This window comes from Mesoplodon mirus (assembly GCF_964341445.2).
Source record: "Mesoplodon mirus genome assembly, chromosome: 16".
In the NCBI taxonomy this organism is placed as follows: Eukaryota; Metazoa; Chordata; class Mammalia; order Artiodactyla; family Ziphiidae; genus Mesoplodon; species Mesoplodon mirus.
Window position 1 is genome coordinate 6,139,645 of NC_138992.1, and position 72,089 is coordinate 6,211,733.

Consider the following 72,089-nt stretch of genomic DNA (forward strand, 5'->3'; position numbering starts at 1 on the left):
TGTTCTGTAAATAAGTTTATTTGTATCATTTTTTATAGATTCCACATATAAGCAATATCATATGATATTTGTCTTTCTCTGTCTGACTTGCTTCAGTTGGTATGACAATCTCTAGGTCCATTCATGTTGCTACAAATGGCATTATTTCATTCTTTTGTATGGCTGAGTAATATTCCATTGTATATATGTATCTCATCTTCCATTTCTTAAGTCATTAGAAACCAGTGTGAAGGAGGGGTGAGTAGTTGGGATCCTCAAATTCTTCCCATTTATCCTCCTTACTGATACCCAGATATCACTGGGTAGTTAAAATCCTTGAATATGTCCCCAAGGCTTAAACTTGGCATAAAATTAAAACTATTGAGAATAATGATAAAAGATGTTTCTTATATGGCCCTTCTCTACCTATCTACCCATTTCTCTCTCACATCATAGCCCTCCTTTTAGCCTTAATCTCAGCTATACAAAGCCACTGAGAGTTCCCTCTGAAATACTGCAGTTCTGGGCATCTCAGAAATACCCCTCTGGGCTTCACGGGTGGCGCAGTGGTTGAGAGTCCACCTGCCGATGCAGGGGACACGGGTTCGTGCCCCGGTCCGGGAGGATCCCACATGCCATGGAGCGGCTGGACCCGTGAGCGATGGCCACTGAGCCTGCGTGTCCGGAGCCTGTGCTCCGCAACGGGAGAGGCCACAACAGTGAGGGGCCCGCGTACTGCCAAAAAAAAAAAAAAAAAAAAAGAAAGAAAGAAATACCCCTCTGCAAGGATTCTGTACCCATACCTGCCCTCCTCCATCTCCACTTCCACACACACATAATTCACTGCTTGGCAAACTTCTACACTTCCCTCTAGAATATGCTAAAGGTTTACAACTTCAATGAGAAGACCAGATTCCAAATGACATGATTATCAAGGATTTCAGCTAGGTTCAAATAAACAAAGGCCACTTATGAGTGATTTAAAATTCTTCTTTCAGTTTCTCTATTTTTAATTAAAATGCTTTAGTGTTTTTTTTTAATTATGGTAAGAGCACCTCACATAACATTACCCTTTTAACAGATTTTTAAGTGGCAAATAATGCTATGTGCAGTATTATGTATAGGCACACCAGATCTCTAGAGCTTAGCCCTCTTGCATATCTGAAGTTTTATAAATGTTGAATAGCAGCTCCCCATTTCTTTCTCCCTTGGGCCCCTGCCAACCACCATCCTGTTCTTTGCTTCTGTGGATTTGTCTGTTTTAGCTACCTCATATAATCATGCAGTATTTTTTCTTCTGTAACTGGCTTATTTCACATCATACAAGTCCCCTAGGTTCATCCATGTTGTCACAAATGGCAAGATTTTCTTCTTTAATAAGGCTGAATAAAATACTCCATTGTATATATTTATCTCCTTTTCTTTACCCGTTCATTTGTGGACTGGGGTTTGGGTTGTTTCCATAGCTTGGCTATTGTGAATAATGTTACAATGAACATAGGCGTACATATACTTCTTTGAGATCCTGATTTTAATTCTTTCAGATAAATACCCAGAAGTGGGGTTGCTGGATCACATAGTAGTCCTACTTTTTAATATTTTGAGAACCTTTTATAATGCTTTCGATAGCAGCTGCACTATTTTGCATTCCCACCAGTACTGTAAAAGGGCTCCAATTTCTCCACATCCTTGCCAACGCTTGTTGTCTTTTGACTTTTTGATAAAAGCCACTCTCATAGGTGTGAGATGATATCTCATTGTAATTTTTTTTTTTTTTTTTTTGCGGTATGCGGGCCTCTCACTGTTGTGGCCTCCCCCGTTGCGGAGCACAGGCTCCGGACGCACAGGCCCAGCGGCCATGGCTCACGGGCCCAGCCGCTCCGCGGCATATGGGATCCTCCCAGACCGGGGCACGAACCCGTATCCCCTGCATCGGCAGGCGGACTCTCAACCACTGTGCCACCAGGGAGGCCCTCATTGTAATTTTGATTTGTATTTCTCTGGTAATTAGTTATGTTAAGCATCTTCTCATCTGTATATCTTCTTTGGAGAAATGTCTATTCAAGTCTTTAGCCCCTTTTAAATCAAGTCATCAGGTTTTTTTTTGCTATTGAATCATAGGAGTTCCTAATGTTTCTTGGAAATTAACCAGTTATCAGATATATGGTTCACAAATATTTTCTCTCATTCCATAGGTTACCTTTTCACTCTGCTGATTGTTTCCCTTGCTGTGCAGAAGCTTTTTAGTTGTAGTCCCATCTGTCTAATTTTGCTTTTTTTGCCTGTGCTTTTGGTGACATATCAATTAAATACATTTCCAAGGCCAATGTCAGAAAGCTTTTCCCCTGCACTTTTTTTCTAGAAGTTTTACAGTTTCAGGTCTTACATTTAGGTCTTTAATCTGTTTTGAGTTGATTTTTGAGTGTGGTATGAGAATCCAATTTTATAGTTTTGCATGTGGATATCCAGTTTCCCCAACACCATTTGTTAAAGAAACTATCCTTTCCCATTGTGTATTCTTGGAATCCTTGTCAAAGATCAGCTGATCATATATGCATGGGTTTATTTCTGAGCTCTCTCTTCTGTTCCATTGGTCTATATGTCTGTCTTTGTGCCAGTACCATACTGTTTTAATTACTGTAATTTTAGAAACAAACAGCACCGTCTCCTCTCCCCTTCTATTTCCTGGAGTCAAATTACACCCTGGGCCTGAATTGCTTGGCTTATCATTTTAACTTAGTTGGTACTCTATTGAGACTGAGTAGGGATATCCCAGATTATAATAAAATCCTTTCTCATGCCTATTTTTGAACAGTAAAGATAATAGCCTGAATGTCATAAAGATAAACTCATGTAGTAACATCATAAATTCATTCATCGATTTTGTTCAACAAATGTTTAATGCACACCTACTTTATGTCAAGCCTTCTGCTATTCCTTGAGGATTCGAGGATGATTAATACATGTGCCTGTGCCTATGAAGTTCACAAATTAGAGGAGACGGAATTTAGATAAATGTAATAAAATGTAAGGGAGTGATGGATAGGATTCGATAGGGCCAGAGAGAAAAGCGAACTTCAGTCTCCTTAGGGTAGGTGGGAAATTTTCAGAGAGGAACTAACACTCAGTCTGGGCCTTGAAGGATGAGGAACAATTTGCAAAGGGGAGAGGAGAAGATAAAGCAGTCCAGAATATGAACATGAATGAATGCTAGCAGGTAACACAACGGGGGGAATGGCTTCAAAAGAATATTCTACAACCCAGTGTCCAGAAGATTTTGTTAACTGTTCAGAGATCCAGTTCTCTACTAGCTAATATGAAGCCTTAGCAAAGACCTCTATAAAATGGAAAACCTGTCCTTTTCAATAATTATTTTCAGCAATTTCTACAGTGATGGTGCTAGTAACTAATACTGGAAACAGAGTTCTTGTTATGTGTCAAGCACTCAGCTAAGCACTTTCCATGCATTACCTAATTTAACATACAGAACCCATCTGTAGGGGAAATACTATTATTCACATAGTTATTTCTTTTTTTTTCTTTTTTTTTTTTTTTTTGCGGTACGCGGGCCTCTCACTGTTGCGGCCTCTCCCGTTGCAGAGCACAGGCTCCGGACGCACAGGCTCAGTGGCCATGGCTCATGGGCCCAGCCGCTCCGCAGCATGTGGGATCTTCCCGGACCGGGGCACGAACCCATGTCCCCTGCATTGGCAGGCGGACTCTCAACCACTGCGCCACCAGGGAAGCCCCACATAGTTATTTCTTAATTAAAACTCTTGGGTCTTAGTCAACAGCAAATGGGGAATGTCACTGATTGTTGGAAAAATAATAATCATTTGCAGGCTGGGAAGAGAAGCAGAACTGATAAGGCTGGCAGAAGAGGAGTTGCTGTGGACAGCACACCTGCTGTTCAGAAACATGTCAGCAGCTGTGAGAGGCACCTGCCAGAGAGGGCAAGGGGTGAGTATACACTGATTCCTGGGCAGTGGTTAATGACTTAGACAAATAATCAGGAGCTTGGTAGGCATGTGATTAGAAAGTTAGAGAAAAGAAGGACTGGGAAACATACGTGAATGGATCGATAAAATGAGCTACAGATTAGGTGGATCTTTATGTCTGAAATTAACATTCAGAGCTCACCTACCACACAGAAGGCAGTAAACAGTCATGCGCATGGAATATCCTGTCCCCTCCCTTCAGACACCCCAGTACTTGTGCAATGGACCCATGAACATGTTGTCTACGGTGGCACATATGGGGTTTATGCACAAACTTAACGACACACGTCTCCTCTATCTGGGATGACAGCCACTGACAATGTTGGGTGCCCAACATGCCAGCAGAGATCAGCGCAAATCTTCTCTATGGCATCATTCTTCGGGAAGATAGGTGAGCTCCTAAATGGGAGGTTGATTACATTATACGCTTTCTATGCTGAAGGAACACTGATTTGTCCTTACTGGAATTGACACAAACTCCAGATACTAGTTTTCCTTTCCTAACTATCGTGCTTCCTGCAGCACCATTCCCAGGATTTACAAAATGCCTGACCCATGTTATCCCACACAACATTGCCTCAGACCACGGGAGCCATTTAATATACAGAAGCAACAATGGGCCCACAGCCATAACTGTCCCTGGTCTAACAGTGTGTCCCATCACCCAGAAGTCAATTGTCTAAAAGAATCATTGCTTAAAAGCTCAAAGGCATAGCTAAGACACCACCTGGAGACAACACCTTACGGAGTTTGACTACTGACTTCCAGGATTTGATTTACACATTAAATTAGGAGTCGGCAAACCACTGTCTGCATGCCAAATTTGACCCAATGTCTGTTATGTATATCAAGTTTTATTGAAATCACCATTTTATTTGTTTATCTATTGTCTGTGGTTGCTTTCACACTGAAATGGCAGATATAAGTAGCTGATAGAGAGAAGGTAGGGCCCACAGAGTCTAAGCTATTTACTAATATTTACTATCTGGCCCTTTCCAGAACAACTGTGCCTACTCTAAGTCGATGACAACTATATGCTTCTGCATCCTTAACAGCTAGAATAAATGAGTCTAGAAACCACAAGCTGCAGAGTAGCATTGGCCCCTCATGCCATCACTTCCAATGACCCACCTTTCCAGTGACCCACCTGGAAGAATGTATGCTTCCCATCCCTCAATCTTAGGCTCAACCCAGTTTAATGTCCTAGTTCAAAGGGAGAGAATTAGATAGGAAACCATGATGACCACATGTCCTCTCTGGGGTTCCTGTGCCAATAAACCAGCAAAAAAAGAAAGGAGATATTAAATTTCTGAATGTAACTGACCCTGATTTGCAGGGTTGCTACACAATGGGGGAAGGGAAGAGTTTATTTGGATGCCAAGTATTCAGTCCAGTGTCCCTTGATGCTCTTGTGTACCATTAGTAGTCAACTGGAGTAGTCATGACCTCTCAAGGGCTGAGAATGAAAGGTTCAGATCCCTCCAGAATGAAGATCTGGGTCACTAGGCAGGCAACCTAGAATAGCCAAAGTGCTGTCCAAGGGTGAGGAAAATCTCAAATGAGCGACAGGGAGTGAGATGATGAATATCACTTACGTGTCCAGGATCAGCTGCAGCACCAAGGACTGCAGCTGGGTTTGTTAATCCCATCTTCTGAGGAGCCTGCAATTGGCCACCATTTTGAAAAAGTAGATAAATAAGTTCATCTTGTCCTAGTCGCATGGTGTGCGATCCAGGTGTTCTCTGATAGTGAGTTGCTCTGAGTGACACAGGAGGTAGATCTACATAACCCAGTTTATATACTTCATCAGGTTCCCTCGGCCCACCTGCCACCCAGGTTTAGATACTAGCTCCTGCTGTCTCCTCTCCTAACCCTGCTGCATGTCTCATCCTAACCTGGCTGAGGGCTGGGCTTTGATACGTCCTCTCTTGCACCTGCCACAGTCCTTCCGGAAACCAGGTCCAAGCCAGCTGGACCCACAGATGATCTGACTCTTCCCGCCACTTCTGATTTCAGATGAAAGGCTTCCCCATGAGACATGAGTCTGTCTTTCTCTGTGGCTTCCTGGAGAGGTGTAGCCATACCACTCAGAAGTGTAGGTGAGCTAACACTTTGTAGGGCACACATGGACCAGTAAACCAGGAGATGGGAAGAAGCTAGGAGATAAACATTCCTCCGGCCTCCCTTGGACTGACGGCTCTGAGGTGATGTGCTACCATTTAGCTGGTCTAACAGTGTCCCTCGTGCCACTCATGAGCTGTGTGTTTCTGTGACCCTATGACCAGGTTGGTAATGAACCTCCTCTTATGCTTTCCCTCCTTCTGTGTCTCACTTTCTCTCTCTCTTGCTACCCTGATGTTGTACCTCTCAATAAAGCCTTAACATGCAATGCTTATTTCAGCTTTTGTTTTCTAGTGGAATAGAGCTAAAACCATCTGTTTCAACATTAATCTTGAATAAGGCTTACCCAAGGAGAATAATCACAGAGGTTATTCAAAGCTTTTCACCTTGAAGGCATCCAAGATAGTCTTGATTCCCAACTACTGGGATCCTACTAAGCAGAAGTAAATATAGGCTTTGAGATCGGACAGATCTAATTTCAATACGTGGTTCTGCCACCTGCTTAACCTGGACAGATGGCTTATCTCCTCTGAACCTCAGTACCTTTGTCTAGAAGCTGCATACAATCACATCTGTTTAATACGGCCATGTTTAAAAGGCAGCGAGGCAACATACAAAGAACCAGTATGTCACTTAGCACATGACAGGTAGTCAATAAATATTATCTTTCCTAGTTTGCAGTCCTGACTCCTAGGTATTGTAAGAACTGTGGATATCCTAAAACTAGAGCTCTCTAGCTTCTTTTTGTTTAAGTTCCATACAGTGAAGCCATATATCACAAGAGACCAGTGGTGGCTGCCTGGGACAATACATTTTCAGAATGGCATCCACATGGAAAGGGACTGACATTTCTGGCACCCAGGTGGCCCATTTCCTCCCAGATGCCTGTCACATCCTAGAGACCTTATGTCATTCATCAGAACTGTCTTGCCAGGGGACGTCTTCCACGTGTGGCTTCTACCTCTACTCTCCTTTTGGCAGAAGACAAATGAGAAAATATAACTCAGAGCCACTTTCACACGGTACAGAAAAAGCAGCTTGGTATTTAATTTGGCACTCCTGCCCAATGAACTTCTCCTGAATCTTAGGATCAAGTTCTGTGAATAAATTGTCATTTCCAACCTTCTGTGTGGGATATTCTTTCCCATTCAATCCAGGAATATATCTACATAAGTACGAATATTAACATGCAAATGTATGGAAATGAGGCCCAAACGGGGCTAAATATAGGGTTGTAAAAGAAAATTAACTTGTATATGTGAGCATATAAATGTTCTATATGAAAAAGGCATTTAGTTATTGTTCTCTACATTTACGAAATATGTTAGGAGGAAATTGCCTACAACAAGAGAGATCTTAATTAAACACAGGGAAGAACTTGATTTTCTCAGGGCAGGAAGATAAACAGAAATCTAGAATGGGCTGCTGAGGAAAAGTGTGGCATCTGCGCCCAGTCCATTTTAGCCAGAACATAGAAAATGTTTAGAGGTCAATACACATGGAGGCATGAAGAAGAAGAGGATGGTTTTGATTCACAAGATGTCAAGGCAGCGAGAGATGCATCCCAGGCCCTTCACTAACCTATGTCCTATGTAAGGACACTAAGGTCCAGAGAAGTGGGTCTTTACCCCTCAGAACTTCTGCTGTCCCCAGGCTGATGGAATGTTACAAAAAAAGAGACAGAGAAAGACAGATATCATATGATATCACTTAAATGCAGAGTCTAAAAAAATTTATACAAATGAACTTATTTACAAAACAGAAACAGGCTCACAGACTTAGAGAATGAACTTTTACCAGGGTAGGAGAGAAAGATAGACTGGGAGTTTGGGATTGACGTGTGCACACTGCTATATATAAAATAGATAACTAACAAGGATCTACTGTATAGCTCAGGGAACGCTGATCTATATTCTGTAATAAGCTAAATGGGAAAAGAATTAGAAAAAGAATAGATACATGTACATGCATCACTGAATCACTTTGCTGTACACCTGAAACCAACACAACATTGTTAACAACTATGCTCCAATATAAAATAAAAATTTTTAAATAAAATAAAATTTTTAAAAAGAGACTTGGGAAAAAGCAAAGAGAGAGATATGAGTGGGAGCAAAGGGAAGCTAGGGGGAATGAGAACCCTGTGGGGCTGAAAGTTGTTTTGACAATTTCACCCTCATGAGGGGAGTGATCGCCAGCCTTCACTCCAGTCTAGGGCTAATTCTTGCCAATCTGGGTCCCAGAGCTTACCTCACTAGGAGGAAATGTCCTGCTGCATCACACCTAGAGCCGGTACAACACCGTGAGGGGAAGGTCAGAGAGATATTCAGAGTGAACCTGCAAAAACACACATCTGATCTCCCCTCCTAGACGGGAAGTTACTTCTGGAGAGATGGTAAGGAGCTGAGTCTTATTGATCCAAATTGGCCCCTTGGAACACCTAAAGCAGAGCTTACGAAATAGTGGACTCTTCAGCAAACGCCCCACACATCCCATCACTAACTCACTCAGCCTTTACTGGGATTCCTGACATGACTACCAGCCAGGCAGAGCCAGCATCTTTCAGCTGTAAACCACTCAGTATGTCTCACTAGACTTCCAGCCACCAAGGAGCAGGTGTTGTCCAATGCTGCCCCATCCCTGTGGGCGATACCCCATCTCCCCAGGCAGGGTCACTTTGCTTCCAAATTCCCTTCTTTGCCATTTGTCCCTTTGTCTGCCAATCAGCTAAGCATTTCCTATCTTTGTGGTCTTCCCATTTAAGAAGCAAAGCGTGGCTGAACTCATCAGAAGCTCAGATGGAGCCTGCCTTTTCTCTTCCAGAGTAAAAAACCCCACTCACTTAAAGGAGTGAAACAAAGTCTCAAGTAAGAGAGTGAGTGGGGACTGGAGAACACGGCCAAGTGTGCAACACCGAATGTGCTTGAAAACGAGGGCCTGCTCACCCCTTCTGTGTGTCAAAGAGGAAATGCTTCTGCTGATTTCAAGTTTTCTGGATGTGAGGAGAGTTTCTGAAGAGTGAGTAAAGTTTGTTAGGAAGACACTAGGGAGGAGAAGGGAGGCCGAGAGGCAGGGGCCCTGAGGTGTGCAGGAGGGGAAGCTGTTTGGGGAGCTCAGCGTGGCGCCCTGTTAATTCTGCTACATACCCAGATGGGGTCCTTCAGACGACTTCTCAGAACTGTGGTATCTGAGCCCGACAGCCAAAGAGAGATGGCTGGGTAACAGGAGGGTCCCGAATCCTCCCTCTCTCCCTCATTTACAAGGGACCAGGAAGAGAGAGCATCTTTGCCATACCTTGGCCCAGAGAAACAGGCCCTGCCCGGCTCTGCTTACTTTCCACGTGGGCACAAGAAGGAGGAAGAACAAGAAAGAGGAACACATGGGCTCCTGCCCCTGTGGCAAAGGAGACCTGCCCCCTGGCCCAAGGCCGCCCAGTGTTTGTCTTGGGTTCGGGACCAATCCGATTCCTCCTCCTCTTGCCCAGTGTGGTTGCCAAGAAGTGGGTGGGCAGCTAGCAGGAGCAGACGGCTGGGAGGCCACCTCCGCCGCACTTGGCATCCAGAGGCAGGCAACAGTAGATAATTTTGTACATAGAAATCAGAAAACAAAATAATAGAAATAATAGCTAACATTTATCGAAGCAGCCTCGAAAATTATCTAGCATATTTTACCGATTTTGCATCTATTATTTGTTTCAACCTTCACAAAAAGTCCATGAGGTCTGCGTGATTAATATCATCTCTGTTTGACAGATAAGGAAACTGAGACACAGGGAGGCTCTCTAGTCTGTGATTCAGAGACTTACAGAATGTTCTGGAAGCTCATGAGGTGTGTATGTGTGTGTATGCATGTGCAGAGGGTCATGTGACCCGATTTAACGGGGACACAGATATACAAGAGAAATAGTGATCAGGGTGTCGTCCTTGACTGCCCCCTTTCTTTCATTTCCCACATGCTACCCTGAACACATGTCCCTGTTCTGACCACCTCTCAGGACTTTCCCTGCTACTGCTCTGGCCCAAGTCCTCCTCATCAGTCATCTGGCTCAGCAGCAGCCTCCTAACTGGTCTCTCTGCTTCCACTCTTGCCCTCTTCAGCCTACTCTCAACACAGCAGTCAGAGCCAGCCTGTTAGAATGGAAGAAAGTTCAGATCGCTCTTCCGCTGAGAACCATCCGACGACAACCGTCGGACGACAGTGAAGAAGTAGGACCAAAATCCTCAAAACGGTCAAAAGTTCTACAAAACCTGACCTCTAGTTTCCTGTCTGACTGCATCTTCTATTTTGCTGTGCTTTCTTTTGCCACATTCCTGATGTACTGGTCTCCTCCCTACTCCTGGAATAGGCCAGGCACGCCCCCTCCTCAGAGCCTTTGCATGGCCTGCCCCCCTCCCTGGAATGCTCCTCCCACAGATATCCTTAAGTCTCGCTGCCTTCCAGGCTTTTCTCGAAAGCGGTCTATAACTGAGGCTTTTTCTGAACACCCTGCTAAAATTCCCCTGCTAATTTTACCCCTCAGCACCAAGTACTCACACTTACCATGCTTTGGCATTTCTAAGATGACTTTTTTTTTTTTTTTTGGTTTTAACATCTTTGAGATCAGGATGTATTATACAATTGATGGTGAGTCTTGGCTTAGGTTCCCCTAAGGAACAGGACTGGGCTTGAGGCACAAAATGCCCACACCCATACCCCCATGTCATTAACTCCCCCCAATTCAGGGGTATGTCTGTGGTCTCGGCTAAGCAGCGTTTTGTGGCATCCTAAAATCACCATGGTGCTCATAGAAGGCAGGCCTCTGACCAGTACAGGTGTGACCCACCACAGTTCCACAGAAATCAGGTGAGTGTCAACTACAGCTCATCTTAGCTTCTTGGGTATCACTCCTTTCTTAGTGGCCCATAAAATGGCAATGCAAATTAAAATCAGTATTCAATAATGTCTTTGACCTGATGAAAGATGGTAATTTTCTTACTTGTTGTGTATCTCTGCCACTAGAAGCCAGTCTCCATGATAGCACTAATGCTCCAAGATGGGTAAAAGAAGAACAAGCTGGCCCTTTTGGATATGCCTGGCACACAGTCGTATTTAATAAATTATTATTGAATAAACAAAGCAACTGAATAAATAAATTCTATATGCAAATGCAACTAAATGAACTGTCCACAGGGATGCTCTGTTAAAACTCCAACCACAGAAAAATCTAAAATTATTTAGCCGGATTGTCGAAGTTACTCTGTGACCAGAGGTGGTCTCCTTGACATAGTTAGTGACACTGGTCTCCAAGGAAGTTCCAACACCCCTTACCCAACGTCTGCCAGAGAAGGAGTTTGGATATGGATCAAAGTCAAGGATGCTATTTGGCTACCTGGGGAGTGGGCGTGTCTGGCTGGATGTTGAGGGTGGGACCGGAGGAGAGACTTTGGAGTGAGGAACAAAAGTTTGGTGAAGGCTCTTACCTGTGGGTGGTACGGTCTTCCCTGTGGGATGTCTTTTGTTCCTTTAGGATGTATTTTTTCTCTGTTCCTACACTGGGACCTGCTGTAGCATAAGGGGCCAGAAGAAGGACCCTCACTCATTCCCTGAAATGCTTAGCAGGAAGTGGCCCCAGGGGCAGCAAGCAGCCCTCGACAGGTCTCTGTGGCCTAAGGGAGAAATGGTCTCTTTCCTTCATGATCTGGGTTAGACCACATGCAATTCGCAGGTATTCCTTTGGACCCAATCCAACTCTGTGTGCTGAAATTCCCTACAGGAAACAGTCACCAGTGGTGATTTTTTTTCAGAGAGCCACGTCCACCCGTTTCTCATGTGACACTACATCCATTGACCGCTGAGGGGAGAGGCAGGGGTTTGATATTGCTTGAATATATTTTCTCGCATTCCAAGGAAACGATACAAATTCAGAATCCACAAAGGGACAAACCAGGGAAGGTGCCTCTGAAGAACTCTCACCATCTATATTTCTGTTTCTCCAGAATCTATTACAGTGTCCCACACATAATAGCTATTCAATAAAGTTGCAAGAAAGAGAGTCAAGGGAAAGCTTCATAATGACAAATAAATCAGCACTCACTGGTATTTTGCCTTAAATGTTTCTTTCTGTTTTACATGGAAAAATTAATACACAAAACATGGCTCTGTTTAACACTGGACAAGTCACTTCCCCTTCTGGGTTTCCATTTTCCCATCTATAGATATAGGGCAGGATCCACGTTACCCCTAATATCCTCCCCACCTCTATTTGCTAATGGATCTATGTGGTTCAATTTGCCTGATTTCTGACCCCTGGTGGTTCTCTCCAGTAATAAAACTCAACAGGCCTATGTCCCTTTATCTACAACCCACTCAGAAATGTTATATACCCAGTGTGAGGAGAAGAGGTACTCTGGAGAAGGGAAAACTTTCCAAAAGCCCTGTTTTGCCCTGGCTGACTATTTTTATGTCCCCTCCCCCAATTTTTATCTTTTCAAAATACAAATGAAACACTGGAATTTACTTTAGTGTTTGAGCTCTTTGACCTATTCTATAACCGCAAACCACCTTGTGGGATTCGATATACTGACTGATGGTGTCCGTAAAGCAGAGAAGGCAATGGACTGGCTCAGGGCAGCCTCACTCCTGCTTTCCTTCTGCCCAGACTCTGTCTCCCCGCTTCTGCTGCTGGAGTCTCTTCCACAGCCCCCTGTGCCCACAGCATGAAACCACAACTCTGACTTGAATTAAAGGCCCCTTGCCCTCTGGCCTCCACTTGGCCTTGTCAGTCTCACCTCCCATCAGTGCCCTCCACTTACTCAAAGCTCCAGCCAAACTCCCTTTCTGAAAATACACACAAAAAGAAGGCCTTGGGCTTCCCTGGTGGCGCAGTGGTTGAGAGTCCGCCTGCTGATGCAGGGGACATGGGTTCGTGCCCCGGTCCGGGAAGATCCCACGTGCCGTGAGCCATGGCCACTGAGCCCGCGTGTCCGGAGCCTGTGCTCTGCAGCGGGAGAGGCCCACGTACCGGAAAAAAAAAAAAAAAAAAAAAAAGAAGGCCTTGCTCCACAACTGACCGGATGTGAGAGGTTAAGGGGGTCGGAGGATAAAATCAGCTCCTGAAGATGAGGCTGCATGAGCACAGCATCACTACCTTTGCAGCATTCCTCATGGGCAAGAAAGTTAACCTCAGAGGATAACACATTACCCCTGGAAATGTGGTAAACTAAGTAGCCGCTTTATGTGGAACACATTGAAGTAACTATGTTCAGGCCACACAACTGGTTAAGCAGGTCTAACTCCAGTGTGTAACGCCATTGGCCTTGCTCTTTTCCCTGCATGACATGTCGTCCAGAAATACCAATTTCAAGTAGGGTCCACGTGAAACAGACTGAGCAGCGGTTCATCAAAGAACCACCCCAGAGGTTTAAAGTACCGCCCCAGCGTCTGAAAAGTTAACACCATTGTTTGTCCCTCATTGGCATTTCTCAAGATCAATTGTATTTTTCCCATTTAACAGACGAGCAAATCCAGACAAGCCTGGAGTGGTCATTGATTTGTTCCAATCAGCAGATCATTTTTGTTTATTTAAGCATAACATACAGCTGTGACCCAATTGATTCCATATGTATCCATTAGGAATGCTTTTGTCTGCAGGTAACAGGAAACCCAACATAGAATGGCTCTTGGCTCTGAGCAAAGACATTAAATTATCTCATGGAACCAGAAGACCAAAGCTTTTGTTCTGGGACTTAACTGGGTTAGCAAAGACTCAGACTCTTTCTAATCTTCCAGGTCAACTATCCTCAAGGCCTTGACCTTTTCTTTTTCTTTGTTTATTGCCTTAGGGTCTCAAGAAAACTTCCACAACTCCAGATATCACATCCTTTCAATGATATTTCTCTCAGGAAAAAGTAAGGCGATGCTATATGCTTTCTCTCTTAAGGCTCTGTCTTTTTATTTGGAAATTAAGCCCTTAGCAGACTTCCTCATATGTCTCATTGGACAGAATTGGGTTATACAATAGAGCAAACACTAGCAGAGAATATGAGATTTCCACAGCAGCTTTAGATCAATGAAGACTGATTCTCCAGGGACTAGGGTGGGACTTCCTTTCCTAAAAATCACTGCACAAATCCTGCCAGTCAGGCCAAGAGTAGAACTTGGGTCCCCCAAGTCCTCCCAGCAGTGACCACAGCACTGGCTCCAGGAACTTAAGTCTGACCGTAAAACACCACCAGCAAACCAACGGCACAACTTTAATAGCAGTTTTCATTATTCACTAAATTTTTTTTGAGGCCAATGTTTTAGTGTACAAATAGGAATAAAGTGTTCATCCCGGTGTGCTTCCCAAAGCCAAACATAACAACAGGTCCTCACTCCAGATGAAGGGAAAACAATGGTTTGGAACATGGCTCTTGGCCTCAGTACCATTTCATAGGGCTTTGACTCCATCCTGAGATTCTCAGCCCCACTCACCATCCAAACCAGACCAACCGTCCCCAAGTACAAGCTGTCCTTTCTGAATGAATCCAGGCTGAGTATCAACAGAGGGACATCTGAAGAGCCTGCATCTGGAGTCAAGACGGGCTCAATGCCAGGCTGTGCCACTTATAACCTCTGTGAACTGCAGCTGTTTTGCAAAAAGACAGGGAACTCCTTCGGGGCAGGGGCTGTGCCATGGTCACCCCTAGCTTCGGGTCATACCAAATGCCTAGTATACGGTTGGGACTCAATAGATGCACTCGTTCATTTGTCCATTCATTGATTCTTCAGTGTTAGGTCCTATCTAGACAGTGGAGATTAACAATAAATAAAACAGATGTATCCCATGTCCTCAGAGCATACAGTATAGCTAGCAGTGATACAGACAAGGAAATAAACAGTTACAATGGAGGGCTATCGGTATCTCTATGAGAGGAGGGGGTCCTGCAGGAGCACATAGGAGGGACAGTAGTTAAAAGTCCAAGCAATCCTCATTTGTGAGGGGATGTATAATCTGGGGTCCAAGGCATGAGTTGAAGTTAGCTGGGTGAAGAGGACAGGGAAAGAAGGCGCACCCTGAGGGATGGAATGAAGACTTGAGAGCAAAGGAGAACATAAGGCTTTTGAAGAAGTAGAAGTACTTCAAAATGACTAGAATATAAAGTGCACATGCATTTAGGGTTCAGAACACAGTGGGGAGGTGGCAACTGGTGTTAGAAGTGGTGGAGAGCAAGACACGGAACTAGAGAAGCAGACAGAAACCAGATCATAAAGGTCCTTAGAAGCCCTGCAAAGATGTTTGCCCAATATCCCAAAGGCAAGGAAGGGCTTTCAGCAGGGGAATAAAATGATCATGTTTGCATTTTTTAAAATATCCGTTTGGTTGCTGTGTAAAGAATGGATTAGAGGAGGCCAAGACAGGTGCTATGAAGATTAATGAAAAGGCTATTACAGTTGTCCAAGCTAGAAATGCTGGAATAAAATGATAATATGGAAATGATATTAACTGACCCATCTATTTCATGGGTGTGTTTATTCATTCATTCTCATTCATTGCCTCGCTCACTCATTCAACCGTGGTTTACTAAATCCCTCCTCAAATGCACTTTACTCCCTACTACAAGGATGGAGGGGCCCCCGTCCTGCCATCAAGGGTTATCGTCCAGTGGAGGAGAGACCAGTAACCAACCATTGCATTCACGTGATAAGCGTTGACAGTAGGGTGGTAATGTGAATGTTTGGTTTGCTGGTTTGTTTTTGCTCATCTAGGTTGCCTTTCCCCTTTCTCTGGAGAACAGAAGCTTTCTTTCCTGTGGGAAACCCATCCTGTGTGGTCTGGATGAAAATAAGCAAGCAAATCTGTTCCCTGACTGCCAAGGTTACTGAAGTTTGGACGTATAAATCTATCAGGGACAACTGAGTCCCCATGAGATTTAGCGTATATACACTGAAAGAGAGAGGGTGTCTCTTCCTCAGGGTTGTGACTTGTAAAGACAATGAAGACCCAGCGTTGCCAAGGGCCAACTTGCCTCCACCTCAAAGGTCTGGTGAGACTGAAGTTGGGGTAGGCAGAGCTAAAAGGTAGAGAGAGAGGAAGAATATTAACGCCCTAATTGTAACATTTAAACCATAAAATCATCTCCATCATCTCCTTATCCTAGTTACATAAGCCAACATTTTCCTCCTTCTGACTATACAAGTTTGAGTCAGGTTTCTGTCACTTACATCCAGAAGGATCCTAACATAAATAGATTCATGAGAATACAGAGCAAGAGGGTTATACAACTGCCTGTAGAAAACTAAGTTTCCTAGAACTCAATCTTGACCTGGTAAGAGTGATAAGAGTGCATCAACCAGGTGGAAGGAGCAGAAGAAGAAGACCTTGCAGGCACAGAGGAACGGACCGAACCTGAAGGCATGAAAGAACAGGGAATATCCAGGGAACCATGGGTATTTTAATACTGTAGACCACACAAGTGTCTATGGGCAAGTGCATAAGTGTCATGGGTTGGTGGGGAGGGGAGGATGGAGCCTTAGGGAAGGTCCAGAGATGCTTCCTCCTTCTCCTGCATCCACACCTCCCAAAACTCACATATACCCAGACTGGGGAAATGTTTGCCCTAAGCTGTTCTTATTTGAGATGTACTTTAGGATCATCTGGGTGTATTGTCCTCTCATCCTCCTACCCACAATCTGTTTCTACGTCCTGAAGCCTTGCTTATGGCATCCCCTAGATTTTCAACTTTCCTTCCTTTTCCTATTCTCTGAAATCCTTTAGGACTTAACGTTGAGAAGCCCCTCTTGATTTTACCAGGTGGAATTGGTGCCTCTTCCCCTGAGCTCCCACACCCTTGGCGTGTGCCTCTTTTAAGCACTTAGTTCATCCTACATCCTATGGAACTAATTTTTGAACAGCCCCAGTCTGGTGAGCTCTTTGAGAGCAAGGACTTTTACTTATTCATCTTTAAGGAACCTAGCACAGTGCCTGGCCACAAGAGTTGTCAAATACATGTTTTGAAAAATGTTATAAGTGCCAGCAATACAATCTTAATCAGTTAAAAGTGTTTCAGTGTGAGCTCAATAGCAACACCAACGATGAAAATCCAAAGCCGAAGAACATATTTGAATTTTCTAGGTTGGGAAATAGTTACAAATCTTCAACTTCTGAAGCTTTTCATTAAACAAGAGGAAAGAAGTGTGAGACCAGTTCTGTTTACAATATTTTAGCTTGACAGCTTCTGGGCTCAGTTGGACTCCATGAAGGAATTTAAATAATGGGAAAAGCCCACCCACAACGTCTCTCGGAGCAAGAAGAGAAGCGGGGGAGCCTGACCATCTCACTTCTGGGATTTTAGGATGATTTTTAAAGTGCCAAACAGTCAGGTTGAAAGGGAGAAAATCCAGTCATCCTGCTCCAGATCTGCAATAATACCTCTGGGTCCTTGGCATCGTAAAGACCATCATTTGAAAGCTCGGGTAATTTTTCATCTTTCATACAGATGTTATAGTATCAAGCAGACTGAATTTATGGAAGATATTTCTGCCAACATGGCTATTCGCTGACCATTCAGAAGGAAGAAAACATGAACTGGATCCCTTGAGCGTAGAGGAGTTTGAAAATGCACATCTTTAAGTCAAAGCACAAGATCTTATGAACTAGAACTCAGGCTTTACAAATAATGTCCAAAAAACTTTCATACCAATATAGACGATGCTTATATGGCAAATTTAAGTTTAAAATAATGATTCTAGTGCATCTAGCATCGGAGACCAACTACACATGCACACATACTCACACGTGTGCATATGTGTTTATGTACATTTGTTTTGCAGAATAACAATGTATTAAGTCACAGTAAAGATTGCATTTTAGCAAACAGAATCCTTATGTTTCTTACCCAGGACATTCTTGAGATACAGGGCAAACCACTATAATAATGAGAAGACTTATGACACAAGACTCTTTCAGTTGCAAATGGCAGAAATCCTGAGCCAAAATGACTTAAGTGATTGTGTCATGGAACTGACTCTTCCAAAAGATTATTTTCAGGCATAGCGTGATCAGGGACAGGACCGGGTCACCTTCTCTTCACCTCTCAGCCCTGCCACCCTCCATGTTGGTCGGTTCCTTCCTCCGACAAGGGCTCCCCTTTAGACACAGGAAGGCTACGGCAGCTTCAGATCTGGCAAGCTCTCAAATTAAGTCCTGCAGATAAACAGTGATTTCCTTTTCCAGAAATCTATGCAAAATTTTGTTGTCCTGACTGTATCACATGCTCATCCTTGAGTCTGACAAAGTGACCAGGGAAAAGTAATGTCCAGCTGTGCTTGGGCCCCAGAGCTAGGGAGTCAAGCCCCACCCACTCCACTGGAATCAAGGATCCTGGGTGACCAAAGTCAATGGCTGCCAAGGTCACTGTAACAGAGCGTGGAATGAGCATAAGTAGAGGCGGGGGGTCCTTGACACTTGTCTGCAACGCTGACCACCCCTCCTGCTGATAGGCTCCCTCTGTGATTAGATAAATATCATGAATTAGCCATAAACCAATGACTGTTCTGTAAGCATTCAACTCCATGTTGAATGGAGAGAACTAGAGAGATCTTAGGGGATGCTCTACCGACTATGCCCCACCCCCATAATACATAACATTGGCATTAAGCAAGGCAAAAATAAACACTGGGGGAAAAGTAAATCTTTTTTGTATTTCATTAATATTTGTTAAATACATGCCACATTACAGACACTGATAATACAGAAGTGAATAATAAAACTGCTATCATAACGTTGCATATAATTTAGAACAGGCGTAGGCAAGCAACAGTATCATCTGCTGTGGGAGGAGAATGAACAGAGGCAGGGAGGCGTCTGTCTTCTCCTCCCCGCTTGGCCTTACTTCTCCATAACCTGAACTTCTCATTCTTCTCCATAACCTGAACTTCTCATTCCTCCCCAGTTCAAAAGTAGAATATTTACTTACATGAATGGCTATAAATAGATACTAATGGAAAAAGAGAAAGGGACTGTGGAAGAGCCTGGGATGGATGCCTGATCCCAGCCCACCCAGCCAAAAGGCTCTGCTTTGTGTTAATGGAATAGCAGCCACCCTGTACTACCCACCCATTAGTCTAGCTGTGATTATGAAAAGTTTAATTTCTTATCCTTATGAAGCTTTGATTTCAACATGCAAAAAAAAAAAAATTCCTCAAGACGGGGAAGAAAGGCTACCCTAAAGGCAAAAATCACGTTAACTAATTGCCATGTGGTAGAACAATTAAACAAATGCACAGAGATTGAGAGCAAAAAACACACGGACACACACACATGCACACACACATTTATCCACTATGAAAATATATCATTTTGCACATGCTGTGTGCAGGCGCTGGCTGAGGCAACATCGTGTTGACAAGCAGCACACTTGCCAATTAGCACAGCGTAAGTCAGAGCTACTTGTTATCAACGTGGAAAGTACTGAATAGACGTAAGTTTAGGGTACCCAGGAGTTTGGGGGGAAGGCAGCAGCTTCATGGGGAGGGGAGACTGCGAGATTTTCAGGGGAAAAGATGCCTGGGTTGGGTTTTCAAGGATGATCCCAAATCCCACACCGAGAAGTGGGAGGGAGAGCACCGTAGGTATAAGCGTGTGAAACAGAAGAATGCGGCGTCCGTGGCGAGGGACTCCGTGTTGACTGATCACCTCCACTGACAGCATGCAAGTGAAGCGGACAGAGAATTACACATACTGAATGCCTGGGCTCTTATTAAGGGCTGAGCCGGCCAGTCAGTGCCTGGTAACAATCTACAGGGGCAGTGACTATCACTGTTAATACACTGTTTATCAACATGCTGTGGAAAGAGGTATTTTTTCTAATTAATTAATTTATTTATTTTTGGCTGTGTTGGGTTCTCATTTCTGTGCGAGGGCTTTCTCCAGCTGCAGCGAGCAGGGGCCACTCTTCGTCGCGGTGCACGGGCCTCTCACTATCGCGGCCTCTCTCGTTGCGGAGCACAGGCTCCAGACGCGCAGGCTCAGTAGTTGTGGCTCACGGGCCTAGTTGCTCCGCGGCATGTGGGATCCTCCCATACCAGGGCTCAAACCCGTGCCCCCTGCATTGGCAGGCAGATTCTCAACCACTGCGCCACCAGGGAAGCCCTGAAAGAGGTATTTTGATAAGGCATTTAGGGGACCAATGGAGAGTGAACTCTCCCCGGAGATCTTGAAACCCCAGATGGCCACTAAATAGTCTTCCCAGGAGAATAAAATAGGGTCCCTGTAGAGAGTGCAAGTTGGGTTGGGCTGAATTTTCAGTGCCTGAGCCAAACAGTCTGAGTGCAGCACCTGGTAGGCTGGCCTCCTTCTCCACCTTTCCTGGATACAAGACTCAGCCTTTTGCCAAGATTGCTTAAGAAGAAGAAGAATTATTATTATTATTATTAGTAGTAGTAAGCAACTCTATTGCTTAATGATTGTGAAGCATATATTCAATAAATATCAACTTGGAGTGGGCACCAAGTTACAAATCTGCACGTAGGTGGACCTGGTCTTGGTCTAGCCTTTCTGCGTAAGACAAAAGCTCACTGCTTTCACCTCATGGACTGGTCCATCCTCACGAGTCACTGCTAGAAGGTGCGTCAAATAGACTCATTTTTCAAAGTGAGGAAACTGAGGTCCAGAGACAGGAAGTGACTTTCCCATGTTACAAAGCTAAACGCATCAGCTCTAACACTTGGACTCTTCTTTGCCGATCCAATCGAGACACTTTTCGTTCTCTCACCCACAGGCCCTCACCCCATGTCTCATTCTTCCTCCGTCAAAAGGCACAAGTTATCCTGAGCTTTCCTTCCTTGTAGAGCAACTGTGAGCATTCCACGTGGCAGCCCGGTAGACAATCCCTAAGTTCCTGAACTAACAATTAGCCATGAGGCTGCCTGAAAACTGGATTTATTAAAGGACACGGAAACCAGCATCAGCATTTGCGTTACCGGCTGGCTTTCTCCTTGGGGATTGGCAAAGCTGCTGCTGGTTATGGTGATGAATGAGTTAATAATGAAGATGAAGGTTTCTGGGTGCCTGAGCAGAGGGTAGCTGTCCACTAAAATGGATTAGCCTTGTCCGGCGGGTGTGGCCCTGAGGGGAACCCTGCTTTATGTTCCTCTGGGACCTCGTTTAGCACCGACCACCTTGTCATAAGGATCTGTTGTTAAAGGGAAAGCAATTTTGGCTGCCTGCTCGGAAACGCTGACCACTCTGGCTGCCTGGTGATTTCGAGTTTGCAGAGCGGGTCCTGCCCCAGAGGAGGGAGAACATAGGGGAGACAGAAGTCTGGCTTCTCTGCTTCCTCTGGAGCCAATGGGGTGTGTGACCTGGGAGAAATCACCTCCCTCTGAGCCTCAGTTTCCTCACATACGAATCAGAGTATAGGACTAGGTGATCCTTCTAGAAAGACCATCTGTGATCCTATTACTTAAGCCACTATGTAAACCATCAGTAACAACAACTCACCATCACCTCCACGAGTATCTGCTGTTAAAATGGAGCCAAAGCCAATAAAACACAAAAAAAACAAAACAAAACAAAATGCAGGCAAAGCCTTCAGCAAAAGGCTGAGTCTCCCAGTTTGACACAGTGAGAATTACCTGAGTTCAGAATGTTAAAATCTCCAAGTTTCAGGGATTGAAAATTTTTTTTAAGAGACTAAATAGACTTATCCTTTATTCCAACTGACGAGCTTCAGAGAGTGACAATCAGACAAACATTCCACCAGGTATCCAAGGCCCTCCTCGGCTTGGCAGAATCACAGGCTCCACATCACTGTCTGGTTTAGGTTTCTTCCTCTTCTTCTTCCTCTTCCTCCTCTTCCTCCTCCTTGTCATCCTCACCCCAGCTGAAGGTGCCATCAGGCAGGCTATAGACATGGACGACCTGCTTGCTGGGGTCCCTGAGGTTGAGGTACTTGCCCTCCTCCAGCTTCATGCAGGTGTCGATGATGCAGCACAGGTTGCCCCAGGCGTTCTCCACGTTCGGGTTGATTTGACTGGCAAACTCATTGGGCTTGAACTGCTGGGTGCCCAGGATGACGTGGCATGAGGAGCATTTCACGTGGTACCAGGACATGTACTCAAGTTTGAGGTACTCAGATCCAGCCAGCAAAGCACAGCAGGTCCAGCAGGCCAACTTGTAGCTGTTGTTCTTCAGCTCGGTGGCAGTGATGGCCCCTCACTGAGAATCCAGCTTCTGACGCAAGTCAACGCCATTAGAGTGCCTGGAGTCCCACTCGTTGAGGGTCTTGATGTTATTGACACCTCCCCATTGGCGCCGGTCATGATGCCGTTGTGCTCACAGCAGACGATGAGGTCAATGTCATCTCCGAGCTTCCACCTGTGGTAACGGTACGCCACAGAGGTGATCTCATTCTTATCCATGTCGTCCTCCACAAACGGGTTTGGGGTGGGGAAGTTGTATCTTTCCTTCCCCATCCTCAAGCACTGTGGGGAGAAGTGGTGGTTGATGTAGGTTGCTTCCATGGCCAGGTTGCGGGGTGAGTTGAAGGAGTTACCTTCATCTTGAGGGGACTCGTTGGCTGCCTCACTCACCATCAGGAGGTCAAAGTCACAGTTTTGTCCCTCTTGTCAGAGCGGGTGCAGCTTGTCAGTGTGGCCAGAATGGCGTTGGTGGCAAACACGTTCCCCTGAGTCTTTGCCAGCTTCCAGATGATGGTGTTGTCCCTGGTGGCACAGTGGTTAAGAATCCGCCTGCCAATGCAGGGGACATGGGTTCGAGCCCTGGTCTGGGAAGATCCCACACGCTGCAGAGCAGCTAAGCCCGTGTGCCACAACTACTGAGCTTGCACTCTAGAGCCTGTGAGCCACAACTACTGAGCCCACGTGCCACAACTACTGAAGCCCACGTGCCTAGAGCCCGTGCTCCGCAACAAGAGGAGCCACTGCAATGAGAAGCCCGCTCACCTAAACGAAGAGTAGCCCCTGCTTGCTGCAACTAGGGAAAGCCCACATGCAGCAATGAAGACCCAATGCAGCCAAAAATAAATAAATTAATTTAAAAAAATCTCTAAGTTTCAGGGGCCACCCCAGATGGAAAGAACTATAATCTACAGGAAGAGGCCGAGGGGTCCCTTAACAAACAAACACCTTAGGGGATTCTCCTGATCACGCAAGTCGGGAAACAGTGGGATAGAGGAATGTAGCCTTGATGGTGGTGTGTGGAATCTTCAGGTTCCAGACCCACGGTTCTCGAGCTTGGGAGCATGGGAAGCACCAGGAGCTTTACCTTCCCTGCCACTCTGATGCCATTTCCAGAAATTCGGATTAGGTTGGAATGGGATTTTGTTTTGGGGGTGTTGGGGGTTTTAAGGACTCCCCAAGCGACGTTCATATGCAGCCAGAGTCAAGAACCTCCACCTCAAACTCAAACTGGTTGTTAATCCTACGTCCTCAATGTTTCCCCTCCACCACCAAGGGGGTAAGTGGAAATCCAACCAAGTTCTGATGTCCCTGCCAGGGCTCTGCTGAGCCATCTGGCGCCTGGTAGAGACAAGGAAGACCAGAGGACCAAGTTCCACCACACAGCAGCACAGGAGCCAGAGATGGGAGGCTACTTGTGCATAATGGGGGCGTCGACTGCTCCATGTTGCTGGGAGATGGGACTCACATTATGTCTGTTCATGTCATAAGTACTCAGTGGATGCTGGTTGGATTGAAACCTGGGAAGAACCAGGATGGCTTTTAGGAGATCACAGGAATCCTTCAGTCCTAAGATACTTGGCAAATACTGTCAAGAGCATGTTGATCATTTTATCCAATTTTTAAAAGCAGAAATCGTGGTAACTTTAGCTGCTATTTTTTGAGCTCCTACTATGCCTTCTGCACTGGGTTAGACCCAACAATGAGCACCACCAACCCTCATACCGTCCGCAGAAATTAGGAGTCTGACCCCATGCGTCTTAGGCAAGGACACTCAAGGTCAAAGACGTGAAGGCTGCACAGCCAGCACAGAACAGAGGTCCAAATCCACATCTGCTCCCTTCCCCAGGACACGCCAGACCCACAGTTTATTCAGTAGGTTGTCTGAAGCCTCTCCCTCTGCCCGTCACCTAATTCCATGTAATTTCCGTGAGCGCTGTCTCTGTAGGAGAGAGCCCCCTGCTCAGCCATCTGAAATGTCTAGAGCAGGAGCGGGGGCCCGTCTGTAGGAGGTGGTGTGGCAGTTAAGCGGCCAACGTAAGTCTATTACGGGAAGAGCGTCCATTCTGAGGGTGACCTGACATTTTTAAAATGTCTATTTGCCACCAACAATATCCTTTCAAATTTTTCAAAATCCTCTAAACCAACAAAGTCAGCCACAGTGTGAATCAGCCTACCTTCCCTGTCGCTGCCTGAGTAGTGCTATTTCAGCAATGAAAGGAGATGTGTGTTTCTGTGGGTATATGCATGTGTGGGCATGTGTATGTGTGTATGTGTCTCTGTCTCTCTGTGTGTATGCATGTGTGGGCGCATGTGTGTACATGTATTTGAATATATGCATCTGTGTGTATGTGCATGTGTCTATGCATGGGTGGGCACATATGTGAGTGCATATGTGCATGTGTGCATATCTATGTATGTGTGTGAGTTTGTGTGCATGAGGAAACACGTGTGTATGTATGTGTGTGGTATAAATCCTATGGACTTAGAAGCCATAGGGACTACGATGTATAGACAAGACAGAAAAGTCCCCAACAACAAAGTGGACACAGGACAGAAGGACCTGATTCCACTCACTCCTTTCATGACACAGAAGGAGAGAAAAGAGCACAGATCTGAAGACACAATCAGCCCTCGAATCCCAGCTCGCCTCTGGTAATTTATCAAATGGGTTATAGGACTCAGAATCCTCAACTATTATATAGAAGGAGAAAACAGCTGTATATGGAACTGATGCCCACCTTGATCACTTGCAAATCTCAGCAGGTCATTTAACTTCTCTGTGCCTCAGTTTCCCCATAGGATTATGATGATTAAATGAGCTAATAAATGTAAAACAAAATATATGGCATGTAATAAGTGCCACTGTTACTCCTAACTCAAAAATATTATTGCTTTGTTCCACTTCACTATCCTGGGAAAGACATCAAAGACATATTTCCTTTAATATTCAAGTTAGAAAAACTGCCACCCCCATGAATATGAATCAACGGAACATCCAGTCTTTCTCCTGGGGTTGCCCTCTCCCCGAAATTACTGTGGCTCTCCAAACATTGTTTAATGGTTCTACTAAACTGCTCTGGTTGCAGATATTTCTCCTTTCTCCAGCCATTCACGGTCCAAGGTGTCATTGCTCCACAATTTCTTTTACAGAAAGTATCCTGGTTTGTTCTAAGCTTGGGCACAATCTTCTCTGTTCACTTCTCCCCACCCGCTACCCTGCCGCTTTCTAGCATTGCCTGGGGTTTGGCAAACCTTACTCCAAGCTAGAGGAATAGCAAACAATAAAGCAATGAGTGGCGTATGTTTCTCCCGAGGTTGTTCCTGGGTCTCACAACTGTTAACTCAAACTTGGGATTTCATTTCACAGCAGCCTTCCTGGTGGAGGAGGCATCCAACCCTCATTGATGAGACCCCCCTGCCAATCCCTCCTCCAGAGACCAGAGAGCCATTCCTTGGTGCACAGAAAGAAGGTCCCTTCCAGCTCCCTGCCCACATCTGGCTCAGGCTGGCTTCTTTTCTGACCCAGCATGTGAGAAAGCAGGGACACCCATTTCTTCAGGGCATGGCCTGTTCCTCCTTCCACCTACGGGATGGAATCTGATTGCCCAGGACAGACAGGGCAGTCGCTGTTGCTGGCATTTGTTTCTCAACTTAAATAGAGAAGGTTGAGAACACCAAGAGTCCAGCACAAATCCACATTTAGGAGGAGTAATTCTTCAAGGGCTGGGTCAGGAGAACGACACGCTCAACTTACATCAAAAGGCCAAGTGCTCCGTTCAGCAGAACAATACCATAGGTGGTGGGTTTTCCTGATATGAAACCAAAGAGCTTCAGTAGTAATTTCCCGACAGATAATTAATGCTCCCCAACTGCAGGAAGCAAATGTTATCAGTGGCCCCAAAATGTCCACATTCCAATGAAAGAAAAAAAATTAAAGGCCCTCTTCCTTGGGCACCTCATCAACAGAGATGTGGTGAAGACAAAGTGAAATGTGCTTTGTGAATTTTAGAACTTTTAGCAAATTAGGGCACAGGGAGACCTGGAGAGGAAGACACCAATTCTTCAAATCCGGTAGTCAAATACTAGAGCAATGACTCAAAGAACTTAAGAAACATCAATGTGTTTTTGCCCCAAGCTGGTGCCACCAGCCAAACGGGGAGCATGAGGGGAGTTGCCTACCTTGCAAGCTGTTGTGAGGATTAAATGAACAAACAGATGTGAAATCTCAATGTATATGGTTGTTCTACCCCCATCACCTTTCTTATTTCCACAGTGCCCAGAAGTGCACCTTATACACTGCAAAGTCTGAGATGAGTTCTGTACAGTAAGTGATGAATATAAAGCTGGAGTCTGAAGAAGAGGTGAATGGCACCCTGCTACCCCAAGGTCAAAGGAAGTGAGGGCTCACAGGGGCCTCAGAGGTCCTGCCGGCCAGTCCTCCTGCTCTTCAGGAGAGGGACCCTGTCCTGAGCGGCCAAGGAGCCTTCCCGTGGCCACACAACGACCCTCCTCATTCTCAGACGGGAGGTCACGCAGCCTCCTCTGCTGCTCCAGATCTCCCTGTGGGATCAGGCCGAGGCTGGGACTCCTCCTGAAATTTCAGCCTTTCCTCCCTCCTACCCTTCCCTATCTTGCACCCTCCACCCTCCACCAAGTCTTTTACTTGTAGGCTCTCCTTCGAAAATCCCTTGCACCCAGATCCTTGGCTTGAAGTGTGTTTCTTGGAAGAAACTGACCTAAGACAGACCCTATCACTCCAGCACCCCTTCTACTGGATGTATTTTTTTTTAACTGAAAAATATTATTTTATTTTGAATCCCAGTTTTAATCTTTTCATACTTAACTTTGTTTGTTTTAATTAATTTTTATTGGAGTATAGCTGCTTTACAATATTGTGTTAGTTTCTGCTATACAGCAAAGTGAATCAGCTATATATTTACATATATCCCCTCTTTTTTGGATTTCCTTCCCATTTAGGTCACCACAGAGCACTGAGCAGAGTTCCCTGTGCTATACAGTTGATCCTCATTAGTTATCTAATGCTTTTTGTAGGTTCAGGAAGTGTCTGTAGGGTGTCAAAGCTACTCTGGGTATTCTGGACAAAATCGGTAGTTTTCAAACTGTCTTCAGAAGCAGCAACCATTTTTCAGATGAAGCAAAACCTTCCTTGGAGCCACAATGTAGAAAACAGATACGAGTCCCTTGCTCAGTCGACAGATGGTGGGACTTGAAGCCCCTTCTGTCGGTGTTCTCTTTACTCCCGTAATCCCCAAGCCACCTCTTGAAGATGTGAATACTCAGTGAAACCCTACTGGCAAACAAGCAAATTGAGGTGTTTGCTGTGATGCCTCCTGATTTGACTTTGGTGCTCTGGAATGCAGTTCTCAGGTCAATTTCTATTTTTGTAGGAGAAAAGCAAACAGGGGTCCCATCCCTCCTTGTTTCAGCAGGTGACCACTGCTTCCGTTCCTGGCACCATTCCCAGACCCCTGGCTGCTCCTGCCCCACCCCGTTGCCAAGCTCCACTATCAACCACAGGTGACCAGGCGAGCTGCAATCTACTTTCCTTTTATTGCAGTTTGGGGTCTCATGTATCACGCTGCCAGATGTGACTAGAAGCCTTAGCAGTCAAATGCCCGCTGGCATTTACAGTCTGAATTCAGAAGTGGTGAGCACCTCTTTCCCGGGGCAAGCCTGTCTTTCTGCAAGAACTCACCATCCCTCATTTCACTGACCAGCCCTCTCCCAAAAATACATTGAAAGGCTCAAAGAAAAGTAATGTAGCCCAGCAGTGCATTGTAATGGAACAACATTTTCAGGGAAATGTAAATGACCAGACTCGTCCTCGAGAGCAATAGCAACTTGGTACCACCCGCTTCATTTATAAACTAATTTCACACTCATGAAATCATTCCTATTTTCTGGCAGAAATATTTATGCCTGAGGTTCTTTGAAAACCCATATATATACTTCAAAACCCAAATGTGGCACTTGGGATGTGCCAGGGAGAAAGTGACCCAGAATGGCCATCATGGGGAACAGCAGTTGGGTACTGGGACAGTAACGGGTTGCCCTGACTGAGAGAAATTCTCTTACCTCAAAGGCCAGGGATATTGAAAAACTTTTCACACTTCATCAGCTAGGAGGAGGAGGCAGATTGTGGCTTCAACAGAGGCAGGTGCTGAAGGCATCGCGGCAAAAATGAAAAAAATACGACCTCCCCAGCATTTGTGCAGATCTGCAGTGTCACAAACAGGAACAGACCTAGAACCTTTGAAAGGCAGCAAAAAGATGCAGCCACAAAACGTGCAGTTTGAACTTTCTACATCATTCCAAGAAGAAGAATTTTGCATTCTTGGGGCATCAGCCCAGTTAGGAGAAAGCCCACGTTTGATATACACTGACAGAAGCAACATGAGATTCACATCCCAGAAGGGAGTATGGGAATGGCAGAAGACGGGTCCAACCTTCAACACACACCCAGAACCTGTCAGAGCCAGCGACTCCTTTCTCAAGACTTCTTTAGGATGCTTGTGAGGCAGGATTATTATTTAACACCTGTATGACACCTCAAAGAAGCTGTGATCTGAGAGGCAGAGGTTTAGGGGATCTGATAAACCTGAGTTTGCCCCCATTACTTGCTAGTGTGACCCAGGGGAAGTTGATTACTGTTTCTAAGTATTCACTTCATTTGGAAATGGGAATAATGTCTAATTCACAGGTGGCTGCAAGAATAAAATGATGCCTGTAACTTTCCTGACATAATGTATGAAATAAAACAGGTGGTTGAAAATGTCAGTTCCTCTTTTCCTTCTTCTTGCACATTGTGCGATTGATAAATATATATACAATCTATCACATAAAAAAAAAATCATCTGCTCGGAGCCTTCTTTCTGATGGTGGATGACACCAAATTATATCTTGATTTAATTGAACACCACTGTCATCATCATTTAGTGAAGACCCACTGGGTTGACTAAGTTTTGAATGACTGAGTCTGTTCACTTGCATCTTTGTGCTCAGTTCTGCTCTTAACAGCCTGTGGGCTTTTAGGCAAGTTAATTAAAAAATCAAAGTCTCATTTTGCTACTGTGAAATGAACATTTATGGCTGAGTAATATTCCATTGTATAAAAAAGAATGAAATAATGCCATTTGCAGCAACATGGATGGACCTAGAGATTACATACTAAGTGAAGTAAGTCAGAGAAAGACAAGTGTCATGTAATATGGCTTATATGTAGAATCTAAAAAAATGATACAAATGAACTTATATACAAAACAGAAATAGACCCATGGACATAGAAAACAAACTTACGATTACCAAAGGGAAAAGAGGGAGGAGGATAAATTAGGAGTTTAGGATTAACATATACACACTATTAGATATAAAATAGATAACCAGCAAGGACCTACTGTATAGCACAGGGAACTATACTCAATATTTTGTAATAACCTACAAGGGAAAAGAATCTGAAAAAAATAGATATATATGTATGTATAACTGAATCACTTTGTTGTACACTTGAAACTAACACAACATTGTAAATCAACTATACTCCAATTTAAAAAAAATGAACATTTAGCCCAGTGATCTCTCCTTTCCCTTCCAGACCATTTCCAGAGAACGTGTTGCAGACACAAAGTGTAAAGGGAGTTCTGACAGAGATGAAGATATGGTGAGATGCTTCTTCTTGGAGGTGAGTGTTTGGGTATCACCACTGCACCAGGTGGAAACTAACCCAGAAAAGAAAAGAGCCACTTGCAAAAGTGAAGCACATCTGACAATAAGTGACAGGGGAAATATTCATCACCTATGAGATGTGCCCAATCATGTTGAAAAGAAAGATCACCAGTTATTAAGGCAAACTCGTTTTGGCTTACTCTGATCAAGAAATCCAAACAAAATTCCATTCTGCTCCCAAATTGGCTCACCTTCATGAGTTCTCTATGATTAACCCTAGCAATAAGTGACACACCGTCTCACCATTCCTCACCCCAGAGACACCATCACTGCCCTCTCCTCTAGACAACTCATCCTATACCTCTTCCACTTCCTCTCTCATAGAAGTGGTACCAAATTTGTTCAAGACGTCTTTCAAAAATATGCAAAACCTTTGATGTTTCATAATTGCCTACTGAATGCAAGATCAACTCTTTCATGGTCTTCCTTAGAGTCCTTGAGCGCCAGCCTTGTGCCAGGAACTACGCCTGTTAGAGAATAAAGGGGTGAGTGGAGCCTGGTCCTTGCCCCCAGAAGCAAAACTTCTGAGTGAGATGCAGAAGACAAGTCAACAGAGCATGTTAATATTGGGGAGAGATGCCTTATGAAAGAAAGTGCTGTTGCCGGCAGAGGAGGAAAGATTCCTCCCGACACTGCCATTGGGGATGACCTTGAGGACAAGGCACAGTAACCGACGGATGTGTTGAGCACACCCCATAGTTTCCTGCCTTCCTGCCTCTGTTCACGGTGTTTCCTCTGCCCACGTTCCACCCCCTTCCCTCCTTCCAGATAAAACCTTCCTAACATGGGTCAAGCAACAGGTCCTTCCGGGAATTTTCCCCAACACACCCAGCTGGAATTACAGATTTCCTCCTGAGGGACTGCTCACAGTGGGCTGCTGGGAGCTCTATTTAGCTGTCATTTTATTTTCTGTTCTTGTTAGAGCCACTTGTTTACATGTGTCCCCCAGCTCAGCTGTGGGCTCTTAGAGAGCAAACTCCATGCTTTATTCATCTCCTGAGTTCCCATAGCCCTAAGTACAATGCATTGCGTCTAGTAGGCAATGGATAAACAGCGGCTAAATTGAATTGTATTCATAGTCAATCCTTGTTTAAAGACAGCAGCTGAGGTTCATCCTTAGCGTGTAGAGAGGGAAAGACAAAGAAGTACGTGATAATGCCATATCTTGGGCATCTAGCGTGTAGAGAGGGAAGTACATGATAATGCCTTATCTCGGGCATCCCCCCAACCTCAAACTTTCTGCTCAGGTCCGGGTGTACTTCCTTTTATCTTTCTTCCATGTATCAGCTCGTCTGCAGGCTCCACTCATTCATACCCTTGAAATGTATACAACTGGGATTCTCTTTGTTCCATATGTGGATTCTGTTCCCTACTTTGCTTGTAACTATTCTACACTTTGATTTTCTCTTGTTTTTTCAAGCATCACTAAAAGTTACTTCTGTGTCTTGCCCGTTTCTTTTCTTACCTGTGTCAGGCTCCTCTTGTTGATGCCTGGGTTTGTTTCCCCTCGACAAAATAAAACTTTTCTTCCCCCAAACTGTACTTTGGCATCTTCTTTTCCCCTGGAAGCTAATCAGAGGAAGCAATATAACCCTCATCAATGCTCTCATCAGAGAGTAGAGATCCTCTGAAAAGGCTCTGTCCACGTGGTCCAGGGTGACCACTCAAAACTCCCCCTCTTCCTCCCCAGAATCTTTGGTCCATGCATCTCACCTTGGACAGCCAAAGGATCCTTGCTGACCAATCTTAACACATAGATTCTGTTTGTGATCAGCTAACCCTCTATCTGCTCACAGATAAGGATTTTGCCTTAGGCTGTACCTTCTATCTAGACTCACAGCCTGGTTTCTACAAAAGAGCTGCGGTTTGTCACATTTTCCTGTAATTTGCTCTCATGAGTCAACCTCACCATTCTTTGAAACTTCACCATTATCTTCATTTCCATTTCAAGTGCCTCACCTGGATGAACCCACAGCACCTCACCTCACTCAAGTCTTAACCTCTCTCCAACCCATTCACTATGGCAACGGTCTCCTTTTTGACTCTATTTGATTGCACTCCAACAGTAAAAAATATTTCAGTGTGCTCTCTCACCCTCAATCTCTATCTATCTATCTATCTACCTACCTATCCATCCATCTACCTAGCTACTACCTATAATTTATGAGTTGTATAATATAGATTTATCATTACCATTACTTAATATCTCAACACAAAACATACATTTCCATGAGGCTCACCATTAATGATTATGAATAGAATTCACATTCTGCTTTTCTCTTATTCAACAGAGTCACTTACTCACCCTTCCTGTGTATCAGGCAGCGGACTCTTGCACGGGGCAGGGGCTGAACTGGGTCTGAGTACTAACTCAGAGCTGGTGGTAAGTCAGGCGCATTCATACACCTCCACCGCCGAGTCCTCCAGGCAGTGGATTAGAGCTGTTTCTCACTTCCCGGGCATCTTCCTCCTCACGTGACCCCAGCAAAATGTGGCCGTGCTCCAGGGCTCCACGTAACCTACACAGGGAGACACTCGCTTAGACAACAACCCAGGAGGCTCACAGTCCTCAATTCATGGATTCCCACTTCCTGGGGAACCTACAAACCAGTGGGATTTGATGTGGACACAGGACTCTGTTAAAGCAGGATCCACTCCGCGTTTTACTGTAGTTGTTTCACTGACCCTGAGAATAAGGGATCTGGAAGAAGCCCTGGCATCACTGTACGGAGGAAGCAACTGGGCTGCTTCTCCTCAGGCCCCTTCCTGAGTCTTTCTGCTCTTCCTCACCTCTCAGCCTTGGGGTGCCCCTGGGCTCTATCCTCTGACCCACTCACTTCTCATCACCCTCACTCGTTAGCTGACCTCCTATACTCCCATGACTTCAAATGACATCTGCTTTTCAAGTTTTTTTTTAATTAAGGTAAGTGACATAAAGTGAAATGCACATATCTTAAGTGCATGGTTAGGTGATTTTTGACAAATATATGGACTTGAATAACCAATATCCCAACCCCAAACAAGATACAAAATATTTCCATCACACCAGAAACTTCTTTTATATTCTCTTCCACTCAATTCCTGACCCTGCCCCAGAGACAGCCACTCCTCTGATTTCTGTCCTCCTAGATTAGTTTTGCCTATTTGTAAACTTCATACAAGTGGAATCATACAACACATCCTCTTTCCTGTCTGTCTTATTTTGATAAGCATAAAGTTTTCAAGATTCACCCTGGGTTGATGAGTGAATTAGTAGTTCCTTATTTTTCATTACGGACGTGTGTTCCACCATGCAAAAATAGCACAATCAGGTTGCAGCTCAACTTGAAGGGAACTTAGAGGTTGTCACTCCAATCTTTACAACAAGAAAAAGACTGAACCATGAGAATCAGTAATTTCTGTTAGACCCATCAGAGAACTGAGGTTACGGGGAAACTACGGCCCTAAAATCTGGAGAGATGGGTGAATGCAGAGTCCCATGTGAGAACAGAAGCATCTGAAGCCGGAAACTGGTGGGAACACTTGCATGGTAATTTTGACAAATCGGTGGAGGCTGAGGGGGAGTAGCCTGTGTCTTAGGGAGGCCACCACACCTTTGCAGGTTTTAGCTCCAGCAATCCTAGTGGGTTCTCACACTGCAGAGCCGAGAGAGGTTCCCTTGTGGCCCTGGCAGGTGGAAGAGAAGAGTAATCCTTGTGAAATACCCCCAGCCCCTTATTCACAACAGAGTCCAACCCTCCAGGGGAAAATATTCCACCAGCGTTCTATCCCATCTTGGAGAAAAGCATTTGCAACCATACATTTCTGGTACTAACTTCTGTAAGGCTGAGGTGCAAGGCCAGGCTGACCCTTCTCCAAAAAGACCTCTCTGGACCCCCATGGTGGGCACTAAGAACACTTCCTCCAGCCTCTGGCCCAGCCCTGTCTTGCAGATATGACACTATATTAGAAATAATCTGCCCATATATTTGTCTTCTCTATCAGAATATGATCCTCAAGTCAGAGGCAGTGCCTTGTCCATCTTGGTGTCTCCAGGACCACAGCAGGACTTGCACTTGGAGACCCCGCAGATCATTCAAGTGCGAGTGTGTGATAATTTGAGTGAAAAGATTGTCTTTGTAGTGAGGGGGAAATGAGCTCAAAATTCTTCAATTTAGGAACTCATGATATTTCACAGAAATTCGGATCTATAATTTGGTCCCGTGTGTATAAGCCTCCTCACCACCTAAAGGTATGACTCTTGATGCTTCCTTCCTTCTCTCCCATTTATTTCATATTATCTATCACTCTCCTAGGCATGGCAATGACTTCTAAAGCTTGACCTTTTAGGTGCCAAGGGCAAGAGCAGGAAGTTCACAAAGCAAAAGTACAAATGGATAAAAATTATATAAAAAACATTTAACTGCACTAATTATAAAAAACTGCACTTGTACAATAACACTAAAATATCACTTTTTCCTTCAATTATCAAAGTCTTTTTAAGTGAAAGTTCCCTGCTGCTGATATTCAGCAAAACACAATCTCCAAAGCACTAATACGTCAACGTCCGCAATGACCCCGTTACACAGATGTGATCTCTATTTCACATTCAGGGAAATGAGGCTCCAAGAAGATAAAGCCTCTGACTGTTTAAATTGTCCACCCTCAATCCCAAATCCTCCTCATCTCTTAAGACTATTTCCAGGTATTATCTCTTTCAGGAAACCTTCTAGGATAGAGAATCTTAAGCCAGCACACTCCATAATCTCCTGTGTGTATCCCTCCATCTCTGAACTTGCACAGCATTTCACATGCACTTGTTTAAAGATCTTCCTCTCCTTTCAGGATCATCATGAAAATATTGACTGCTTCAATTAATCTCTGTGTACCCTCCTCCCATCTTCTGCCGCCCGCCATACAATGAACTAGCCAGCCTCAGTGAACGTGTGTTAAAGACTGAAAGATGGTAAGCCAGATCCGAACCTTTACCTTTCTGACCTCAAAATCCAGGCTCTTTCTATTATAATACATAATGCAGCCTTGCTGAATTTATTGATGTCTAGTTTCTGATAGGCTTGGAAATACAGCCTACAGGACAGGGGAGCCAAGAGTCCTCTCCTTTGACTGGTATGTATGATACACCCTGCCTGAAAAACAGCTTGCTTCACCTTTCTTTGGTAGACAAAATTACAGCCATAAACATCGTATTCTGTAGGGAATGAGCATCCTCCTGGAAACCCACCTGGCCTTTAACTGCCAGGCAACGAGAGAGAGAGGCTTTCTTTCTTTCTTTTTTTTTTTTAACATCCTTATTGGGGTATAATTTCTTTATAATGGTGTGTTAGTGTCTGCTGTATCACGAAGTGAATCAGCTATACATATACATATATCCCCATATCCTCTCCCTCTTGCATCTCCCTCCCACCCTCCCTATCCCACCCCTCTAGCTGGTCATAAAGAACCGAGCTGATCCTGTGATATGCGGCTGCTTCCCACTAACTATCTATTTTACATTTGGTAGTGTATATATGTCCATGCCACTCTCTCACTTCGTCCCAGCTTACCCTTCCCCCTCCCCATGTCCTCAAGTCCATCCTCTACGTCTACATATTTATTCCTATCCTGCCCCGAGGTTTTTCAGAAAAAAAAAACAGTTTTTTGTTTTGTTTTTTTAGATTCCATATATACGTGTTAGCATATGGTATTTGTTTTTCTCTTTCTGACTTACTTCACTCTGTATGACAGATTCTAGGTCCATCCACCTCACTACAAATAACTCAATTTTGTTTCTTTTTATGGCTGAGTAATATTCCATTGTATATATGTGCCACATCTTATTTATCCATTCATCTGTTGATGGACACTTAGGTTGCTTTCATATCCTGGCTATTGTAAATAGCACTGCAATGAACACTGTGGTACATGACTCTTTTTGAATTATGGTTTTTTCAGGGTATATGCCCAGTAGTGGGATTTCTGGGTCATTTGGTAGTTCTATTTTTAGCTTTTTAAGGAACCTCCATACTGTTCTCCATAGTGGCTGTATCAATTTACATTCCCACCAACAGGGCAAGAGGGTTCCCTTTCCTACACACCCTCTCCAGCATTTATTGTTTTTAGACATTTTGATGAGGCCATTCTGACTGGTGAGAGGTGATACCTCATTGTAGTTTTGATTTGCATTTCTCTAATGATTAGTGATGTTGAGCATCCTTTCATGTGTTTGTTGGCAATCTGTATATCTTCTTTGGAGGAATGTCTATTTAGGTCTTCTGCCCATTTTTGGATTGGGTTGTTTGTTTTTTGATATTGAGCTGCATGAGCTGCTTATAAATTTTGGAGATTAATCCTTTGTCAGTTGCTTCATTTGCAAATATTTTCTCCCATTCTGAGGGTTGTCTTTTCATCTTGTTTATGGTTTCCTTTGCTATGCAAGAGCTTTTAAGTTTCATTAGGACCCATTTGTTTATTTTTGTTTTTATTTCCATTTCTCTAGGAGGTGGGTCAAAAAGGATCTTGCTGTGATTTATGTCATAGAGTGTTCTGCCTATGTTCTCCTCTAAGAGTTTTATAGTGTCTGGCCTTCCATTTAGGTCTTTAATCCATTATGAGTTTATTTTTGTGTATGGTGTTAGGGAGTGTTCTAATTTCATTCTTTTATGTGTAGCTGTCCAGTTTTCCCCACACCATTTATTGAAGAGGCTGTCTTTTCTCCATTGCATATTCTTGCCTCCTTTATGAAAGATAAGTTGACCATACATGCATGGGTTTATCTCTGGGCTTTCTATCCTGTTCCATTGATCTCTATTTCTGTTTTTGTGCCAGAACCATACTGTCTTGATGACTGTAGCTTTGTAGTACAGTCTGAAGACAGGGAGCCTAATTCCTAGAGCTCCATTTTTCGTTCTCAAGATTGCTTTGGCTATTCGGGGTCTTTTGTGTTTCCATACAAATTGTGACATTTTTTGTTCCAGTTCTGTGAAAAATGCCAGTGGTAGTTTGATAGGGATTGCATTGAATCTGTAGATTGCTTTGGGTAGTAGAGTCATTTTCACAATGTTGATTCTTCCAATCCAAGAACATGGTACATCTCTCCATCTATTTGTATCATCTTTAATTTCTTTCATCAGTGTCTTATAGTTTTCTACATATAGGTCTTTTGTCTCCTTAGGTAGGTTTATTCCTAGGTATTTTATTCTTTTTGTTGCAATGGTAAATGGAAGCATTTCCTTAAGTTCTCTTTCAGATTTCATCATTAGTGTATAGGAATGCAAGAGATTTCTGTGCATTAATTTTGTATCCTGCTACTTTACCAAGTTCATTGATTAGCTCTAGCAGTTTTGGTAGAATCTTTAGGATTCTCTATGTATAGTATCATGTCATCTGCAAACAGTGACAGCTTTACTTCTTCTTTTCCAATTTGGATTCCTTTTATTTCTTTTTCTTCTCTGATTGCTGTGGCTAAAACATCCAAAACTATGTTGAATAATAGTGGTGAGGAGAGTGAGCAACTTTGTCTTGTTCCTGATCTTAGTGGAAGTGGTTTAAATTTTTCACCATTGAGAACGATGTTGGCTGTGGGTTTGTCATATATGGCTTTTATTATGTCGAGGTAAGTTCCCTGTATTCCTACTTTCTGGAGGGATTTTATCATAAATGGGTGTTGAATCGTGTCAAAAGGTTTTTCTGCGTCTATTGAGATTAATATACGGTTTTTATTCTTCAATTTGTTAATATGGTTTATCACATTGATTGATTTGTGTATATTGAAGAATCCTTGCATTCCTGGGATAAACCCCACTTGATCATGGTGTATGATCCTTTTACTGTGCTGTTGGATTCTGTTTGCTTGTACTTTGTTGAGGATTTTTACATCTATGTTCATCAGTGACATTGGCCTGCAGTTTTCTTTTTTTGTGGCATCTTTGTGTGGTTTTGGTATCAGGGTGGTGGTGGACTCATAGAATGAGTTTGGGAGTGTTCCTCACTCTGCTATCTTCTGGAAGAGTTTGAGAAGGGTAGGTGTTAGCTCTTCTCTAAATGTTTGATAGAATTCGCCTGGGAAGCCATCTGGTCCTGGGCTTTTGTTTGTTGGAAGATTTTTAATCACAGTCTCAATTTCAGTGCTTGTGATTGGTCTGCTTATATTTTCTATTTCTTCCTGGTTCAGTCTCAGAAGGTTGTGCTTCTCTATGAATTTGTCCATTTCTTCCAGGTTGTCCATTTTATTGGCATATAGTTGCTTGTAGTAATCTCTCATGATCCTTTGTATTTCTGCAGTGTCAGTTGTTACTTCTCCTTTTCCATTTCTAATTCTATTGATTTGAGTCTTTTCCCTTTTTCTCTTGATGAGTCTGGCTAATGGTTTATCAATTTTGTTTATCTTCACAATGAACCAGCTTTTAGTTTTATTGAACTTTGCTATTGTTTCCTCCATTTCTTTTTCAATTATTTCTGATCTGATCTTTATGATTTCTTTCCTTCTGCTAACTTTGGGGTTTTTTTATTCTTCTTTCTCTAATTGCTCTAGGTGTAAGGTTAGGTTGTTTATTTGAGATGTTTCTTGTTTCTTGAGGTAGGATTGTGTTGCTATACTTCCCTCTTATAACTGCTTTTGCTACATCCCATAGTTTTGGGTTGTTGTGTTTTCATTGTCATTTGTTTCTAGGTGTTTTTTGATTTCCTCTTTAATTTCTTCAGTGATCTCTTGGTTATTTAGTAGTGTATTGTTTAGCGTCCAAGTGTTTGTATTTTTTACAGTTTTTTTCCTGTAATTGATAGCTAGTCTTACAGTGTTGTGGTCAGAAAAGATTCTTGATATGATTTCAATTTTCTTAAATTTACCAAGGCTTGATTTGTGACTCAAGATATGATCTATCCTGGAGAATGTTCCATGAGCACTTGAGAAAAATGTGTATTCTGTTGTTTTTGGATGGAATGTCCTTTAAATATCAATTAAGTCCATCTTGTTTAATGTGTCATTTAAAGCTCGTATTTCCTTTTTTATTTTCATTTTGGATGATCTGTCCATTGGTGAAAGTGAGGTGTCCAAGTCCCCTACTATGATTGTGTTACTGTTGATTTCCCCTTTTATGGCTGTTACTATTTGCCTTATGTATTGAGGTGTTCCTATGTTGGGTGCATAAATATTTACAATTGTTATATCTTCTTCTTGGATTGATCCCTTGATCATTATGTAGTGTCCTTTTTTGTCTCTTGTAATAGTCTTTATTTTAAAGTCTATTCTGTCTGATATGAGAATTGCTACTCCAGCTTTCTTTTGATTTCCATTAGCATGGAATATCTTTGTCCATCCCCTCACTTTCAGTCTGTACGTGTCCCTAGGTCTAAAGGGGGTCTCTTGTAGGCAGCATATATATGGGTCTTGTTTTTGTATCCATTCAGCCAGTCTATGTCTTTTGGTTGGAGCATTTAATCCATTTACATTTAAGGTAATTATCAATATGTATGTTCCTATTCCCATTTTCTTAATTGTTTTGGGTTTGTTATTGTAGGTCTTTTCCTTCTCTTGTGTTTCCTTCCTAAAGAAGTTCCTTTAGCATTTGTTGTAAAGCTAGTGTGGTGGTGCTGAATTCTCTTAGCTTTTGCTTGTCTGTAAAGGTTTTAACTTCTCTGTCAAATCTGAATGAGATCCTTGCTGGGTAGAGTCATCTTGGTTGTAGGTTTTTCCCTTTCATCACTTTAAATATATCCTGTCACACCCTTCTGGCTTGTAGAGTTCTGCTGAAAGATTAGCTATTAACCTTATGTGGATTCCCTTGTATGCTATTTGTCATTTTTCCCTGGCTGCTTTTAATATTCTTTCTTTGTATTTGACTTTTGATAGTTTGATTAATATGTGCCTTGGCATGCTTCTCCTTGGATTTTTCCTGTATGGGACTGTCTGCACTTCCTGAACTTGATTGACTATTTCCTTTCCCATATTAGGGAAGTTTTCAACTATAATCTCTTCAAATATTTTCTCAGTCCCTTTCTTTTTCTCTTCTTCTTCTGGGACCCCTATAATTTGAATGTTGGTGCATTTAATGTTGCCCAGAGGTCTCTGAGACTGTCCTCAATTCTTTTCTTTCTTTTTTCTTTATTCTGCTCTGTGGTAGTTATTTCCACTATTTTATCTTCCAGGTCACTTATCCTTTCTTCTGCCTCAGTTATTCTGCTATTGATTCCTTCTAGAGAATTTTTCATTTCATTTATTGTGTTGTTCATCATTGTTCATTTGCTCTTTAGTTCTTCTAGGTCCTTGTTAAATGTTTCTTGTATCTTCTCCCTTGTATTTCCAAGATTTTGGATCATCTTTACTATCATTACTCTGAATTCTTTTTCAGGTAGACTGCCTACTTCCTATTCATTCGTTTGGTCTGGTGGGTTTTTACCTTGCTCCTTCATCTGCTTTGTATTTCTCTGTCTTCTCATTTTGCTTAACTTACTGTGTTTGGGGTCTCCTTTTTGCAGCCTGCAGGTTCGTAGTTCTCACTGTTTTTGGTGTCTGCCCCCAGTGGCTAAGGTTAGTTCAGTGGGTTGCTTAGGCTTCCTGGTGGAGGGGACTGGTGCCTGTGTTCTGATGGATGAGGCTGGATCTTGTCTTTCTGGTGGGAAGGACCGCATTCAGTGGTGTGTTTTGGGGTGTCTGTGAACTTAGTATGATTTTAGGCAGCCTCTCTGCTAATGGGTGGGGTTGTGTTCCTGTCTTGTTAGTTGTTTGGCATGGCGTGTCCGGCACTAGAGCTTGTTGGTCGTTGAGTGGAGCTGGGTGTTAGCATTAAGATGGAGATCTCTGGGAGAGCTCTCACTGATTGATATTACTATGGGCCAGGAGGTCTCTGGTGCACCAATGTCCTGAACTCGGCTCTCCACGTCAGAGGCTCAGGCCTGACGCCTGGCCAGAGCACCAAGACCCTGTCAGACACACGGCCAGGTACACAGGGAGTTTATTGCCTTTTGGGAAGTCTGAGGTCTTCTGCCAGCATTCAGTATGTGTTCTGTAGGAGTTGTTCCACACGTCGTTGTATTTTTGATGTATTTGTGGGGAGGAAGGTGATCACGTCTTACTCCTCTGCCATCTTGAAGGTCCTCCCCAAGAGAGGCTGTTTCTTAAGACACACCTCAGTCACCATAATTGGCACCTTACTCCTATTCTCTCCTTCCTTTTGCAGAGTCCAGGCTCCCCTGATAAGTGAACTCTAAAATGAACAATCTCTTGAGTCTTTTTAATGCTCCAGGCAAATAAGCTATTTTACCTGCTTTATCACTTTGAACCTCAAACTAATTCTGCAAGGCAGACTTTAGAATATTATTGAATATTTCTTTTAGCTGAGAAAATTGTGGTTCAGAGATGTAAGAAACTTGGTTCAAGGTCATCCAAAGAGGAAGAGACTCGGAGTTTTAACGGGGTCTGTCTGACTCTTAACCATGATGCCATATGGCAGTCTAGGCCTCCTGCCTTTCCCTTTATGCTTTGTGAGTCCATCCTGTCACTGGTGCCCTGACCCACTGACGCCATGGATCTGCAGTGAAAATATTGTATGCCCCCACTTCCAAATCCAGTCACTCATTCTGTTGTTACGCCAAGTAACAGTGACCTCTGCCCCCTTGGAACAGCACCCCACCCCTTGTCCACCCAGTTACAACTTTTCTGGGCCTCTTCTTTCTCCAGATTCAGCACAATCAAATTTTTCCATTATATTAGCCAGCTACAGGTCAGCACCTCTCTCAAATTGAAATTTATTATAGATAGGCCGCACACCACTTTATTGTTCTTCCTCTGTGTGTACCTTTCAGAAAATAGAGATGCTTTATTTCTCTACCTTCTCATCTTCTCGAGCAGCTCAGGTGGACGAGTGGAACCACGGCCATGACTTCTCCTATAGTTTCCACCAACCAGTGTCTTCCTCACGATGATTGTTATTCAGCTGAATTTAAAAATCCCAGATGGAAGTAAATACATGCCAGGCAGCAGGCAATTTCCCAGGAAGAAAGAAAGGGAGGCTGCCAGGCAGATGAGATAGTTATACTAAATTTAATTCCATAGGACACGTACAGGGGAAGGAGGGAAGGAAAGACAATGAATTGTTTACTGAGCACCTACTATGTGTCTGGCCAGTGCTAGGTGCTTCACAACCCACCATGAGATATTTTCTACACCTTTAAAAACAAGGGATATGTGGGGTAGACAGGGATTTATCAAAAACTAAGCTCATTACAAATCATGCATCCCCATTAGGGAAATCTGAAATGCCTTCTGCAGTCTTGGGGAGCCAATCAGCCACCAACACCAATAGGTCCCACCATAAGACTTGGGTCCCCAAATCTCAAGACAGCACCGGAAAGTGCATCAAGAGCCTGCAGCCAGAGGCAGGAGTGTGAAGAGCATGGGCCTTGGACTTGGGGACCATTCAGCTCCACCCTGCCCTTTTGGCTCAGCCTCTAAGGTTAGGTGCCATCTCCTGTCCTAGGGGACCAGTTGGGCTCCCTGTTTAGAATTTGAACCCACTGCTTACTAATCTGACTTCCCCTGAAAACCCACGTTTCACTGCAAAATATAAATAGGTTTGATTATAGGATTCTGCCCCAGACACCACTCAGTGATACATACTACCCAGTATATGCACAGCATTACCTCTCTAAGATCCAGAAAACTGAATTCTTAAAGATGCCCCCCTCAAAGGATACAGGTAAGAGACTGCAGAAAAAGAAGGTAATCACCCCAGACCTGCTGGGGTGAGGAGTTGACAGAGGGATGTCCAGGCTGACCAGCCTCTGGTTTAGTCCTCCATACCCCCATCTCCAAACTCCCAGGGCTGAGGAATTACCACCTAGGAGACCATCCCCAACTGCTTCTTCTTGCAGGTCTAGAATGAACCTCTGACCTGAAAAGTGCCTGAGGGAGGGAGGAGGGAAAGCCGAAGTGCTTGTGGTCCTGGTACTCATTCTAATTATATAATCCTTCTATGTGACTGCCTGACTTATTCTCTTCAACTGTGTTTTACACTAGTTTCCTTGTTCCCTTCTCTTCTCTTCTCTGTTTCCTTCCCACCATCACACAATGTCCCAAACACTTCATCATGCTTTCCCCACATTGTATTCCTGAGGGTCCCAGCAGGTAACACAGGACGCATTCAAATTAGGAGAATTTTAGGGGAGTTTAATAACAGGTCTATTTACAGAGGTGAGGGCAGGGCATGGGCAGACCACAGGGGCAGTGCATTGCTCTGGGCTTGTAACCGTCCATAGGCCGGCAGGGGTTAGGGAAAGGCAGGATTATCAACACCCAGAGGGAGAGAGTCTAATGGAAAAGGACCCCTTGGCCTTCCTTCTAGAGATACAGCCTGAGTGAGGAGTGAACCTCCAGTGAGAATGAAGATATACCCTGACTCTACATTCATTCCTCCCATGTCCTACTGGGGTTCCCACTGGCTGAACCCACTACATGTTATTTGATCTAATCCCTACAGGTCAGCTTCCGGGGGCAGCAAGGAAATTAGTAAGCAAGACTGGAGACCGATGACATTACCCAGCAGACTGGTCCTCACCCAAATCATTGAGGAAGGAAAGAGGTGGCTCACGGCCAGCTTGATGCGGATGCAATGCAGGGCAGAAGACATTTGAAGATAATTAAACGCACTTGTAATCACCGGTTTTACTTGTTGGTTTCTGGCAGCTCCAGAGGAGCAAAGAGTGTTTTTGCTCATCTTCTAATCAGCAGGGCCCAGCCCCAAACCTGGGACGTAGCCCATGCTCAGCAACTTGTAGAAGAAAAAGAGTAAAGGCACAGGGTGACCGAAGTGAGTCACAGGTCCTTTCAGGTCTAATGATAATGTTTTGGTTTTGTTTTTGGTGTTTTTTTGTTCTGAGAATTTGGACTGGATGATCTCTAAATCCCACGAGAACACAGGGCATCCTTGTGGCCATGAGAGTAACATCGTTTCATTCATCTTTGTCAATGAACTTGAAAAATGCCCATGGTTGTTATTCAGGCCCTGGGTATTCCGGTTGGCCTACAAAGACCCTAACAGGAACTGGAGGATCAGGCGAAGTTAACAAGTGAGCCCATATCTTCCACTGCCGAAAGCCCTCCCAGTTGAATAGGTCATTCACGCCTTTGTTAATTCACAGCCCCCTTATCCCATCTGTCCTGCTATGGCCTCCATGGCCAAATTTCCAGCTATTCAGAAAACCACAGCTGCCTCGGCTGCCTGAGCATGATGATTTCTCGAGAAGCCAAGCATATTATACGAGAAAGAGACTGTTGGATTCATCTCATCTGGGGCTTTCTCAGTTTACAAAACAATGTTCTGTGCATACACCTAGTACGGAGGAAGGAACTAGCATTTATTAAGCACCTGTTCTGTTGTCTCATTTAATCCCTGCAAGAGCCCTTAGACCATGAATCCCCTGCTGTGTAAGGAGGAGAGGAGACATGCCCAGTCTAGATGGGGCCCCAAGCAAGCAGGTCACTGTCACTGCCTCCCAGAAAATCAGTGGCAGAGCAAGGGGATAAGAAGTCCAGTCTTCCTGTTCCCAATCTAGCATTGTTTCTGGAAGCATTTGTCAAATGATTACTATATTCAGCTTCCACACATCTTTTTTTTTTTTTTTTTTTTTTTGCGGTACGCGGGCCTCTCACTGTTGTGGCCTCTCCCGTTGCGGAGCACAGGCTCCAGACGCGCAGGCTCAGCGGCCATGGCTCACGGGCCTAGCCACTCCGCAGCATGTGGGATCTTCCCGGCAAGGCACGAACCTGTGTCCCTTGCATCGGCAGGCGGACTCTCAACCACTGTGCCACCAGGGAAGCCCTCCACACATCTTTTGGGCCAATTTCAGTGTGTTGAGCATGGTTCTTTGAACCAAAGACAGCTCAGAAACCTCCGTTCTTGCTGCTTGGTAGCTAATTAAGTCTATTGCACGTGCTATAATAGTGATGATGGTAATAATATTAGTATTGGTAATTTAATTTAATAGTAATAATAATAATAGGAGGCAATATTCTGGCACAGTTACTCTGTGCTTGACCCTGTAGTAAGAACTTTACGTAAATCAACTCCTTTACATCTTATGATAACCTTCTGCCTTAGGGATTAATATTATCCTTGTTTTACCAATGAGGAAACTAAGACATCAGAGAAGTTAAATCACTTGGTTGATGTGGGACAGGGAGTAAGTGGGGAAGCTGAGATTCAACAGACTCTGATTCCAGAGTCCCCGTACTTTCCCAGTCTTATTTGCAAATACCGGCAGGGAATGTAGGGCAGTGTTTTAATAGGAGTATTTTGTAGGCAAGGATCATGAGGCTAGAGAGTGGAAGTGACTTGCTGATAAACGGTGTACTGTGTCAGTGGTTAATGAAAGGGCCTAACCTATCTGCAGAGTCAGGATTCTTTCCCAGGTCCATCATCCTGAGAATATATGTCCATATGGGTACTTGCAGAAATTAAATGAGATAACGGACATGGAAGCATAGAGTAAGGAACAGTTCCTCAGCTGCCACTGGTTCTTTGCATTTTTAAAATTCTGTCCTTCAATGCCTGAAGTCCTTTTAGAAGGTGGTAGAGCCAGGACTCAAACATAGTTTTCCTGACTCAGCCCTGATGCTCTGATATCTATATATCTATAGACCTCAGGCTTGGCCATATGGCTTTTGGGAGTAATGAAAATGTAAGCAGAAGTAACAAGTATAACTTCTAATAAGCAGGAGTTCTAATGTAAGAGGGGAGTTGCCTCAAGACCAGAGTATTAGGTTACTTGGACTGCCATCACAAAATACCATAGACTAGGTGACTTAACAACAGAAATGTGTTTTCTCACACTTCTAGAGGCTGGAGGTCCAAGATCAGGGTGCCAGCATGGTAGAGTTCTGTTGAGACCTCTCTTCCTGGCTTGCAGAGTGCCACTTTCTCCTTGTGCCCACACATGGCAGAAAAAAAGAGAGAGAAAAAGCTCTCTGGTGTATCTTCTTATAAGGGCACTAATTTCATCATGAGGGCCCCACCCACATGACCTCATCTAAACCTAATTATCTCCCAAATATCACTACATTGGGGCTTAGGGCTTTAGTATATGAATTTGGAAGGAACAGAATTCAGTCCATAGCAACCAACAACTGTCCAGAAAGAGGCTCTCCCTAAGCCTGGGACCAGAAGTGAAGACCTTGTGGAACAGAGGCACAGCTGACTCATGATGGACAAGTATCTTGGTACTTGTAAGCCACTGAAGCTTTGGGGTCATTTGTTACTGTAGCATGCCCTGGCCCATCCTGACTAAAAGACCACCCTACTCCCTAACATCTACTCAGATGAGTTTGCTCCATGGATGAAAGGAAAATTCACCCTTTGTCTAGACAGACAGATTTTAAAGAGGTGAGAGAAGAGACTGAGTTGGACAAGTTCAGTATTTTTTCCCCAGATTTGCTCATCAGTTAAGTTACTTCTGCTTCAGTCTTGAATTGTTCATATTCAATATTTTCCTCTTCGGGGAAGAGGAGTAAAAGTTCCCTTCTTACTATGAAAATCTATTCAGTGGCAAATAAAGTTAACCTATTTTCACACAGGTCTGGGCTGTGCAGGACATTAATACTAAGCACAGGAGTGATAGGAGATTTTTAAAGAGCCACACAAGAACTGTGATTTTTGTATTCCCATTTGGAACCTAGAGTTTAGAGTGTTCTAAAACATATCCTATCCTTAGCATTGATTCCCTCTGCTCCATATTTGTTCACTTCTTGGTTGACTCTGCCATAAGGTCCTTTAAAGGATGGTAGCAGGTCTAATTCAGATGGTGTTTCTCACACAACCTTCTACCCTTCCAGCCAAGGTCAGCTGTTGGCAATAGTAGGTCCTCAGTAAATCATGGTTTGTAATGTCTTTGCAACTGGAGATGGGCCCCCAGCCCCTTCCCTCCGTGCTTTGTGCTTCTCTGAAACAAATTCCAAGTCCTAGGGAATGCCTACCAAGAGCCCCAGGGCCCATGAAAAGGCAGCATCCAACCCCTTTGCTATGGCATTGTTCATTTATGACAATTCTGAATCTCTTCTTGTCTCTCTCCCTCTTGGCTAGGGATCCACCTGCTCACTGTCACAGCTGCTCCTGCCAAATCCCAGCCCCAGGGAAAGCGCTTGGCTCTTTGGCAGTGCTAGCTCTAATCCCCCTGCCAAGAACTGAGGAAGGTAAATGACACAGTGCACAGATGAAATAAAGCCGAACTACCGAAATCATGCTGTATTTTTTTAGACGCAGATTTTAAAAATTAGGCAAGTCAGGAAAGATCTTACGTAACATTTGGTCCAACCTTCTAACTTTCCACACTGAGAAAAATAAGACTGAAATAGTTTGTGGGATTGGGTCATGGTTACCCTATGAGGAGAGTCATGTCTCTTTCAACTTTGCCCTGCTGAGCACTGATTAATTAGACCGCTGTGCGTCTCGGACATGTTCTCATGCTATAAAGATGTAAGTAAATATCTGAATTCACCTCAACAGTGAGCATTCTGAACATCTCAGTTAACGAATATTTCCCTTAATGTCAGGTCATCTAGTCAAGCAGAGAGAAGCCTCCATCATCATATTGGCCAGTTCCTTTGTCTCTCTTTTTCTGTCTCTTTGTCTCTCTCTTCCTCTCTCTCCCCTCCCCCCATTGATTCTGTTTCCCTGGAGAAGCCAAACTAATACAATACCTCAATTAATGAGGTAATGGTGTAGCCTGACACCCAGTGAGTGAGGTTGTCATTAAGTGATACCTTCCTCTCCTCCATCCCTATGGCCTCTGTCAAACTCTAGATCTTCATTTTCTCTCCCCCAGATACCTGCGACTACTTATTAATGTTCTCCCTGCTTCCTTTCCTATCCTTTTCAAAACCATCTTCCTCATTATTATAACAGTCACTTGTCGAGAAGACCATCTGCCTAACTTTTTTTCCTTCTAAAAACCCATGAATGATAATAATAAGGCCACACTAGGTTAAAAGCACAATTCTAAATGTTTTACATAATTCAACTCATTAAATTCTCCCAGCCACACTATGACGTGGATACTTTCAGTATTCCCATGCAGACGAGGAAATCAAGGCAGAGAGTGGTTAAGCAACGTGTCCAAAAACACACAGTGACAGAATGAGGCTACAAGCCCTGGTAGCATAGTGCCCGAGGCCGTGTTCTTAACCTCCATATTGTAATACATCTCACTTCCCTTTGCCATCAGGAAAAAAACCATATTCCTTGGCATGCAGGTCTTCATGGCATTGCCTTAGGGCTGCCACAATGAACAATTCCAAGAGTATCATTCACAGCCTAGTGCACCCTGCCAGCCTCTGGAATTCTCATGACTCAGTAACCGAAACTCCCGCATATTGTATATACCATTCTCATGAAAGGACTTAAAATTCCCAAGCATACCATGCAGGTTCCAACCTCACTTCCTTTACACAGGCACCTGACACCATCTGAAATGTCATTTCCATCCCCCCAGGCCGCTTGGAAACTCCCTCTTTTGAGCCTCCACTCTTCTTACCTCTTTTGTAATTCCTCCTCTGAGACCCCTGGGCCCTGGGCAAAGCCTTCAGTGGCCCTAGAGGCCTGAGCTCTCTCCATCATAGAACTGTCCAACTGAACTGGAGTGATGCATTTCATACTTCTTCCTCTCTTAGGGCTATAGCTTGTATAGAATCTTTTAGACCTTAATATTTACTAACTCAATAAACGGAATATATGGCTAAATGAGTGAGTTATTGGGTTTATTGAAACGAAGAGAGTGTTAGAGAATCCAGAAGATTCACAAGAACCACAGGGGCAAGAATGGCCTCATTCGTGGATACAGACACAGGGCAAAGTCCTCAGGAGTACGATTCTCTTGATTAGTTAAAGCCTACAATTCCACCATCAGCATCTGACTCTTTTGGCTTAAAATCATAACCGACCTAAGAAGTAAGTCCAGGAAAGGGTCAGAATCAGTGGAGAGACAAGAGGGCAGAGACACTGGATTAGTGAGTCGTTTTCCTGAGTGTGTCAGATGAAGAGCTGAAGGGAGCAGCCCCAGCCCAACAGCCGATGATTTTCTGATGACCTCCCTTCCCACAGACACAGCCCTCCCCCATGCTCTCCCCCCAGGCCATCTCAATCTTTTACTTTGTGAGGCTAACAGAGGTAGTGAGTCGAAGACTCCAACACAAGCCCTGGTTCGGCCATTGCCAAGCTGTGCGTGTGTCCCTCGGCGAGTTGCTTTCACTGCCGTGTATCATGTTCTTCCTCCAGGCCAGGCCCTCTGCTCAGGACTTTACAGCTAGTGTTTCTGGTTCCCTTAACTCTGTGAAGGAGGTAGGGCTTTACCATTTTACACATGAGGATACAGGGGTCCAGGACCACCGAAGGACATGGCCAAGGCCGCAGGACCAGCAAGTGGACAGATGGAAACCCCAACGTGGGTCAGCTCACCACGACTCCCTGCTCTGCCTGGGTTCCCGTGAGCCTCAGTCTGTTCATCTGTAAAATGAAGGGGTTGGGATGACTGCCTTGCCAGCTCTTTCGTTTTATGACTTGATATTCAGTCATGATTGGGGCAGGTTTCAAATTATTTCAGAGACCTAGCGTCTGCCAAATCATAATCAAACTGGCTGCCTAGTCGGAAGTCCAATGAACAATACTGTGTCCATGCTTGAGGACAAGCCCTATGTCCAAGCCCTGCTTGAGGATGGCGACGGCGTGTTTCCAGGGATTTCTGGAGCCCATTGGGGGACTGGCCTCAGGTCATGCACGCAAGGAGACACCAGCCTTTCAAAACACATCAGCATGTTCCTTTTTGCTGCCATCAAAACTGCTGCTCGATAACTCAATCACGGTGACTTATTTTAATTGAGAAATCTACCAGTCACCCTTTGCCAAAGCATCTGGCCATCTCCTATTTGATTTCCTACCAGAAAATGCCCAGCTAGCCAGCAACGATTAAACGGGCTGCCAAAAGGGAGGGGGAGAGTTGTAAAAGGCCATTTGGCTTCAGTCTGACATTTAAGAAGATCCTCAAATTTAGATTTTAAACTTTTTTTTCCCAAATGACAATAGAAAAAGCGTTGCATGGATTTTTGTAGCAGTTTTTAAAGTATTTATAATAAGTAGGACCCAATATTTCATCTTATTTTTATATTTTTCTTTTAAAATTCAGCCAGTGCATCAAACAAATGAGAGAAGCCAGGATTTCCTAGTTCCTGAGATAGTGGGGTGGTCCAGGTTTCACGCCTGTCTTTCCTGCCCTGTGTCTTCAGACACATTGTTTAATTTCTCTTGATCTTGGTTTCCTCACCTGTAAAGTTGAGCTACGACCACATACACATGAATGGTTTGGGCTTTCATCCTTTTCTTCTTTCTTTCTACCCTCCACTCTGAAAACTTGTTCACTTTTCAGTGAGTACTAACTGACAAAGCATCGGAACACATATTTACAAATTTAAAAGGACCAGGCAAAATTAAGAGATTCCTATTAGGGAAAGTGGAGGGGAAAATACACACACACACACACACACACACACACACACAGAAAAAATGAGGGAGAAAAGTAGGGGGGGGGGCAAGAAGAAAGGGAAGATTCAAGAGGGAAAAGGAAATGCAAGAACTATCTGCATACGAGGCTCTTTCATATTTTCCCAATTGGTCTGCATTTGATTTTCAAAAAAAGCCCATGATAAACAACTTGTCATTCTTATTTTACAGATGAGGAAAGCCAGGCTCGAAGAGTTTGCAAAACTTGTCCCCGGTAACTCTCCTGTGAGCAGAGCAGTCGAGATCTAAATGTAGCCTCCCCACTTCAGTGCCAGGCTGTCCCCCAACACTGCAGTCAGGGAAGCATCCCTGGAGTGTCCTCTCTGGGTGGCCTCCAGAGTCACTGGGGACACCACGACTTTATCAGGCTCCTGTGGGTGAGGCTGCACCACAATGCAAGGTGCCAGAAACAGTCTTATCGCACGTGTGATATTGGAACAAAGCAGGTGTATGGGTGTGGCAGTTTCCAGGAAGTGACAAAGGAAAAAAAAATTCCATCCTGATAGTTCATGAACTCACAGCACCACGGGGGTGGAAGGGAGCTCGTCCAGCTTCCACTCAGTGCAGGAATTCTCCCTACAAGTTCACAGTCAAGTGGGTTCCTTCCCCCGGCTTGATGGCAACAAGGAGCTCACTCCTCACCGGCGGCATCCTCTGCAGGGCATCCTTCCCCAGACTGAACGGACAAAGTCTGTGCACTGGGGGTAGCTCTGCCTTCTAACCTTAATCTCCCTCCATCGAACATGAGAGATCTTAAGATACAGGCTCACATTTCTCCTAAAGACTCCTATTCATAAAAGTATCACTTCTTAAGGCAATTCCTCCCATGTCACGGTCATTGCGTGATTAAGCTAATATTCATTACCCACTATGTGGTAGATACACAGCAAGGACCTTTGATGTCTTGCTTGTCAGAGGACCTGGCTGTCAGGCCCCCCTCCCTCGCCTTCTCTGTATAATATTGATTGGGTTTTCTTCTGATTAAGGAAGTAATACATATTAATTGTAGACACCTTAGAAAATAACATGGATAAACAGATCATTATTAACTTCTAATTCTGAACCAGGCACTGTGCAACGTACATTTGAACATACATTATCTCATTAAAAATTCACAACAGCCTTGCAAGGTCATCTTTATTCCCATTTTAGAAAGAAAGCTTAGGGGATTCAGGTCATGTTCTCAAGGTCACACCCATGAAAAGAGAATTCAAACCCAGGAATCTGCCACAGACCAATAAAGACAATGACAACCACCAATAACCTGGAGGAATTATGCCAGCATATTTAAATGCATCTTCCCTGCACTTATTCTACTCATAGATATCAGTACTTTCGTTTTGTTTTGTTTTGTTTTCCTTCAAATTGGAAACATACTGTATGGACTGGAAATGGTGAATATAAAGTACCATTCAGTGGGTATGCTGCCGATATACTTAAACTTTTCCCTCTTGATCTACATTTAGGTAGATCTCCACTGTTTGCTAACATAAATAATGTTGTGAGAAGCATCTTTATAAATAGATACTTGTGCAATCTGCAATTTTTTAAAAATAAATTCTTAGGAGCAGAATTCTCTTTTAAAATTACCTGGAGCTGAGCACAATCCCCTCAATAGGGGTACTACAGCATGTATGATAAAAAAAAAAAAAAAAACTATGCCCAGGAAATTCTTCATCTTTTTCCAGATAAGTCTATGAGGGCAGCAGCCTGGACTGACTGATTACTCCTGGTATCCCAGGACCTAGAGCAATATCAGGCATACACTAGGTACTCAATAAATACTTGGATAATGACTGAATGAATGAATGAAATGAAAGTGACTTCACTGAGCCTCCTTCAGGGGAAGGCTCTCGTATTCCCTGAGGTTCCTAGGAAATGAATAACTATGTATGAAACAAGGACTGCTAAGTTTACCCTAATGTTTGACCCAAGGATGCTTTGTCTCTCCCTGTTCTCCCCTGATTTCCTGTTCTAGCACGTAGGGAAAACCACAAGATTTAGACTCCAAAAGACTTAGGATACAAGCCCATATACCAGTTGTTCGTGTACCAGCTGTGCATGTGCCAGCTGTGTGTGTGCACGTACACGCATGTACAGGAGTGTTGTGCATACACAAGCTGGAACAGACAGGGTGGTGGGAAAATCTCTAGGGGGCAGCTCCTCATCACCACGGCTGGTTAGATTAGATGATCTTTGCGTAAAACCCTCTAACTTCATCTACGTTAATAAGAAGATAATTGGTGTGTCTCTAAAGGTTAGGATTTGGATTAAAAAAAAGAGAAAGGAATCTAATGCTTCTTAACTGTTGGGTAAAGGCTCAGCTAGTTAATGATCTGATTTCCATTTCTACAGCACTTTACAGTTCCTATACAACTTTTACACACATGGGTCATATAATAATCTCATAAGATACACCTTATCATTTCCATTTTGCAGATTAGGAAAGTAGAATCTGAAATTCATTCTCTTAACTAATTCAAGACCCCATAGCAAGTAACTGGCAGCATCAGAATCTGCCGCCGTGCCTGTCTGAGACCCGACCTGGGGTTCTCTCCACTACAGCATCCTCCTGTAGACCCTGCTGCCGCCTCCCCGCTCACTTTCCCCTTCTGCTCCCCCCACTTCTGCACTCCCCTGAGGTCTCCAGTCACATGTGGATATGCTCAGACCCCCCAATCAAAGATCCCAGGCCTCCTCTCCAAATGGCCACCTCCTGCCATCTGCCTCAGGGACCAGGCCCACACAGAAGAAAGGGACAGGCTTGGTGTTGAGTCTGTCCCTGTGATAAGAACAAGAAACAATTACTCACTAGGGCCTGGCCTGAAAGCATATCATGTCTCAGACACACTGCAGCCCAGCTGTCCAACAGAACCACTTCTTATCACCAGGAATCTGGGCCATTGGCAAACCAGAGACCTCAAGGTAAAAAGATTCAGCCAAGTAGCTCCTTAGCAAGCCACAAAGCCTTTGAAGCCAGCCATTCTGCCCCAACTGGCTTGCCGAAATGTGGAATCATTTAGGAGGATGCAGTAAAGGGTGCCATCTGCAGTGATGAATCTAACTGGTGTCATCTTTATTTCCCAGGGGGAACTTTGTGCATTCCAAGTAGGAAAGGGAGGTTTCCTGGCCCAGCCTTGGAATAAATCAAAGACAGCAGCTGACACCTCAGCTTTCATGGAAATGCTGCCATTTTAAAGCAAGGGACCCTTCCTTGATCACTCAGAAATTAGGAATGGCCAGTGACATTCTGAAGTTCTTAGGAGGGGCCAGTCCCAGGTATGGCTGAAATGACGGTCATGGACAGAGCCTGAGAACTTGGGTGTCCAGCCAGGAGGTTGGCAGGCAGACAAAACTGTGGGAGGACTGCCAGGCAGAAATGAGCCAACAGGTAAGAAAGGACAGTTGCACAAATTGAGTTCAAGAGTAAACGTTGAACAAAAGTGGATCCATCTCAGGAAATTCATTCATCCACTCATGTATTCATTCATTTACCAAATATTTACTGAAATGCTGTTCTGGGTCATTAAAGTCTATCACTGAACAAAATCCACAAAGATCCCTGTCATCATGCAGGTTGTATTCTGTTGGGGGAAGACAGATGAAAGACAACTAACTTAAAAAGTAAATAAATGACATAGCACATTACCACAGACACAAGAGCTAAATCTCAAGGAAGGGCTTTATCCTAAGATAGAATAGCTTCCGGGGAAGATGGCGGAAGAGTAAGACGCGGAGATCACCTTCCTCCCCACGGATACACCAGAAATACAGCTACACGTGGAACAACTCCTACAGAACACCTACTGAATGCTGGCAGAAGACCTCAGACCTCCCAAAAGGCAAGAAACTCCCCACGTACCTGGGAAGGGCAAAGCGGAGAGATTCCCACACAGAGGATCGGTGCCGACCGGTACTCACCAGCCCGAGAGGCTTGACTGCTCGCCCGCTGGGGCAGGCGGCGCTGGAAGCTGAGGGTCAGGCTTCGGTCAAAGCGCAGAGAGAGGACTGGGGCTGATGGCGAGAACTCAGCCTGAAGGGGGCTAATGCACCACAGCTAGCCGGGAGGGAGTCCGGGAAAACTCTGGAGCTGCCGAAGAGGCAAGAGACTATTTCTTCCCTCTTGGTTTCCTGGTGCGCGAGGAGAGGGGATTAAGAGCGCTGCTTAAAGGAGCTCCACAGACCGGCGCGAGTCGCGGCTGAAAGCGCGGAGCCCAGTGACGGGCGTGGGACGCTGGGGCTGCTGCTGCTGCCGCCGCCAAGAGGCCTGTGTGTGAGCGCAGGTCACTGTCCACGCCCCCCTTCCGGGAGCCTGTGCAGCCCGCCACTGCCGGGGTCCCGGGATCCAGGGGCGGCTTCCCTGGGAGAACGCACGGCGCGCCTTGGACTGGTGTAACGTCACGCCGGCCTCTGCCATTGCAGGCTCGCCCCGCACTCCGTGCCCCTCCCGCCCCGCCAGCCTCAGTGAGCCAGAGTCCCCAAAGTGGCTGCTCCTTTAACCCTGTCCTGTCTGAGCGAAGAACAGATGCCCTCCGGCGACCTACATGCAGAGGCGGGGCCAAATCCAAAGCTGAGACCCAGGAGCTGTGAGAACAAAGAAGAGAAAGGGAAACCTCTCCCAGCAGCCTCAGAAGCAGTGGATTAAAGCTCCACAATCAACTTGATGTACCCTGCATCTGTGGAATACATGAATAGACAACACATCATCCCAAATTGAGGAGCCAGGAGTCAGTGCTGTGCCTCTGAGGTGGGAGAGCCAACTTCAGGACACTGGTCCACAAGAGACCTCCCAGCTCCACATAATATCAAACGGCGAAAATCTTCCAGAGATCTCCATCTCAACACCAACACCCAGCTTCACTCAATGACCAGCAAGCTACAGTGCTGGACACCCTATGCCAAACAACTAGCAAGACAGGAACACAACGCCACCCATTAGCAGAGAGGTGGCCTAAAATCATAAAAAGTCCGCAGACACCCCAAAACACACCACCAGACGTGGACCTGCCCACCAGAAAGACAAGATCCAGCCTCATCCACCAGAACACAGGCACTAGTCCCCTCCACCAGGAAGCCTACACAGCCCACTAAACCAACCTTAGCCACTGGGGACAGACACCAAAAACAACGGGAACTATGAACCTGCAGCCTGCAAAAAGGAGACCCCAAACACAGTAACATAAGCAAAATGAGAAGACAGAGAAACACACAGCAGGAGGAGGAGCAAGATAAAAACCCACCAGACCTAACAAATGAAGAGGTAATAGGCAGTCTACCTGAAAAAGAATTCAGAATAATGATAGTAAAGATGATCCAAGATTCTATTTCCAAGATCCAAAATCTTGGAAATAGAATAGACAAAAAGCAAGAAACAGTTAACAAGGACCTAGAAGAACTAAAGATGAATCAAGCATCGATTAAAAACACAATAAATGAAATGAAAAATACTCTAGATGGGATCAATAGCAGAATAACTGAGGCAGAAGAACAGATAAGTGAGGTAGAAGATAAAATAGTGGAAATAACTGATGCAGAGCAAAATAAAGAAAAAAGAATGAAAAGAACAGAGGACAGTCTCAGAGACCTCTGGGACAACATTAAACGCACCAACATTCGAATTATAGGGGTTCCAGAAGAAGAAGAGAAAAAGAAAGGGACTGAGAAAATATTTGAAGAGATTATAGTTGAAAACTTCCCTAATATGGGAAAGGAAATAGTTAATCAAGTCCAGGAGGCACAGAGAGTCCCATACAGAATAAATGCAAGGAGAAATACGCCAAGACACATATTAATCAAACTGTCAAAAATTAAACACAAAGAAATCATATTAAAAGCAGCAAGGCAAAAACAACAAATAACACACAAGGGAATCCCCATCAGGATAACAGCTGACCTCTCAGCAGAAACTCTACAAGCCAGAAGGGAGTGGCAGGACATAATTAAAGTGATGAAGGAGAAAAACCTGCAACCAAGATTACTCTAACCAGCAAGGATCTCATTCAGATTTGATGGAGAAATTAAAAGGTTTACAGACAAGCAAAAGCTGAGAGAGTTCAGCACCACCAAACCAGCTTTACAACAAATGCTAAAGGAACTTCTCTAGGCAAGAAACACAACAGAAGGAAAAGACCTACAATAACGAACCCAAAACAATTAAGAAAATGGGAATAGGAACATACATATCGATAATTACCTTAAATGTAAATGGACTAAATGCTCCCACCAAAAGACACAGATTGGCTGAATGGATACAAACACAAGACCCATATATATGCTGTCTACAAGAGACCCACTTCAGACCTAGAGACACAGACTGAAAGTAGGGGAATGGAAAAAGATATTCCATGCAAATGGAAACCAAAAGAAAGCTGGAGTAGCAATTCTCATATCAGACAAAATAGACTTTAAAATAAAGACTATTAGAAAAGACAAAGAAGGACACTACATAATGATAAAGGGATCGATCCAAGAAGAAGATATAACAATTGTAAATATTTATGCACCCAACATAGGAGCACCTCAATACATAAGGCAAATAGTAACAGCCATAAAAGGGGAAATCAACAGTAACACATTCATAGTAGGGGACTTTAACACCCCACTTTCACCAATGGACAGATCATCCAAAATGAAAATAAATAAGGAAACACAAGCTTTAAATGATACATTAAACAAGATGGACTTAATTGATATTTATAGGACATTCCATCCAAAAACAACAGAATACACATTTTTCTCAAGTGCTCATGGAACATTCTCCAGGATAGATCATATCTTGGGTCACAAATCAAGCCTTGGTAAATTTAAGAAAATTGAAATTGTATCAAGTATCTTTTCCGACCACAATGCTATGAGACTAGATATCAATTACAGGAAAAGAGCTGTAAAAAATACAAACACATGGAGGCTAAACAATATACTACTTAATAACGAAGTGATCACTGAAAAAATCAAAAAGGAAATTAAAAAATACCTAGAAACAAATGACAATGGAGACACGACGACCCAAAACCTATGGGATGCAGCAAAAGCAGTTCTAAGAGGGAAGTTTATAGCAATACAATCCTACCTTAAGAAACAGGAAACATCTCGAATAAACAACCTAACCTTGCACCTAAAGCAATTAGAGAAAGAAGAACAAAAACATCCCAAAATTAGCAGAAGGAAAGAAATCATAAAAATCAGATCAGAAATAAATGAAAAAGAAATGAAGGAAATGATAGCAAAGATCAATGAAACTAAAAGCTGGTTCTTTGAGAAGATAAACAAAATTGATAAACCATTAGCCAGACTCATCAAGAAAAAAAGGGAGAAGACTCAAATCAATAGAAGTAGAAATGAAAAAGGAGAAGTAACAACTGACACTGCAGAAATACAAAAGATCATGAGAGATTATTACAAGCAACTCTATGCCAATAAAATGGACAACCTGGAAGAAATGGACAAATTCTTAGAAATGCACAAGCTGCCAAGACTGAATCAGGAAGAAATAGAAAATATGAACAGACCAATCACAAGCACTGAAATTGAAACTGTGATAAAAAATCTTCCAACAAACTAAAGCCCAGGACCAGATGGCTTCACAGGCGAATTCTATCAAGCATTTAGAGAAGAGCTAACACCTATCCTTCTCAAACTCTTCCAAGATATAGCAGAGGGAGGAACACTCCCAAACTCATTCTACGAGGCCACCATCACCTTGATACCAAAACCCGACAAGGATGTCACAAAGAGAGAAAACTACAGGCCAATATCACTGATGAACATAGATGTAAAAATCCTCAACAAAATACTAGCAAACAGAATCCAACAGCACATTAAAAGGATCATACACCATGATCAAGTGGGGTTTATCCCAGGAATGCAAGGATTCTTCAATATGCGCAAATCAATCAACGTGATACACCATATTAACAAATTAAAGGAGAAAAACCATAAGATAATCTCAATAGATGCAGAGAAAGCTTTCGACAAAATTCAACATCCATTTATGATAAAAACCTTGCAGAAAGTAGGCATAGAGGGAACTTTCCTCAAGATAATAAAGGCCATATATGACAAACCCACAGCCAGCATCGTCCTCAATGGTGAAAAACTGAAACCATTTCCACTAAGATCAGGAACAAGACAAGGTTGCCCATTCTCACCACTCTTATTCAACATAGTTTTGGAAGTTTTAGCCACAGCAATCAGAGAAGAAAAGGAAATAAAAGGAATCCAAATCGGAAAAGAAGAAGTAAAGCTGTCACTGTTTGCAGATGACATGATACTATACATAGAGAATCCTAAAGATGCTACCAGAAAACTACTAGAGCTAATCAATGAATTTGGTAAAGTAGCAGTACAAAATTAATGCACAGAAATCTCTGGCATTCCTATATACTAATGATGAAAAATCTGAAAGTGAAATCAAGGAAACACTCCCATTTACCACTGCAACAAAAAGAATAAAATATCTAGGAATAAACCTACCTAAGGAGACAAAAGACCTGTATGCAGAAAATTATAAGACACTGATGAAAGAAATTAAAGATGATACAAATAGATGGAGAGATGTACCATGTTCTTGGATTGGAAGAATCAACATTGTGAAAATGACTCTACTACCCAAAGCAATCTACAGATTCAATGCAATCCCTATCAAACTACCACTGGCATTTTTCACAGAACTAGAGCAAAAAATGTCACAATTTGTATGGAAACACAAAAGACCCTGAATAGCCAAAGCAATCTTGAGAACGAAAAATGGAGCTGGAGGAATCAGGCTCCCTGACTTCAGACTATACTACAAAGCTACAGTCATCAAGACAGTGTGGTACTGGCACAAAAACAGAAAGATAGATCAATGGAACAGGATAGAAAGCCCAGAGATAAACCCACGCACATATGGTCACCTTATCTTTGATAAAGGAGGCAGGAATGTACAGTGGAGAAAGGACAGTCTCTTCAATAAGTGGTGCTGGGAAAACTGGACAGGGACATGTAAAAGTATGAGATTAGATCACTCCCTAACACCATACACAAAAATAAGCTCAAAATGGATTAAAGACCTAAATGTAAGGCCAGACACTATCAAACTCTTAGAGGAAAACATAGGCAGAACACTCTATAACATAAATCACAGCAAGATCCTTTTTGACACACCTCCTAGAGAAATGGAAATAAAGACAAAAATAAACACATGGGACCTAATGAAACTTAAAAGCTTTTGCACAGCAAAGGAAACCATAAACAAGACCAAAAGACGACCCTCAGAATGGGAGAAAATATTTGCAAATGAAGCAACTGACAAAGGATTAATCTCCAAAATTTATAAGCAGCTCATGCAGCTCAATAACAAAAAAACAAACAACCCAATCCAAAAATGGGCAGAAGACCTAAATAGACATTTCTCCACAGAAGATATACAGATTGCCAACAAACACATGAAAGGATGCTCAACATCTTTACTCATTAGAGAAATGCAAATCAAAACTACAATGAGATATCATCTCATACCAGTCAGAATGGCCATCATCAAAAAATCTAGAAACAATAAATGCTGGAGTGGGTGTGGAAAAAAGGGAACACTCCTGCACTGCTGGTGGGAATGTGAATTGGTACAGCCACTATGGAGAACAGTATGGAGGTTCCTTAAAAAACTACAAATAGAACTACCATAGGACCCAGCAATCCCACTACTGGGCATATACCCTGAGAAAACCATAATTCAAAAAGAGTCATGTACCAAAATGTTCATAGCAGCCCTATTTACAATAGCCCGGAGATGGAAACAACCTAAGTGTCCATCATTGGATGAATGGATAAAGAAGATGTGGCACATATATACAATGGAATATTACTCAGCCATAAAAAGAAACGAAATTGAGCTATTTGTAATGAGGTGGATGGACCTAAAGTCTGTCATACAGAGTGAAGTAAGTCAGAAAGAGAAAGACAAATACTGTATGCTGACACATATATATGGAATTTAAGAAAAAAAAATGTCATGAAGAACCTAGGGGTAAAACAGGAATAAAGACACAGACCTACTTGAGAATGGACTTGAGGATATGGGGAGGGGGAAGGGTAAGCTGTGAAAAAGCGAGAGAGAGGCATGGATATATGGACATATGGACATACACTACCAAACGTAAGGTAGATAGCTAGTGGGAAGCAGCCGCAGAGCACAGGGAGATCAGCTCGGTGCTTTGTGACCGCCTGGAGGGGTGGGATAGGGAGGGCGGGAGGGAGACGCAAAAGGGAGGGGATATGGGAACATATGTATATGTATAACTGATTAAATTTGTTAAATAAAAAAATTTTTTAAAAGATAGAATAATAGGTAAAGGCAGGTGCAGCTATGAAAGGGAAGCATTCAGTGGTGAGACTAAATGGCCCAAGGCAGGGGGAGGAGGAGACCACATGGGGCAGACGTGGAGAGTCGGTTTGTTCCGATGCCGCTCAGGGCATTGTCATTCATGCACTCACTCATCCAGCCAGTGGGCGTACATGGTCCACCTTTGTATATGAGTCACTCTGCTAAGCACACAACATTTACAAGAGATGCCCAGCCTCAAGGAACTCACAATCCAGAGAAGCGGTTTTGAACACACCTGACATCATCCAGGGAAGATATTAAAATTCAAACTTTCAGACCTCACTCCTGAAAGGTCTGATTCTATATCATTGGTGTTTTCAACAAGATTTCCAGGTGGCTCTCCAGAGATGGGTTTGACATATAAATACTTAATTATAAATAGGAAGAGGGGGTTTCCCTGGTGGTGCAGTGGTTGAGAGTCCGCCTGCCGATGCAGGGGACACGGGTTCGTGCCCCGGTCCGGGAAGATCCCACATGCCGTGGAGTGGCTGGGCCCATGAGCCATGGCCGCTGAGCCTGCGCGTCCGGAGCCTGTGCTCCGCAACGGGAGAGGCTACAACAGTGAGAGGCCCACGTACCAGAAAAAAAAAAAAAAAAAGGAGGAGGAGAGATAGACATAATGCAGACTGAAGGAGTGATCAGTGAGGGCTTCCTAGAGAAAGACTATTGATATAATTCCTCAAGGTGAAGTCGGAGTTGGCCAGGCAGGTTTGAAGTAGGGCAGTATGGGGGCAGGGGGGGAGAGCACAGGCATTGCCACTGAGACGAGGTGGGTTACCCAGGGAATGGTTAGCATTGGGTGTTGCTGGAAGCCAACGGGATTAGAGACAGTAAGGGAAAGTTAGCCAGGCGAAGTCCTACTGAACAGAGTAGCTACGAGATCTGTTGGTTCTCCATTCCGCAAGCTCACCTTTCTTCTTGAAGAAGACAGTAGGCAGGACTTCTAATGTGGACTTGATCAACCCTTGGCCATGACTCTCAGCCCTCCCTTCCTTTGTTTCAGCTTAGTGTCCACCCACCGGCAAGCGCCAGTAAGAGCCGCCTCAGGACAGAATAGCTAACCTGCACGTGTTTGTTAGTAAATTCATTTCACAAGCAGTTGCTGGGTTTGGGAGATGCTGCACAGAGGTGACATTTAAGCTGGATCTTAAAAGTCTGCCAAGGGTACTCTTAAAACATATATAGGGCGTAAGAATGCAAACCTGTTTGGGAAACTGTAGTGGCTGCAATACGGTGGTTCAGTAATTGTCAGGGGAAAGTAGGACATGAGGCTGATTTTTAAAAAAAAAGAAAAAAAAGGTTAAAGCCAGATTTTGAAGTGTCTTGAATGACATGCAAAGGAACCTAAACTTTATTCTGAAGATAAAGGGGCCTTTGGTTATTTTGAAAAACATGCGTTGAACATCTGTTTTATGCCGGTCGTTGTGACAGGTACTGAGGACATGACGATGCTTAGGACGAAGGCAGTTCTGTCTTCTCGGGACTTAGGGTCCAGAGGAAAAGGGGGACAGCAGACAGTGCATCAGGGTGAGTGTCTAGCACGGCCCCAGCTGGATAAGGGACCCTAAGCTGGCCACCCTGATGATAGCTGAAGGTCATCCCTTTATGTCACCACTGACCCTCCAGTGGTCTTGGTCCTGCCTTCTATTCCTGGGGGATCACAAATGTGCTGGAAAACCAAAGACACAGACAACACAAGCAGGCCAGATTGAGGACATAACAGGGTATGGGATACAGACAAGCCTCACTTCTGGCTGCAAGTTCAATAGGCAATGTATTGGAGTCAGTAACAGGAAAAAGTGGGCACTGCCTTCCACATTCCTCTGGCTCCCTGGTGCTGGTTGGCTCCCTGCTGGTCAATGAGCAGGGTGTAGCTGAAGATTGACTTTTGGCATCTTTCTGCCTTACACTGGAAACGAGTGTTTTTTAAATCTCAGTAGTGAACTACACCAAACAAATGCAATCACAAATACCAAGAAGCAAAACCCACATAAATAAATGATCATTTTCCTTCTCACCGCTTTTGGAAAGCTCATTATATCTGAACTCACTAAAGAAGATTTCAGAGACTATTTGTCTAGCTTGTAATTAAAGCACTAGTTTTCCCCAGTCTGAAGTCAAGTAAGGGGGGAAAACTTCGGCAAATTGTTCTCAAATGGTGTTCTTTCTAAATTACTTGGAAAATTTACATTGCAATCGGCTCCCCATTAACAGAGTGTATATTTTAAATTTGTGTTATTGTAGCTTAGTTAGCTACTTGCTACTCAAAAAAAAAAATCGGGAAGGCAGAGGATGGAGAATGCACAATGTCTATGTTCAATAACTGCTTAATGATTACATTGGAAGGTTCACATTTAAACAACTCCAGCACTCCAAAATCCAAGACTGCCGCCTTTTCTCTACTGGAGGATCAGCCTACAGATTAGTATCCTGGATTTCTTAGAAGGGAAACTGGGAGTAGAATTATGAACTTTGTCCTGAAGGCTGTTATATGGTGCAATGGAACAAGATGAAAACTGCAATTAGAAGAAGTTATGTCAGTTAAGATAAGGTCCATTTGAGAACAACAGGGTATCCAAAGTAAAACGTAAGTAAGACACAAATATATTTCTCTCACCCATAAAACAGGTATGAAGATTGGCAATATAGAGCACGGTAGTTTCTTGAATTTTTCAGCACCAAAGTTGCTTCTATCTTGCTGCTCTGGCAACCTCAGCATACAGCCTTTACCTCAGAGTGCAAGATGGTTGCTCAAGTACCAGCCATCACAACTCCCAGCAGGATGGAAGAGGGTGAACAAACATATGCTCCCTTTGGAAACATCTTCTCTAAATCCCACATGATACTTCAAGAACACAGTCATTTCGATACACTGGACTGCATGGGAAATAGAAAATGTAATTCTATTCAGGGCAAGCACACATTCAGCTGAAATTTGCTGGTTGAAGATGTTTGCAAATGAAGAATTAAAAAATAAAGATTTGGAGTCGAAAATCAGTCTCTACTGGGGATAGGAAGTGGTGTACAATTTCTCAGCTCAAGGGGAGCACCCATCCAAAGGACTGGGGAAAAACTAACTTGAGCACTTGTTGGGCGCAGAAAGCCTTAGTGCTTCTAGAACACACTAACTGCTTTCTCAGATGTCTTGGGGTCCTCTAACCTCATTTGCATTCCTCTTGCTGAAAAAGAGGAAAAGCACAAACACTGTTTGCACATCTGTGAGGGAAATTTTGGCTCCTTCCCCCCCAGTACTAGCTGGTGAAATCTTCCCTTGTTCAATGAGAAGGAGTTTAAATCATTTCACATTTCAGATGGAATTTTCATATACATATATTCACTTTGATCTGATGAAGAAACATGCCTGGTACAGTTTTTCACGTTCCTTCAAATGACATTGGCAGGCTGTGGGCAGGCAAGAAAAAAAGAAGTTACTGTCGGTGGTGAGATGCCACGCATTTGCCAGGAGAGGAAATGCAGGCAAGCCAGAAATCCAGCATCTGGGAAACCACCCAAAGATCCACTGCCTGTTCATCCCTGCTGTTCAGAGGAAACCGCCCCTCTTTTTACAGAAGTTCTCTCCTTTGTTCCTATAAATTCTTCAAATACATATTCTTGAGAGAAGGAAAGAAGCAACAACGCAATGTCAAATCTCCTCTCAGATTCATGGGGTGGAAATAAGGGGGAAAATCACAGTCAAGTGTGGCTCTGTTTAAAAATACAAACCCAAGTGCTATTAAGGGGTGGTGTTAGAATGAGAAATCAAGGGTGGAAACACTGCATCTCCCAATCACATGGGTATCACTCTTTGCCCTGTGTTTGTGTTTATTATGCTAAATCAGCTTTTATCATTTCAGAAACAATCCTTGTTCATTTCAGATAATATGGAAAATATAGCAGTAGAAAAATATAAATGAAGAAGTTAAAATTCCCTATTGCTATGGAAGGTTCTCATTAAACTACCCTCTACGGGGTCTATCTGACCACCAAGTAATATTTTCCATTACTTTTCGGGTGGGATTTGCAGACTGGAATCATTTCCTACTGTTCTTAAGCAAAATATTCCAAGGTCTACATGAGTACGGTGTGTAATCCCTGGAACTATACTAAATATAAAGGATACTTCTAGCAACCTGGGCAGTCTAAGGTGATAGAGATAAGCCCACTCCTGTTACAAAATCATATATATGCTGAAAAATTATAACAAACTGGCACAGAAATGAACTCAAAAGAAGGAAAGGGAATTACAGGGTTTTAGTAATAAAAGAGAAATAAAACCAGCACGATAAGCCTGGACTGATGCTGGGAGGACCCTCAGGGTTTTAGACCAGGATCTGTGTCATAGATGATGAGAACAAATGTTCTGCTATCCAGGAAGGTAGAAAAGATGTGGCTTTAAGTCCATGAAAACTATGAACTGGAACTAAGTCCTTGCATAAATTCCAGATTCCTAAAGAGTTTTTCCTTCCATGAAAACTCTGCTGACTGCTCTGGGAAATAACTCTGTCAAGGGTATTAGATGTGGTTTAAAAACACCAATGAGAAAATAAAACCCAGGCCTGTGTCATAAGATCATAAATTAACATTAAAAACTAGTCTGGAGGCTTCCCTGGTGGTGCAGTGGTTAAGAATCTGCCTGCCAATGCAGGGGACACAGGTTCAAGCCCTGGTCCAGGAAGATCTCACATGCTGCGGAGCAACTAAGTCTGTGCACCACAACTACTGAGCCTGTGCTCTAGAGCCTAGGAGCCACAACTACTGAGCCTGCGTGCCACAACTACTGAAGCCCACATTCCTAGAGCCCGTGCTCTGCAACAAGAGAAGCCGCCGGGATGAGAAGCCTGCACACCGCAATGAAGAGTAGCCCCCGTTCACCGCAACTAGAGAAAGCCCACGCGCAGCAAGGAAGACCCAATGTAGCCAAAAAAAACCAAAAACAAAACAACAACTAAGAAAGCTTTAAATAAAAAGAAATGCTTTGCAAAATAAAGGAATTTGAGGGCAGGAACAAAAGCATGAAGTTCAATAAGTATTTGGACTAGGCTACCACACATATTTCCTCCTGTTAATGGGATGTACTCCAAATTTATTATTAATTTTTCATTTTTTGTTTTTTTTTTTTTTTGCAGTACACGGGCCTCCCACTGATGCGGCCTCTCCTGTTGTGGAGCACAGGCTCCGGACGCGCAGGCTCAGCGGCCATGTCTCACGGGCCCAGCCGCTCCGCAGCATGTGGGATCTTCCCGGACCGGGGCACGGACCCACGTCCCCTGCATCGGCAGGCGGACTCCCAACCACTGTGCCACCAGGGAAGCCCTTATTATTAATTTTATGAAAGTATTTGAGGCTTGGTTTGAATTTGTTGGCCTAACAATGTTTTGTTTTCCAGGCAGTTATAATCTTTTAATACCCCAGTGTCCCATTTCAGATAAAGTAAATTTATTTATTTATTCTTTTTTTACAGAGACATCAGTGGTTTAATGGCTGAGGGAGCTTACACGTCTGAAACAAGGTCCTGGAGCGACACCCCACCGTGGGAGGCGCTTGGCAGGCAGGACGTGTTGGTAGCCTTCGTCCCGGGTGGGGGAAGGGGAGATTACCAGTTACAGGGGAATTGACATCAGGTGGGCTCATTAGTTACCACGGAAACCAGTCGAGGGGCATGCCCCTCACCGCCCCTCTGATAAGCTGTCACCAGCTGGGGCCTGGGTCAAGTACGTAGGAAGGGCACTCATGTGAGCAGGTGTAGGTGAAGCGGGCACTGGTCGGGCAGGCGATGGACAGGGAGCAAGAGGGCAGCCATCCTGACCACACTCTCCACCCCTACATACCCTGCACAACCCTTACATCTTGGTCCTCCCATCTTCTGCGGGGTCAGGCATGTAGGGGGCACTGCAACCAGATGCCACAAATTCAATACAGACAGCAGCAGCCAGAGTATCAAGAATGAGATACCTAGTATGTTCAGAACAGTCATTTGCCCGGATATGGGCAAATTTTGGAGCTTACCAAGTCAATGGAAAGGGAGTCAACAGCAGCAGTGCCCTGTCCAGTTATAAGGAAGGTAAGGCCACCTCTGTTTTTCACAAACCCAGAGCCACCCCCCTGAGGAGGGGAAGGCCTGCCTTTAAAAGAAATATTCTGGTGGCCTAGCCACCAGACAGACTGTGTTGGTCACAGTACAGATCTGTCACCCCATGTTATGTTGGGTGCCATTAGGGGTGGACCCATTAAATCTTCCCAAACAAAAAGCAGTTAATCCCACTAGCTGGACTTGTGTGTCCAGAAGCCAGCCTATTCCACTCCAGCCAGCATAGTCCAGGGGGACTCAAGGGCAGTCAGTTGTACAGTAACGTTTACCAGTGGGGGGTCCTTCTGATGTACTGGCTTGTGGGACAGGAAGATGGTGAGAGTCTGTCTCCCCCATGGTCAGTAGTCCCCACAGTCACAGTAGCCAGGTCGATTTTTCGTGGAAGTCCAGAGGAGGACGACAACGGCATCTTGCTGTAGAACCAGCAGCTGGTCATTCCACAGGGAGGCCAGTGTTGCTGCTCAGTCCTTGAATAGATTTCCTCCCTCAGGTTAGGGAGGGAATGTAAGACATATAACAGGCACAACACAGGGAAGATTGTGACAATTCAGCAAAATACAAGCAGTAACCACATTCTGAGATAATACCACACCCACCTATGGTTTTTTGTCCTCGTCTGCAATACAGTTCAGAAAACTCAAGTTTTCAGTAATACAGGAATGTGCCTCAAATGATGTATACAATGGCCACCTAGTTTTACCTTGGATGTCTGAACCACAGCTACTCCATTTTGACTTTCAAATCCATCCCTGCCCTCAATGGCCAAAGCAGATGTACAATGCATGTCTGAAAGGCCACAAAACAGGCTGCTCTGATCAGTAAAAATTTAAGTTAAACCATGTATAAACCTTCTGACTTCCTCAGACCTCAATATGTGCAGATTTTTCCATCATTGCCCCTTTTGATGGTAAATCTTTCAATAGAAAGCATTGATGATCAAAATATGCATCCCTCGGTGCTGGGGTGCTGACTCCTACCCTCGGCTCAGATCATGTCCCTTCATGCTAGGCCTCCTTTATATTTGCCTAGTCATTCACTTTGGGGGAAAACTAACCAGACCTCATGAACAGGCTCAGAGGTATGTTAATGGGGAAACACTTTATGGGCTATACATTTTATCACTTATACCTCATTGTGACACAAGCATTGTACATGTGCTTTTAGCTGCAGACTTAAAGCAAGCAGTGTCACAGTTCATGAGTAGTTATACTCTGTGAACATTTCACTAGCTAATTTTCTTTCCATCCAGAACATCAGGGCAAAAGTATGGATAACATAATAACTTGCATAAATACAGACCTCAATGCACAGAACTAGAATTTAACATCCCCTGAAACATAATATTGTTCTCTCTAAAATTACCCTAATCTCCACCAAATACAGCCAAATCAAGGCTAATGTGTTTGCAAAACAAGTCTGGTCAGTTGATCATATAGGCTCCTCCAAACTGGCTGAGGTAGGACTCCCCAGAAGGAGTTCTCAGGCTGAATTCCCAACAGACTTCTCAAGGCCAGGAAAGTCAAGCCCAAGGCCTGACATCAGGCTCTGCCTCAGTGGATTTCTCAGTCCCCAACATACTGAGATTCTTGCACCTGCCATAAGGACATGCCAGTCCTTCCCATTCACCTGACCAGGCTGTTCAGAACTGGAGTTCCCAATGTCTGGTGGGACCAGTCAAAGAGAAGAGAAAAATGCTTCAATTCTACCCACAGGAGTAATTTACCAAATTGCTATAAATCATAACCAACTTGAGGTGAAGGGCTTCCCTCTATCCTGTTCAGCAGTGTAATCTGACATTTATCAGGGACGTGTTATTGTCAAAAGGTTCTTCCTATGGATCTTCTTGAAGATGAAGCACTTACATTTGAAGCCAGGTACTAGAGTGATACCTTCTAAAGTAAATTTAAATAAGAATTAATTGTAAGAATAAAAACTATGAGGATGGGGCATCCCTGGTGGTGCAGTGGTTGAGAATCTGCCTGCTAATGCAGGGGACACGGGTTCAAGCCCTGGTCTGGGAGGATCCCACATGCTGCGGAGTAACTAGGCCCGTGAGCCACAACTACTGAGCCTGCACGTCTGGAGCCTGTGCTCTGCAACAAGAGAGGCCGCCATAGTGAGAGGCCCGTGCACCGCAATGAAGAGTGGCCCCCACTTGCCACAACTAGAGAAAGCCCTCGTACAGAAACGAAGACCCAACACAGCAAAAATAAATAAATAAATAAATAAATTCCTACATCTAATAAATAAATAAATAAATAAATAAATATACCAAAAAAACCTATGAGGATGATAATTTGGATTGATTTAAAAACAAGGTGGAACTTATGTCATTGGCTGTATTAAGTGCTGATTAACTTTAGACTTTGTAAGAACGCCTAATACAACTGCAGAGAGCCATGAAATAATTGCAATAATTATATTTAACTTCCAAACAAGAAATGTGAAATAGATTTAGATAAAACTTAATCTTTTATCAGAAGGTGGAAAAAAGAGGGAAACAAAACTAGAAAAAGTTAAACATAAAATGCAAAATAAGATGTAGAAATAAGTTCAAATATCTGCCTAATCACAATAAATATGAGATTCTCAGATTTTACTTTAAAAATATGTTGTTTACACTTATACACAACTAAACAGAAATTCTAGTTTCAAAAGATATTGATGATCCATCCACAAGGCACGGTGGATATACCAATGAACAGAATAGATAACGCTTTATCTTTACGGAGTTAATATTTTAGAAGGATGAAGTCATAGCCAACAAACAAACAAAACAGACAAATACTGAATATCAAATATACTTGAGTCTGTAGTGGGTTGATAGTGTATCCCAAAATAGTTGAATAGTGTATCCCAAAATTCATGTCTACTCAGAACCTCAGAATGTGACCTTATTTGGAAATAGGGTTTCTGCACATATAATGAGGTAAGTTAACATGAATCATATTGAATTGGAATGAGGCCTAAATCTAATGACTGGTATCCTTATAAGAAGAGAAGAGCATCTCCAGAGACACACACAGGGAGAAGGTGTGTGAAGATGCAGGCGGAAACCGGAAGGATGTGTCAACAAGCCAAGGAACCCCAAGGATTGCCAGCAACCACCAGATGTGGGAAGGGACAAGGAAGGATTCTTCCTTAGAGCCTTCAGAGGGAGCATGGTCCTGCTGACAGCTCCATTTCAGATTTCCAGCCTCCAGAGCTGTGACAGAATACATTTTCTGTTGTTTTAAGCCACTCAGTTGTGGTACTTTGTTACAGCAGCCCTTGGGATCAAATATCATGAAAGCTTCCTCATGTAGGTATGATCAATGATTAACACCATTTCTAGTCTTTCCCCTTCCCTGCAGGATGTGGGGGGGAGCTAGAGCTGAAAACTCCAACCTTCTGATCATGGCTTGGTCTTTCCGGTGACCAGCGCCTCCATCCAGAAGCCATCCAGGAACCCACCCAGAGTCACCTCATTAGAACAAAAGATGGTCCTACTGCTCTTATCTCGGGAATTTACAAGGGTTTTAGGAGCCCTGTGTCAGGAGCTGGGCACAAAGACTAAAATATATATTTTCTATTTTCTCACAGACATCAAATGAGTAATTAATTTCCTCTTAGTTTCCTCACCTGTAAAATGGGTTTAATAATAGTATTAGTTTCAGGGAGGGATGGACTGGGAGTTGGGGGTTAGTAGATATAAACTATTACATATAGAATGGATAAACAACGAAGTCCTACTGTATAGCACAGGGAACTCTATTCAATAGCCTGAGATAAACCATAGTGGAAAAGAATATAAAAAAGAAAGTGTATATATATATATACACTTTGTATATACATATACAAAGTGTATATATATATACGTATAACTGAATCATTTCACTGTACAGCAGAAATTAACACAACACTGTAAATACTTTGATAAAAAAAATAGTATCCTCTTCAAAAGTTTGTTGTGAGAGTTAAATGAATTAATACATGTAATACATTTACACCACACTGGGACTCATGATAATTACCTATTAGGTGTTACCCTTTATTATGATAAATGCCCATGCTCCCAGGGTACCATGATCCTCTTTATTTTCATTACACGCTACTTTGGGCAATTTTGCGGTTTTCAAAATTTTTTTTTTATTGAAGTATAGTTGATTTACAATGTTGTGTTAGTTCCTACTCATTTCTGCTACTCTCTGTATACTGATGATGTTCATCTTCCCCTGGATCACCACACTAGGGACCATAAAGCTTTGCCATGCCCTCACCATTTACTTCTGATTGACCTCTCAGTCCTGCCTGACCATGCCATTTCTTTAAACTGTCTCTTCGTTCAAGATCATTTTAATTATTGGAGGTCAAGGGCCTCACATCAAAGATATTTACTGGGCTTCCCTGGTGGTGCAGTGGTTGAGAGTCTGCCTGCCGATGCAGGGGACGTGGGTTCGTGCCCTGGTCTGGGAAGATCCCATATGCCGCGGAGCGGCTGGGCCCGTGAGCCATGGCCGCTCACAAAAAAAAAAAAAAAAATGATTACACTGAACTTCTGCTTTGCAAGTATTCATTAAATCTTAGTCCTGTGTACACAGGAAGTTTTGTTGAATTATTCCCTTATTTTGCTTCAAATATGAACTGCTTCATCATACTCAATAAACTTTTATCTATGTTTTATGTTGCAAATTTTTAAAGCTTTATGGAGGCTTAATTGATATACAGTGAATTGCACATATTAAAAGTGTACATTTGGGACCTAATGAAACTTAAAAGCTTTTGCACAGCAAAGGAAACCATAAACAAGACAAAAAGACAACCCTCAGAATGGGAGAAAATATTTGCAAATGAAGCAACTGACAAACGATTAATCTCCAAAATTTACAAGCAGCTCATGCAGCTCAATATCATAAAACAAACAACCCAATCCCAAAATGGGTAGAAGACCTAAATAGACATTTCTCCAAAGAAGATATACAGATTGCCAACAAACACATGAAAGGATGCTCAACATCACTAATCATTAGAGAAATGCAAATGAAAACTAAATGCGGTATCACCTCACACCAGTCTGAATGGTCATCATCAAAAAATCTACAAACAATAAATGCTGGAGAGGGTGTGGAGAAAAGGGAACACTC

At 43.6% G+C, this 72,089-nt stretch overlaps 1 pseudogene across 1 annotated transcript; it reads right to left on the reverse strand.

Moving 5' to 3' along the window:
- Positions 1-21,866: 21,866 nt before the first annotated feature.
- Positions 21,867-48,580, reverse strand: LOC309791968 (eukaryotic translation initiation factor 3 subunit D-like; annotated as a pseudogene). The gene is made up of 2 exons: positions 48,501-48,580; positions 21,867-22,781 (listed from the first exon to the last, which is right to left on the reverse strand). The product of its transcript is annotated as a eukaryotic translation initiation factor 3 subunit D-like (transcript).
- Between the last annotated feature and the right edge of the window lie 23,509 nt (positions 48,581-72,089).